Here is a 63,380-nt window from a genome sequence, read left to right as displayed (position 1 = left end):
CTCAGCCTCCCAAAGTGCTGGGATTACAGGCGTGAGCCACTGTGCCCAGCCAAATCAATTTGTTATTTTTAAAATTTACAACCTTTGTTCATGAATACTTTAAACAAGATTTTGAGAATATACTGCTAAGAAGCAAATATTTAAAAATTCTTATTTGTAAAGCTATTTAAAACATTTTATGGTAACAAATGTTGCAGGATTATTATTCAGTTTTTTTACTTTTAAGATTGTTATCACAGATTTCAACCAGTGTATTAGTCTGTTCCTGCACTGCTATTAAAAACTACCAGAGGCCGGGCATGGTGGCTCACACCTGTAATTCCAGCACTTTGGGAGGCTGAGGTGGTTGGATCTCCTGAGGTCAGGAGTTCAAGACCAGCCTGGCCAATGTGGTGAAACCCTGTCTCTACTAAAAATACAAAAATTAGCTGGGAATGGTGGCGTGCACCTGTAGTTCCAGCTGTTCAGGAGGCTGAGGCAGGGGATTCACTTGAACTTGGGAGGCAGAGGTTGCAGTGAGCCAAGATCATGCCACTGCACTCCAGCCTGGGTGATAGCAAGACTCCATCTCAAAAGAAAAAACAAAAAACAAAAAAACCTACTGGAGACTGGATAATTTATTTAAGAAAAAAAAAAAAAAAGAGTTTAACTGGCTCATAGTTCTACCGGTGGTACAGGAGGCCTGGCTGGGGAGCCCTCAGGAAACTTATAATCATAGCAGAAGGTAAAGGGGGAAGCTGGCACGTCTTACATAGCTGGAGCAGGAGGAAGAAAGGTGAAGGGGGAGGTGCCACACACTTTTAGACAACGAGATCTTTTTTTTTTCTTTTTTTTTTGAGACGGAGTTTCGCTCTTATTGCCCAGGCTGGAGTGCAGTGGTGCAATCTTGGCTCACTGCCATCTCCACCTCCCGGGTTCGAGTGATTCTCCTGCCTCAGCCTCCCAAGTAGCTGGGATTACAGGCATGCGCCACCATGCCCGGCTAATTTTGTATTTTCAGTAGAGACAAGGTTTCACTAGGTTGGTCAGGCTGGTCTTCAACTCCTGACCTCAGGTGATCTGCCTACCTCGGCCTCCCAAAGTGCTGGGACTACAGGCGTTGAGCCACATGCCCGGCCAACAACCAGACCTTATGAAAACTCACTATCAGGAGAACAGCCAGAAAGATATCTGCTCCTATGATCCAATCACCTCCCATCAGAACTTCTCCTCCAACACTGGAATTACAATTTGACATGAGATTTGGGTAGGGACACAAATCCAAACCATATCAACCAAAAATGAGCAAAAATACTGTGCATTAAAATGAGTTTGGTGAATGCTTCCCCTTAAATTAACCCAGATGAAAAAGGAGAAAAACCCTTAAATAGGAAAATTGTAATCCATCTTATTGTCACCAACCCCACTGATCCTCTCAATTTGGGCCTGGAGACCTTTGGAGACCAGGGTAGCCTTTCACTTCATTGAAGTAAAAAAAAAAACACTTGATATTTAAGCTCTGAATATATTTAATCTAAATTTTAATTATAAACATCACTTAAAATTTTTAAATGTAGTTGGTTTTATGAAAAATTAAAGATCAATTGTACAAAATAATATTCTCAGGAACACAATTATTTATTACTAGAAACTAAAAGTTATATCCCTGTATATACAGAATATTTTCTTTTCAGATTTGATTTCAAGTTTAAAAAAAATAAAATCTTAAAACTAATTTGAGTACAAATCACATTCATACAATGGGATACTGTAGTAATTACATACAAAACTTTCCTAGAATTAAATTATTAGCCCTTCAATATTTGCATGAAAAGTGACAAAATCCTTATTAAACCAGAAGCATTCATTTACAACCTAAACTTTTAAAACAGGTAGACTATACTATTAAGCAATATTAAAATTTTTAGATCATTAATCTCTTTGAGAATCTGATGAATGTTGTAGAAATTTTCCCTAGAAAAATGCACATATTGAAGCCTAAGGACTGAATAATCATGTAATTCATTCAACATATCTTAATTGAATGCCTACTGTGTCCCAGGGATCCAGAAGTAAAAAGATGCATAAGGTCTTCTTCCTCATGAAGCTTACATCATAGGGATAATGACAGAAAATGTAAAAAGTAAATAATACATAGATAGATTGTGATTGATATGCTTTGCCTTTGCATCCCCACCCAAATCTCACCTTGAATTGTAATAATCCCCACAAGTCAAGGGCAAGACTAGGTAGAGATACTTGAATCATGGGGGCAATTTCCCCATGCTCTTCTCATGACAGTGAGTGAGATCTCATGAGATCTGATGGTTTTATAAGGGGCTTCCCACTTTGCTCACCACTCACTCTTACTGCATCCTACCACCCTGTGAAGAGGTGCCTTCTGCCATGATTTTAAGTTTCCTGAGGCCTCCCCAGCCATGCAGAACTGTGGGTCAATTAAACCTCTTTCCTTTATAAATTACTCAGTCTTGGGCAGTTCTTTATAGCAGCATGAGAATGGACTAATACAGTGATAGATTTCACTGATAGATACAATAGATTTCAGTTAAGAGGACTCCTAATTTAGGACAAAGGATAAACCTCAACTCTGAGGAATTTTTTTAAAAACCCTTATCTAGTAAGCATTTTGTCACTTTTCATGCAAATATTGAGGGGCTAATAATTTATTTCTATTGTGAGAATTTTTTTTAAAAAAAGAGAATCCGCCGGGCGCGGTGGCTCACGCTTGTAATCCCAGCACTTTGGGAGGCCGAGGCGGGCGGATCACGAGGTCAGGAGATCGAGACCACGGTGAAACCCCGTCTCTACTAAAAATATAAAAAATTAGCCGGGCGTGGTGGCGGGCGCCTGTAGTCCCAGCTACTCGGAGAGGCTGAGGCAGGAGAATGGCGTGAACCCGGGAGGCAGAGCTTGCAGTGAGCCGAGATAGCGCCACTGCACTCCAGCCTGGGCGACAGAGCGAGACTCCGTCTCAAAAAAAAAAAAAAAGAGAATCCATTTTATATCTCCTAAGAAAATGTCATCATACAAAAAAGAAAATATTTAAAATTTATTGAATTTTTAGAAAACAGGAAAACAAAACTCTTAAAAAACAAAAATATTATCATACCCTGTTGCTTGCTGTACCAGAGAATGAGCTTTCTAGACATCCAAGGAGAATGCAACAAAACTAAAAATGATGAAAGGGAAAAAAAATACTCTCTTAAGGGGCTCTGGAGCAATGAAAGAATCTGGTTTTCATATTTATAGGCAAGAAAGCTTTCACAATCACTAAGGGTTTTTAGCATGAACAGTCAGTACAATAGTTATCAAAGTATATTTTATTCTGCTCATTGACTGCTGCTATCAGATGTAGAATCCCATATTTGGGAGAGAAAGGAAGCAAGGGAAGGGCAAATTAGGAAAAGCCAGCTAGTTGAGATTTAAGAATTAACATTTCTAGCCTGGCACAGTGGCTCACCTACAATCCCAGCACTTTGGGTGGCTCAGGTGGGAGGACTGCTTCAGCCCAGGAGTTCAAGACCAGTCTAGGCAACATAGTGAGGCCCCATCTCTATAAAAACAGAAAAATTAGCCAGACATGGTGGTACATGCCTGTAGTCTCAGCTACTTGGGAGGTTGAGGCAGGAGGATGGATTAAGCCCAGGAGGTAGAGGCTGTAGTGAGCAGTGATCATGCCATTGCACCCCAGCCTGCGTGAGAAAGCAAGACCTTATCTCTAAATAAACAAATAAACACATTTATTTCCTTAAACATTTTTATTTTTTAAAAAGTTTATTTTTCTTTGAATTTTCCCTCCTGTGTGTCTCACAAGGAAGGCTTGTTTCCTTATAAAGTGATCTGGTGGGCTTAAAATGAAGAGCTTTCTAAAAGTCCTTCAAAATTAGCATGTTAAAATTTTTATTGTGCTATGTATAACTTATTACAACGACAACCAGAATTCAAGTGTAAAAGTTTTTTCTTTTTTCTTTGAGATGGAGTCTCACTTTGTCACCCAGACTGGAGTGCAGTGGTGTGATCTCAGCTCACTGCAACCTCCACCTCCTGGGTTAAAGCAATCCTCCCATCTCAGCTTCCCGAGTAGCTGAGACTACAGGCATGTGCCACCATGCTCAGCTAATGTTTTTGTCTTTTTTTTTTTTTTTTTTTAGTAGAGACTGGGTTCACCACGTTAGCCAGGCTGGTCTCAAACTCTTGACCTCAAGTGATCCGCCCGCCTCAGCCTCCCAAAGTGTTGGATTACAGGCGTGAGCCACCGCGACTGGCCAAGTTTTTTCTTTTTAACTTTCATATATATTTCAAAAGGAATGGAAGAACTTGATCAAATAACGAGAAAATACCCAGCACAGTAATATCTACTAATTACTTTTTCTCAAACTGCTACCTCTTCCCTTTCTTAAAAAACCTTATCAAACAACAAAAATCCTCTTCAGAAAATAATGCAGCTATAAAGTAAAATGTTAAAAACTGATCCTTATTGATGTCCAGATTAAACATTTTACTGGCCGGCTGGGATTACAGGCATGAACCACCACACTTGGCCACATGTTAGGTTTTAAATCTAGAATAAACATTCCTTGTTAACGAGAATAAAATTGTTTACCAATAAAAAGTCTTTGTCATATAAAACTGTGTGATCACATCTTTCTCCACTCCCACTGCTTCACTTGAGTAGCTTTTAAAAATTTTTGTGATTATATATTTTAAAAAACCACTTTAGTATTTACTTATCTTTATTGAATGCTCTGTTAAAATTTGCCTTTAAGGGAATGAATGACAGGGAGGGTGAGGGAAAATTTGCTTTTAAATTCTATTCATTTCACTGAATTCATTTTTATGCTGTCCTTGAAATATATATTTAGTAAACACTACTTGTAAAGAAAGCTACAAAATAAAATAAAAATAATTGTGTCAATCTTGAAGTAGCATTGTTTTATATTAGGTCATATAATTAGTTTCTGGCAGACCTGGTTTTTGCAGTTCACACATCATGGCATTTTAAAATTACAAAATAAAATGTCCATATGTTTTATTCTGCTTGAAGAAGTACCTGTTCCTAGTTTTATGATTAATCCTTGACATTCATGGAAAAGCAGTAAACTACCTACAATACCATTAGTCACATTTTACTGAAACATTTTTGTGCATAAGCTTTTTAAAAGAAATATTATTAAACTTTTTACTAAAAGTACAATGTTAGAAATAATCATAAATGGAACCAAAGTCAGTTTGTACCTCAAAGAATTTCTTCAATGTCTTCTATTGCCAAAACAGCACTTTGATTTTGGACAAAACGCTTCAGAGGAAATATGTGCTAGAATGAAAACCCAAGACATATTTTTAAAATCTCTACCAGATAAAACAGAAACAATTGCCCGGAAGGCAAACAAAACATAGCAAAACCTTCTTCAATCTTCAATTTGGCTTTTATTTTAAAATACATTTAGCATAGAACTGTCATAGGACAGAAAATAATAAAACACAAAGAAATGGAACATTTTCAAATACTTTTTAAGCTAGACATACAAATCAACAGGATAGCATAGGCCCAAATTATGGAAAACGGTCCCTAAAATTCAATTGATTAAACATACATTTTGAAAGTAAAGCTCTTTTCACATTTTCCAACGTACCAATATTTTCCTACATGCATGGGTTTCCTTTTAACTAATAAGTAAAGGGTAAATTTAGTAGCTTTACTTAAAATTACCAGCTTCAGTTTTGGTAAAAATTACCATGCCCCTAAATTCTCAATCAGAATTATAAAAATATGAGCTCAAATAGTTATGGTGCCCAAAATAGAAACATCTGAAGTGATAGCTCTGGATAATCATACAGATATTGCACTAAAATCAGTAATTTCATACCTGGTATTTATTTATATGGAAAGTTAATCATCTTCTTTATGAAAAACTTTCTACAAATACACTTAATGTTAACATAAGTACAACCACACTTCAAAATATAAAGGCAGACAGAAAAAAGAATAGTTTAATACTATACGCAAATTTTCCACTGTGAAAACAATAGAAAGTTGAAAAAATAATAGGATCTAAAATACTGATACTAATTTTAGGTTTTATAATTTACCTTAAATAGCCAATAAATGGGTATTAAAAGTTAACAGTGCTAAATCCAATCCTTTCCAAATTATTTAGAAAAATGCTTTGTTTACATATGAAGTATGTGCATTGTCCCATCTATAAATTTCAACTACGTTTCCATTCACTGGAAATACCTACCTGCAGTATAAACAATCAAGACAATGTACAAAAAATATATCCTGTTCCTATAACTTACAATGCACAGAAAAATATCTACAAAAAGGGAAGTATTTATCCATTTAGCTTTCTAATAAATTGGTGAGAAAGTTTAGCCCATTCCACATTTCTTTCTAAATAAAGGCTAAAGAGTTAAGGGCAATTTACTTTTATGCCTGTCACCCTGACATACATTTTTTAAAATATTTGCTTGATTATATGTAACTTAAGATAAAGTTAATGTCTTATTTTTACATCACAGTATACATAGCATTTCTTAATTTAGCAACGGAAAGGCACAATAAGCAAGCAATAAAATTCAGTACCTGAATTATTAAACTGACGTCCAAAATAGTTGCAAATAAAGTACATTCAAAACAGTACACAGAACTTAAAAAAAATCCAAAAACTAATTTTTCTAAAAATTTGGTCCATTAAAAATGCCTCCCATGTTCAACATCATGGATAACATGAAAGGTAATGGCAGTGTAAAAACAGGCAGTAAATCAACATATAGTAGCATATGTATTCTGGTCTAGTAATTACGCAATTCAATTAGGAAATGGCTCCCATAGTAAATAAATGTTAAATATATCTGTTAATAACAACATACCTGTATTTAGTTCAAATACACAGGCACAACTGTTTGCATATTATTATTGATTTTATAATACACTCCCATAGTTTAAAAAAACTTAGGTATATTATTTTATATATAATATATATCAGATATATAATTGCATATTAGTACCTTATATATATTATATATAAGTTGAATCCATAATACAAAACTCTCCAAACATTACATGAACATTCTAAATGGATACTTATCATTTTCTCAGTAATGAAATAGCTCACCTCACCTAAAACAGTATCTGGATGTGCAATGATAAAATGCACTGACTCTTATGAATTTACTTAAATAATTATTTAAGTTAAATTCCTGCAAAAGCCTAACTCTGACCTGGCTTTACCTGGAATATATTTTTGGGTATCAGTAACTGATACCCTCCTTTCTTATCATAAACAATATTTCTCCATCAAGAGATACCAATAAAGAAAAATATGTAAGGAACAAAAAATGTGATAGAGAAACCAACCATTCCATAGGTAATATACCGATAAGGAAGTTCAACTTCCATGTGCTGTCTTGCTTTTCGAATATCATCACACGGTATATTGAAGATTTTGCAGGCTAAAGGAATGGTGATCTTTTTCATTACATCTCTGACTATTAGTACAAATACCATCCCTATAAGGATCCGCAATATGGCTTTTCCAAACAGAGTCATAGTAATGGGGGGCCCAGCTAAAGGTAATGTATCTAGAGAAGGATCTAATACTAGACCCATGTTATAAGTAACATGAGATCCACATGCAATTCCAGCACCACTTCCTAGTATCTCAGCTGTGTCTCCTCGGGATGTGCTCCAGGTGTCAAGAGTGAAAGAAAAGATCCCCAAAGCTAAATGAAGCCCGATGATGATGAATGGAGCATATTTGTGAGTTTGGTTGAAGTTGTCAATCAGGTCCACAAATGGATAGAAGACAGCTAAGATTAAAATGGTATATAGGAATCCAGCAATAATATCCTAGGAAAAGATAAAAGTATCGTTGTTTAGTATAATACTGAATATTTTTGGCATTTAAAAAATAACTTATATTTGACATTTCAAACGTTGAATATATATAAATTTTTTAAAGTTGTCAAATTCTCAAAGTAAACTTTATTAACTGACCATATAAGAGGCACTAAAAACTGTATTAATAATAAAAGGTTTATATTTTCATAATTCTACCCTTTTATAAATTAACTACATATATAATATCCACAAATTTATATTCAAATTCTGAACAACAAACTATGCTAAAATTGTGTAGTTTTGATTTCTGGGGAAAAGTACACTTATTATTCAAAGAAATATTTTGAATATTCATTTTCATTGTTTTTCATTTTCATGTTTATGTATGTAATTATCTCCATGACCACACAGGATATACATCCTAGGTAATTTTCTTTTCTCATTCATTCATTCATTCATTCATTGAACAAATATTTATGAGTACCAACCCCTATTTTTGGGGTTGAGGGTACATTGCTTTAAAAAATGACAAGAATGTGGCTGGGCAAGGTAGCTCATGCCTGTAATCCCATCCCTTTGGGAGGCTGAGGTGGGTGGTTCACTTGAGGCCAGGAGTTCAAGACCAGCCTGGGTAACATAGTGAATCCCTGTCTCTACTAAAAATGCAAAAATTAGCCAGGTATGGTGGCTCCAGCCTGTGGTCCCAGCTACTTGGGGATGGAGGCATGAGAATCACTTGAACCCAGGAAGTGGAGATTGCAGTGAGCCAAGATCATGCCATTGCACTCCAGCCTGAATAACAGAGCAAGACTGTTGATAACCACTTAAGAAAGCAGATAAATATTACGATTTCAGATTGTTATGAATCTTATGAAGAAACTAAAACAGGACAATAGAATAGTATGATGAAGGACCCGATTAGAGTACTGATTGATTAAGGAAGCCTGTCTGAGGGTGGTGACACTTGAGCACAGATCTGATTCTAAAGGGAGCCTATATTTAGAGGCAGAGGAAATGTGTTCTAGGTAGAGGGAATATCAAGTGCAAAGGCTTTTGTAGGCTAGGTAAGAGAGGAGATTTTATTTCAGAAGTGATAGGAGCTTGGGTGCAGTGGCTCATGCCTATAATCCCAACACTTTGTAGAAACTGCTTGAGCCCAGGAGTTGGAGACCAGGCTGGGCAACATAGTGAGACTTCGTCTCTTAAGAATAAAAAGTGAGGCTGGGTGCAGTGGCTCACACCTGTAATCCCAGCACTTTCGGAGGCCGAGGCAGGTGGATCACCTGAGGTCAAGAGTTCAAGACCAGCCTGGCCAACATGGTGAAAACCCGTCTCTATAGAAATACAAAAGAAAATTAGCTGTGTGTGGTGGTGCACACCGATAATCCCAACTACTCAGGATGCTGAGACAGGAGAATCACTTGAACTTGGGAGGCAGAGGTTGTGGTGAGTCGAGATCGCACCATGGCACTCCAGCCTGGGCAACAAGAGTGAAACTCCAACTCAAAAATAAATAAATAAATACATACATACGTACAAAAATTAGCCGGGCATGGTGGCACACATTTGTAATCCCAGCTACTTGGGAGGCTGAGGCAGGAGAATTGCCTGAACCCAGGAGGCGGAGGTTGCAGTGAGCTGAGATGGCGCCATTGCACTCCAGCCTGGGTGACAGAGCAACACTCCATCTCAAAAAAAAAAAAAAAAAAATTTAAAAAAAAGAATTGACAACTGTAACTTGATGATGGATTGAATGTGAGAAAGAGCAAGAAGAAAGAGAGGAATCAAAGATGGTTCCTAGTTTTAGGCAGGAGCAATTGTGTAGACTTGATAGAAGATGGTTTACTTGAGGAAATGAAGCTATTAAATAACTTTTTGAATCATTCCTGACAACATACAAAAATGTTCCATATTTCTACCTTATAACAAAACAAAACCCTATGATCTACTATTACTGAAAAACTTATCAATGTTTATATTCACTGTCTCTACTTCCTCACCTCCGATTTTTCTCTAAACTCACCACTACACTGAAACCACTTTTTCATGGATACTAGTGGTCTTCAAAAACAATCGTCATTTCCTTTTTTTTTTTTTTTTGAGATGGAGTCTCGCTCTGTTGCCCAGGCTGGAGTGCAGTGGCGCGATCTCAGCTCACTGCAACCTCCGCCTCCCGGGTTGACGCCATTCTCCTGCCTCAGTCTCCTGAGTAGCTGGGACTACAGGCGCCCGCCACCATGCCCAGCTAATTTTTTGTATTTTTAGTAGAGACGGGGTTTCACCGTGTTAGCCAGGATGGTCTCTATCTCCTGACCTCGTGATTGGCCCGCCTCAGTCTCCCAAAGTGCTGGGATTACAGGCGTTAGCCACCGCGCCTGGCCAGGTCATTTCTTAACAATATTCAATACAGTTAACCAACAGACTAGTTGCTTGATGTTTTTGTCTTAAAATTTTTTATTACATAGGATTTGATACATAGCAAAATACATGTAGAGTGTATATGAAACTATAAAATTCGTATCTATGAAATCACTTCCCAACAAAAGAACTATAATATTACAAGAATTGTCAAATCTACTATTGTGCTGTTTCTCAACCTATCACTCTGCATTCCTCCCTGGAGGCAATTTGCAAGCATGAATTTTGGCTTAATAAATACCGGGGATTTTTTGTTTGTTTTGTTTTGTTTGTAGATACCAGGTTTCACACCAGGTTGCCCAGACTGGTCTTGAACTCCTGGGCTCAAGTGATCCACCTACCTTGGCCTCCCAAAGAGCTAGGATTACAGGTATGAGCCACTGGGCCTGGCCATAAATACCTATTTTTTCAAATCGTTTTACCACGTATCTTCAAGCAAAATATTATCTAGTTTGGCCCGGGTGCGGTGGCTCATGCCTGTAATCCCAGCACTTTGGGAGGCCAAGGTGGGAGGATCACCTGAGGTCAGGAGTTCGAGACCAGCCTGGCCAACATGGTGAAACCCCATCTCTATTAAAAATACAAAATTAGCCGGGTGTGGTGGCACATGCCTGTAATCCCAGCTGCTCTGGAAGCTGAGGCAGGAGAATCGCTTAGAACCCCGGAGGTGGAGGTTGCAGTGAGCTGAAATTACGCCATTGCACTTTAGCCTGGGTGACAGAGCAAGACTCTGTCTCAAAAAAAAAAAAAAAATTATCTAGTTTTGCTTCTCAGCTTTGTTAAAATGTTATAGCTGTCTCTTGTGAACTGCTTTTACACTTAACATTAAGATTCATTCATTGGCCAGGCGCGGTGGCTCACGCTTGTAATCCCAGCACTTTGGGAGGCCGAGGCGGGCGGATCACGAGGTCAGGAGATCGAGACCACGGTGAAACCCCGTCTCTACTAAAAAAAAATACAAAAAATTAGCCGGGAGTGGTGGCGGGCGCCTGTAGTCCCAGCTACTCGGAGAGGCTGAGGCAGGAGAATGGCATGGTGTGAACCCGGGAGGCAGAGCTTGCAGTGAGCCGAGATTGCGCCACTGCACTCCAGCCTGGGGGACGGAGCAAGACTCCGTCTCAAAAAAAAAAAAAAAAAAAAAGATTCATTCATTATATTATATGTAGTTATCGGTCATTCACTTTCACAATCATGTAATACAATTTATCAGTTTTCCCACTTATGGTCATTTAAATTGTTTTTGGGTTTTGGATTAGTTAATTGATTATGGTTGAACTTGAATGCTTCCCTGTTTTTTGTTTTGTTTTTTGAGACAGGGTCTGTCGCCAAGGCTGGACTTTGGTGGCACAATCTTAGCTCACTGCAACCTCCACCTCAAGTTGTCCTCTCCACTTCAGCCTCCTGAGTAACTGGGACTACAAGCGTGCATCACCATGCCCAGCTAGGCTAATTTTTGTATTTTTTGTAGACCAGGTTTTGCCATGTTGCCGAGGCTGGTTTCCAACTTCTGAGCTCAAGCAATCCACCTGCCTCGGCCTCCCACAGTGATGAGATTATAGGTGTGAGCCACTGTGCCCAGCTGCGCTATTCCTTTTCTATGCAATAAAAATTGTGTTATGAAATGACAGGGTCCACAGTTGCAGTGCTTGAAGCCATTGTTCTAAAAGAGATATAACTCCAAATTAGAATACTTTGGAATATAAGAACAGCTGGAGAAGATACAGATAATTATGAAAGAGAATACAGTTGAACATTCAACTATAAAATGGTGGGGAAATAGGCTATGTTTTGTTCAACCTCAAATATTTTTTGGATGGATGAATGAATGAATAAACAAATCCTTCACATGAATTTGTTTTGTCTAGCAGAATCTACTAAATTACTTGTAAATGAATATCTTTCCTCTCTTTAAATGATGTACTACATTATAGATATAAGAAAATATTTTATTTATTTATTTATTTATTTATTTATATGAGACTGAGTCTCACTCTGTTCCCCAGGCTGGAGTGCAGTGGCACCATCTAATCTCACTGCAACCTCTACCTCCTGGCTTCAAGCAATTCTCCAGTCTCAGCCTCCCAAGTAGCTGGGGTTACAGGTGTGCGCCACCAACCACACTCAGCTAATTTTCATATTTTTAGTAGAGACAGGGTTTCATCATGTTGGGCAGGGTGGTGTCGAACTCCTGACCTCAGGTAATCTGTTCACCTTGGCCTCCCAAAGTGCTGGGGTTACAGATGTGAGCCACTATGCCCAGCCATGAAAAACATTTTAAAAATTTTATTTAGATATAAAACATATTTTGGCTGATAGTCTCCTATTCTACAATAGTAAGTAAAGTTGCTTAAAATTATAATTGTATTCTCTTTATTTAAATAAGTGATTCCTTTTATAACAGGTCAAGGAAAGATATTACACAATCAATTAACAAAATGTTTACGCTTGATCTTGGCCAAAAGGCTGAGAGGTGATCAATTAACAAAATGTTTAAGAAAGTGTCAACTAAGGCAATAAATATCATGTGTGCATTCCAACTCTTAGAAGGACATATAAAGCATTTCATAACTGAGTTTTGTCTATCATTAAGTTTCATTTAATGCCAGATCCCAAAATGAATTTATAGACTATTTTTTCTTGTGTTAGAATTATCCTTCCTACCTATATTTCAGGCAAACTATTATATATTCTTTGAGACTATCCTCAGGCATCTACCTCCTCCATAAACTTTCTTCTCCTACCCTGTAATAAGAAATTTTCTCTTCTTTGATTCCACTGCATCCTCCACATACCTGCTATGACTGTTTTCCATTCTTTGCTTATCTGTTTCTCCAGGAAACCAAAAGTTCATAACCCTTGCTGTAGATTAAAATCAAGTGGAGAACTTGATAAAAATACTGATGCCTGGGACAATATTCAGAGATTATGATTGAACTGAAGTGGGGGTACGGCATCAGTATTTTTAAAAAATCTCCCCAGTGATTCTAATGTACACCCCTGGTTGAAAACAATTGCACTACACTGTTTATCACATACTGCATATTTAGACTGTGACTACTCAAAGGCAAAGACTTTACCTTATTTATACATATATTTTCAGTGCACGAAAAATAAGTAAGCAGGAAATAAATGTTTGGTTAGTTAAATTAAGACAGTTAAGGTAATTCTTTAAAAATAAAAATAAAAAACAAAAAGAGAAAAAAGAAAAGAAAGGAAGAAAGAAAAAGACAGGGTATTCTTTAGACTCATCACATTGACTACATAATTCTACCTGACAAGAGCTCTATAAGAGAAGCAGATGATATATAATTTCTTGAACCACGCCTAAGACATTTTTGGAGAATAATAACTTTCTGTACTAAAAACACTGCTTCAATACTTTACAATTATTGTCACATTTAACCATAACAACCAACATGAAACAGCTTGCCTTGAAGAGTCCCATTTTGCTCTTGTCCCCAGGACAGGTATTAAAAGCACCTTTTTCCCTTTCAAAAGTGTGCAAATTTGATGGAAATTTATGATTACCTTAATCAACCAGTTTTTAAACAATGAAAACTGGAGTAAGGTCACACAGCTGCTTATTTAACCTCTTACATCGAAGGTACTTGACACGGTTGTTACAAAAATTAACATTTTGAGAATCAGAAATTAAATATTGGGAGTGAAGAGAAACTAAACGTTCAACTTTTTTTTTTTTTTTGAGACAGGTCTTGCTGTGTCATTCAGCCTGTAGTGTAGTGGCGTGGTCATAGCTCACTGCAGCCTCAACCCCCTGGGCTCAATTGATCCTCCCCATCTCAGCTTCCCAAGTAGCTGGGACTACAGGCGCAAGCCACCAGGCCTGGCTAATAGTTTGTATTTTTTTGTAGAGATAGACTTTCCCCATGTTGCCCAGGCTGGTCTTGAACTCCTTGGCTCAAGTGATCCACCCCACCTCAGCTTCCCAAAGTGTTGGAATTATAGGCATTACCCACCACACCTAGGCTCAACATTTTTTTTTTTTTTTGAACAGGATGTCTTCCGAGAAAACTCACTGATACATACTAAAAATTACCAAAGAATTCTGATCAACTGCATTTTATTTCAGTTACTCAAAGATTCCACAAGTGACTCAAACTCTGACCATGCATTTGGATAAGGAGATCTCAAATGATGTGACTGTCAAACCTCTATTCTTCATATTTCTTTTTTTGAGAGAGGATCTCACTCTATGGCCATGGCCTAGGCTGGAGGGAAGATCATGGCTCACCACAGCCTCGACTTCCTGGGCTCAAGCAATCCTCCCACCTCCCAAGTAGCTGGGACCACAGGTGCACACCACCACACCTGGCTAACTTTTTGTACTTTTTTTTTTTTTTTATGAAGATGGGGTTTTGCCATGTTGCCCAGGCTGATCCAGATATCCTGGGCTCAAGTGATCCACCTGCCTTGGCTTCCCAAAGTGTTGGGATTATAGGTGTCAGCCACTGCACCTGGCCAATTCTTCATATTTCAGAGCACAAATTGCCAAAATAATTTCACCTTATGAGGTTATATTCCCTTTGTTTGCTATCTTACCCTTACTTCCCTACCTTATAATTAAAGGCACAAGTCTTGGTAAATACCCATAGGATTTTGGCTACAAAAATAAAAGCTGCTGCTTTATTTTTTATCTTAAATTTCATGAGTGATTTAGAATTTCATGTTATATGCTAAAGTAAAAATATTCTAAACTTTGTACTTTTCACATAGAATTTACATCAAGTCAGATGTTTCAGACAAATGACAACTGATAAGTTCTTTATATAAAGCCATACATATTTACTCTAAGGTTAAGTGAAAGGAAGGGTTAACAGCTCTGAAGTTAGCTTTTTATTAATTATTTTTATTTTTATTTTTAGATAGGATCTTGCTCTGTTGCCCAGGCTGGAGTAGAGTGGCAAAATCACAGCTTATTGCAGCCTCAATCTTCCTGGCTCAAGCAATCCTCCCACCTTGACCTTGTGAGTAGCTGGGACTACAGGTACAAGCCACCATGATCAACTTATTTTTTAATTTTTTATAGAGACGAAGTCTCCCTACATTGCCCAGGTTGGTTGTGAACTCCTCCCTCCTTGGCCTTGCAAATTGTTGGGATTATAGGCGTGGGCTGCTGTGCCCAGCCAGGTATTTTTTTAAATTATGTATTTTTTCATAATAGATATAAGCATATGTTCAATACTGTAAAATGTTTTTTATAGTACCTTAAAAAATGAAAAAACTGGCCAGGCACAGTGGCTCACGCCTGTAATCCCAGCACACTGAGAGGTCAGGGCGAGTGGATCGCTTGAGCTCAGGAGCTCAAAAGCAGCCTGGGCAAAGTGGCCAAACCCTGTCTCTTACAAAAAGAAAAAATACAAAAATCAGCAGGGCATGGTGGTCCCAGCTACTTCGGAGGCTGAGGTGGGAGGATCGCTTGAGCCCAGGACGCAAAGGTTGCAGTGAGCAGAGATTACGCCACTGCACTCCAGCCTGGGTAACAGAAGAAGACCCTGTCTCAGAAAAAAAAAAAAGAAAAAATTCATTAAATATCTTTAAATTGTTATGTTTGATCTCTTTAAGAATTCTTTAAAATAATAACTTCTCATGTATCAATTGACATAAAAAATCCAGTATTTGTTGCCCTCTACTTTTTGTGTATAGCTCCATGAGTGTTAAACCCAGATTATTCCACACCTTGTCTGACCAGGAAAAAAACAAGACAAAACTTAGATTGCTACAAAACTAGACAAATCTGCTTCCTTCTCTGTTTGAGTTTTTAAATTGTTTATATTTCCCTAGATAGGGTATATTGAACTTCTATCCAATAGAATCAGAAAAAGAAACATTCAAATTTATGACATAACCATGTTGGCTATCATTTTGATATCAATATAATGGATAACATTAAAATGTGTAACTAAGTGGTTTTAAGTGTTAGAGCACAAAGTATGCAATAAAGAACAATTAATGTTAAAGGTAACAAAGAGTTCAAAGTAGCAAATTTTCTAAAAGGAAATTTAGCAAATACTTTTAGCTATTTATTATTTTAAATAACTCTTATACCCCAAAAGTTGTTAATTACACATCTAAATGGAATACTCCAGGTTATCATCAATTTATGGTAGATGATATTAAATACCATACATTTAATGAAGATTTATTACGTATTAAATTTGAAATTTTTTTTCATTTATAGTGATCAAACCTAGAGAGGCTAGTGATTTGCTGAGACTGAAATTCAGGTCTCCTATCTCATAATGGCTTTTTTGTTTTTATTTTAACTATAATATATTTCAGGTATCCTGGTTCCAGTTTAAAAATGACAATGATGACAACAGTTTCTGACAACAAAATGTATTGTTATAATACATTGTTTTTGATTATAAAAGCCATGATTTAGGGATGACTTTTGAAGTATCTATCTTCTTTCATTAAAATACACATTTAATACATGGTCACTACAGAAAAAGTAAAAATTATAGATAAACAATAACAGGCAGTTTTTACCTAACAATAACCATTGTTAAAACTCTTAGTGTTAGGCTGGACATAGTGGGTCACATCTGTAATCCCAGCACCTTGAGAGGTTGAGGTGGAAAGATCACTTGAACCAGGAGTTTGGTACCAGCCTGGGCAGCATAGCTAGACCCTATCTCTACAAAAAATGTAAAAATTAGCTGGGCATGGTGGTGCATGTTTGTAGTCTTAGACACCCGGGAGGGTAAGGTGGGAGGACTGCTTGAGCCCAGGAGTTTGAGATTGCAGTGAGCTATGTTTGCACCATCACACTCCAGCCTGGGTGACAGAGCAAGACCTTGCCTCTAAAAAAGCAAACAAACAAAAAAGAACAGATGTTGTCCATCCTGGATATTTGACTAACCCAGCCAAATATTTCATTTTTTAAAAAGAACAGTATCAGCCAGGCATGGTGGCTCACACCTGTAATCCTAGCACTTTGGGAGGCCGAGGCGGATCACTTGAGATCAGGAGTTCGAGACCAGCCTGGCCAACATGGTGAAACCCTGTTTCTACTAAAAATACAAAAATTATCAGGGCATGGTGGCAAGCACCTGTAATCTCAGCTACTTGGAAGAATCCCTTGAATCCAGGAGGCGGAAGTTGCAGTGAGCTGAGATCACACCTCTGCACTTCAGCCTGGGTGACAGAGCAAAACTCCATCTCAAAAACAAACAAACAAACAAAAGCAGTATCTTTGAGATTACATATTCAATGTAATCACATAGATTCTTTTTCTTCCTTGTATGATGATAATGAGTCAAGGGATATTATCTAATATCTTTTTCTCCAAGAAATACCAGGAATTCACTTTTTATCACTAAAGATGCATAACCATTTGGTAGGTTTTTTGGAAGTAGTGATGCTAACTTTTAGGGGTGGAACAGAATAACTCTAAAAACACACAGAAGATAGAAAACATTTTCTTGTAACAAGTATTTGATTTTGCATAAAAATATGATACTTAATCTGATTACAAAATTAGGAGAGATTAGTCAGAAAGAATTGTATGTAAATTCACAATTCATATTAAATACAATTATAAAAAGTCAAACACAAATAATTTGTTTATTAAAATAGTGTTTAGGGCTGGGCGCAGTGGCTCACATCTGTAACCCCAGCACTTTGGGAGGCCAAGGCAGGTGGATTACCTGAGGTCAGGAGTCTGAGACCAGCCTGGCCAACATGGTGAAACCCTGTCTCTACTAAAAATACAAAAATTAGCCGGGTGTGGTGGTACATGCCTGTAATCCCAGCTACTAAGGAGGTTGAGGCACAAGAATCACTGGAACCTGGGAGGCAGAAGCTGCAGTGAGCCGAGATTGCGCCACTGCCCTCCAGCCTGGACAACAGAGCAAGACTGTGTCTCAAAAGGAAAAAAAAGTGTTTGGTAGGGACTCCAAAAGGAGAGAAGGGAGAGAGAGGGGGAGGAAAGGGCTGAAAAACTTCCTACTGGATACTACGTTCACCATCTGGGCCATAGGATCAATAGACGCCCAAATCTTGGCATCACACAATATACCTTTGCAAACAAATCTGCTTATGTACCCCTTGAATTTAAAATTAAAATTTTAAAAAACCTAGAAACAATGACCAACCCCAAAATTACAGCACACCCTGCCTCCCAACAAAATAAAATAGTGTTTGGGACTTCTGGAAATTTATCTGTGAAGGAGCAGGTGCTGGAAGCAAGAAATTTGAGATAGAAACCAACATTTCTATAACTAAGAAATAAGAGAATGAAATAATATGAGAAAAAATTCTAAAAATGTTAAGTTGTTAAGGGCAAGAAAAAAACTGATATGACCCATTAGAAACTAGAATTCCATGAATTCTTCCACCTTTTTTTCTGATCCTTTATTTCCATGGTAATACATAATTCATTCATAGATGCCTCGTGAGACACCTTGTTGGATGCTAAAGGTAGAGTTAAAACACACAGTTGCTGTTCTCAAGGAACTTGGAGTCTAGTATACTTGACAGATAAGGAAAAAAGCAATTGCAATTTAGGATAAGTGGGGAAGGGTCACCTCACAAGTCTTGAGAAAGAGAAGATGGAGAAGGTAATAAGGCTTTAAGGGGTTAAGAGTATCTATAGTGAGTCTTGAAGAATGAATGGGATAGTTAAGTTAAAGAAAGTGAAAAGGGCATTCCAGGTAAATGTTACAGCATTTGTAAAGTTATGGAGGTAAGAAACCCTTTGCATTGGAGGAAACCTAATAATTCAGTATGGCATCGTATTTGTGTTTTGGAAAGTCTACTAAACAGATTGAATACTGGTACAGCAGTGTCAAACTGGAAGTTGGCTACTAATTAAGACACTATCACAGTAATCTGGTCAAGATATGTTGTAGGCCAGAGCTAAGGGGGTGTCAATAGGGATAGCGAGGAGGGAAAGTGAATGGGTGTGGCTGCAAATAGTACAGGGTCCCTGTGCTGCTGCTTTGGGAACCGAATTGCATTCTCAAAACACAATGTCCACTGTGAGTCCTAACATACTGAAGGGAAAGAGAAGAAAAGTAGAGTTTAATATAAACACAAATGGCACCTGGAAAGTTTAAGTTCACATAGTTTCTAGTCACTAGTTCTTCAACAATACTTAGGAGCTCTCCTTGGTTTCTGTAGTCACATTGCTGGTTTTGACTCAGTGATAAGAGAGACACAGAAAAGACTGCAAAGGAAGATAAAAGTGAGACTGGAAGGAGGAAGAAATGTTATCTTGATTATAATACTTGGCTATTGTGATTGCTGGGAACTGTTTCTATGAAAAATGTGACTACTACATTAACACTTCATAAACCATCATGTTGATATTTTAGCAAAACAAACTTAGACGACTTACAATATTTTCTCATTTAGGCTTCAGGTAAGTTTGCAAATGATTAAAAATTATAAAATTTCCTGTCAATGTCATAAAAAATAAAGTATTAAGAAGACAACATTTTCCTTACCAGAATGGAGTGCATTCCCATGTAAATTCTACTTAGGCAAACTAGACAACACCAGCAGGGAATAAGAATCAGTCCATATATAAGAGGATACTAAAGGGGAAAAAAAGTAAAATTAGTTAAACAAATTTAAGTTAGATATAAACAAACAAAAGACAAATCAAATCACTATTCTATAAAGTCCACTAAAACAAGAAATTTGTGTTTTTACTCCCCATTATATTCCCAGCACCTAACCCTGAGTATGGCACATGGCAGACATTCAAGAAATACTTTTCCACAAATGAACAAATGAATGAAATCTCATTTGTCTATATTCTTTATTGTGGGAACTGGTTCATTTCTGCTTCTACAATGAAGATTCCATCACTGGCATGGTATAGGAGGAGGAGGACAGGTAAGAGACATACTTTTAATATGGCCACCAAAATGAAAGGGCCTCTGGAATAGTACCTGAATCTAGTCCATGTAAATGTCTTCAGTTGTCTGGGGAGGAGGATTGGCATTATCTCCCTCTCACTTCATCACTGACTGCTATCTGCAATTTATATTGCTATTCCCCTACCTTGCATTCAGTATTCAACACTTTGTACTTAGTTTTTCACTTTCACCCCATCGACTAAAATTTCAAATGGTCCTCTTACTGAGAAAACTTTTCATGGAATATTAGGAGCAGAAATCATAAAAGGGAAAAAGCATAAACAGAAAGTGTAGACAATTCTTGGTATCGATGGCACTAGTGGAAGAGTTGGCTGTGAATGTCCTGAGATTGGAGGGAAAGAGGAAAGGATAGATGGGCATGGTCGTAAGTTTGTAAAGGGAAGAAGGGAGGGCACATTTGGGGCTGTTTATGCCTAATGACTTCAAATTTTTTAATGAAATTGAAGCCAAGGTGGTTAGGGAAGCTGGGTTGAAATAAAGGAGCAAGGACTTAAGTAAGCTTGTAAGAAGAGTAGAAAATATTTAGTACAAAATTGTTGTTTTTTGGTGCTTTGTTTTGTTCTGTTTTTTAGAGAGACAGGGTCTCACTATGTTGCTCAGGCTGGAGTACTGAGGCTATTCCCAGGTGTGATAATCGCGTACTATCACCTTGAACTCCTGGGCCCAAGTGATCCTCCTGCCTTAGCCTCCTGAGTAGCTGGAACTACAGGCACAGTTGTTTTTTGTTGTTGTTGTTGTTGTTGTTTTTAACATATCTACTACATTTAACATGGTCCCTCACTTTCTCCTTGAAACTCTAAATACCCTTGATAGTCATAGCTTCATACTCTCCTGGTTCCCCTTTTAACATTTATTTTTTGCTGCATTTCCCACACAAGAGCGTATCTTCCTCTTTTTGTTCTTTAAACATTAGTATAAAGAAGGATTCTGTCCTTAGTAGCTAGTGACAGTCTTACCTTTTCCTTTTTTTTTTTTTTTTTTTTTTTGAGACAGGGTCTTACTGTGTCACCAAGGCTGACGTGCGGCAGCACAATCACGGCTCACTGCAGCCTCAACCGATCCTCCTGCCTCAGCCTCCCAAGCAGCTAGGACTACAGATGAGTATCTCAAACTCCTGAGTTCAAGCGATCCACACACCTTGGCCTGGCAAAGTGCTGAGATTACAGGTGCAGTGAGCTAGTGCACCTGGCCCCTTTTCTTATTTTTTAACTACTACTAGGCATGCTGAAGACCTACCCATTTCCCTGGGTTTAAGAACCATATATCCAACTCTGCACATATCTCCACCTTGAGGTACCTATGGTAGTAAACCCACTATACCTCAAACCAAACTCATCATCCTATCACCCACACTTGTTCCTCCTCTGATATTCCCTATTTCATTTGGAAACACCAAAAACCATGTAATCCAAATGAGAAACATGAATTATCCTTAATTCTTTCCTTAGCCGTTGTATTCAACGAATAATCAAGTTTCACTAATTTCACATTCTAAATATTCCTTGGGAGAATAATTATATTCTTTTCTGGGAGTATAAGTTCCTATTCTTGCTAGAGAAGGCACTAAATAGTAAACACAAAAGCATGCAAATGATATGATATGTAAATATGTATAAGTTATATAAAATATATAAATCATATAATAAAACCTGATAGGTAGCATGGAGAAAATAAAAAGAGAACATATGTTGAAGAAATAGTAATGCTCATTAATATTCCTTGTGCTCCTCCTACATTTTGGATTCACTTACATTAGGGTCATGCAACTAATTTTGGCCAGTGAGCTGGGGAAAAAAGTGACTTATGCCACTTTCAATCTTCCTTTGAACTCTCTCTTTCCTATAGATGTGACCCTGGGAAACTACATGTTGAGATGCATCACGAGACGGGCAAGCTTCCATCAGCCTAGGTCCTTGAGGGTCAAAGTGGACAAAGCTGTTTGCTAACGCATAATGGATTTGTAACAAGATTTTTTTTTTTTTGAGATAGGGTCTTGCTCTGTTGCCCAGGCTGGAGTGCAGTGGCATGATCTCGGCTCACTGCAACCTCCACCTCTCAGACTCAAGCGACCCTCCTACCTCAGCTCCAGAGTAGCTGGGACTACAGGTGTGCCACCACATCCAGCTGATTTTTTTTTTTTTTTTTTTGAGACGGAGTCTTTCTCTGTCCCCCAGGCTGGAGTGCGGTGGCGCGATCTCGGCTCACCGCAACCTCCACCTCCTGGGTTCACGCCATTCTCCTGCCTCAGCCTCCCAAGTAGCTGGGACCACAGGCGGCCGCCAGCACGCCCGGCTAATTTTTTTGTATTTTTTAGTAGAGATGGGGTTTCACCGTGTTAGCCAGGATGGTCTCGATCTCCTGACCTCGTGATCCACCCACCTCGGCCTCCCAAAGTGCTGGGATTACAGGCTTGAGCCACCGCGCCCGGCCTGATTTTTTTTTTTAAATATTTTGCAGAGACAGGGTCTCGCCATGTTGCCCATAACTGGTCTTAAATTCCCGGGCTCAAGCAATTCGCCTGCCTTGGCCTCCCACAGTACTGAGATGAGAGGCGTGAGGCCCCACTCCTGGCCAAGATACAAGATTTTATTGTGTTAAGTCATTGCAATTTGGGGATTAAGTCATTGCCACAGTATAAACAAGTCTATCTTAATTAAAACAGAAATAAAAATAGGGTCATGAGTTTCAGAGTGTAAATGGGGCAGGTTACAGTATTAAACAGAAGATAGTCAGCATAGGCTTTATTGAGAAGTTGAGATTTGAGGCAAGAGGGAATGGAGGTGAAGTGAGTATACTTGCCAAGCAGATTATCTGTGGGAATAGCATATACTAGGCAGGGGAATCAGTGAGCAAAGTTTCTGATCACCAAGTATGACTGGCAAGGAGGCTAGCTGTGGCCATAGTAGAGAGAGCAAGTAGAAGAGGTTAGGGAGGTAATAGGGGGCCAGATCAAGTAGAGCCTGGGAGGCCACCATAAGAAATCTGGCTTCTATTGTGAATCAAATGGGGAGCCACTGAAGGGTTTTGGGTAAAGCTGCTATGCAGAGATTAAATTTTAAGAGAGTAAGGCAAAAACAGGGAGACAGTTAGGAGGCTGTTGGTGTAATCTAGGTGAGAGGTAACAGTGGTGTCTGTCTCTACAGCAGGGACTTGACCTTTAAAGTCTTTAAAAACCTTTAAAGTCTAATTTCTAAAAAGCTGTTGACAGCAAAAAAAACACAAAAAACAAAAACAGAACCAAAGAAGTAAAAACAAAAAGTCAACTTTAAAAAACTCTTTCTGCCCTTCCTTCTCTTTTTTAACTTGGACCCTATAAGGAAGTAAAAATGTACAAAATTACTGATAAGAGTTCTTTATACACAACACACTGAAGAAAAAAATCACCTATAGAGTCTCAGAAGCTAGGGCTGAAGGTAGGGAGGGGAAGGGTAGAGATTTTAAATAGGAGCAATGAAACCAAGTATGACTTAACCCACATTTATTCAATTTTACTATGTCCACGGTGTTTACAAAGGAGAGTTGGAATGTTATCAAGCCAGATGCAGAGGCTAAAGAAGCTATGAGGCTTTCCTTTTCTCTGCTCCATGGCACCTTCAGATTTCACTGGGATGAGGTGACTAAACAAAATAAGTCATTTTTATTGACTGACTTTTTTTGGTCATTAGTCTCTACCTTTATGATATGTTCTCTAGATTTTTTTATGGAAAAAAACATTTTGGGGCCAAGCACGGTGGCTCATGCCTGTAATCCCAGCAGCACTTTGGAAGGTCGAGGCAGGCAGATCACTTGAGATCAGGAGTTCGAGACCAGCCTGGCCAACAGGAAGAAACCTCGTCTCCACTAAAAATACAAAAATTAGCCAGGTGTAGTGGCACGCACCTGTAGTCCAAGCTACTTGGGAGGCTGAGGCATGAGAATTGCTTGAACCTGGGAGGCAGAGGTTGCAGTGAGCCGAGATCGCACCACTGCACTCCAGCCTGGGTGACGAAGTGTGACTCTGTCTAAAAAAAAAAAAAAAAAAAAAAAAAATTTTGGGGAATGCTTGATCCAGTTCTGACTACATGATGACTTTCATATTTACTCCCCACTGAATAACAGAATTCTGAACTTCTAAGTGTCAAAGTAAAAAAGAATTTCATCAGTAAGCAGACAAAAAAGACTACAGATCTTAATGACTAAAAGAAATAACAAATTAGATAAAGTGATATTTCTTTTTTTTTTTACTGTGCCTAATTTATAAATTAAACTTTATCATAGATACTTATGTACAGGAAAAAAACAGTATATATAGGGTTGAGTACTATCCACAGTTTTTGGCATCCACTGGGGGTCGTGGAACATATCCTCTGCTGATGAGGGGGGCTACTACATCCCTATTCACAGATGAAGTGATCCTAAAGATAGAAAATCCCAAATAATCCATGAAGAAAACATATTAGAATTAATAAATGAATTCAGGGTATAAGATCAACACTCACAAATCAGCTGTTTCTATATACCAGCAATAAAAAAAAAATCCTAAAATGAAAGTAAGAAAAATAATTCCATTTTCAATAGCATCCTAAAGAATAAAATACCTATACCTAGGAATAAATTTAACTAAGGAAGTGAAAGGTTTGTCCATTGAACACTATAAAACTTTAATGAAAGAAATTAAAGACCTAATTAAGGCCAGGCGCAGTGGCTCATGCCTATAATCCCAGCACTTTGGGAGGCTGAGGCGGGCTGATCACAAGGTCAAGAGATCGAGACCATCCTGGCCAACATGGTGAAACCCTGTCTCTACTAAAAATACAAAACTTGGCTGGGCGTGGTGGCGTGCGCTAGTCCCAGCTACTTGGGAGGCTAAGGCAACAGAATTGCTTGAACCCGGGAGGCAGAGGTTGCAGTGAGCTGAGATTGCACCCCTCCACTCCAGCCTGGCGACAGAGTGAGAGAGACTCCATCTCAAAAAAAAAAAAAAAGACCTAATTAATGAAAAGACATCCCATGTTTATGGATTAGAAGACTTAATACATTAAAACTTAATATGTTAAGATGGCACTATTATCTAAAGTGATCTATAGTCAATGTAATCCCTACTGAAGTTTTTTTTTTTTTTTTTTTGGCGGTGGGTGGGGAGTGGAGTCTCGCTTTACCACCTAGGCTGGAGTGCAATCTAGCAGTTGCTCAATCATAGTTCACCATAGCCTCCAACTCCTGGACTCATGTGATCCTCCTGATGCAGCCTCCCATGTAGCTGGGACTACAGGTGTGCACCACCATACCCTGCTAATTTTTTAATGTTTTATAGAGATGGGGGTCTCACTATGATGCCCAGGCTGGTCTCAAACTCCTGGGCTCAAGTGATCCCCCCATTTTAGCCTGCCAAAGCACTGGAATTACAGGCCTAAGCCACCATGCCCAGCCCTTCTGTCAAAGTTCTAACTGCATTTTCGCAGATACTGAAAAGCTGATCCTCAAATTTATATGGAATTGCAAAAGGTCCTGAAGAGCCAAAACAATACTAAAAAAGAAGAACAATGTGGAAGGACTCACATTTTCTGATTTCAAAATTTACTGCAGTATTCAAAACAGTGTGGTACTGACATAAGGTCAGACATATAGACCAGTGAAATAGAATTGTGGGCCCCAAACTAAACCCATATATGTATGGTTAACTGATTTTCAATAAGAATGCCAAGACCATTAAATAGGTAAAGAATAGTCTCTTTAACAAATAGTGCTAGGACGTCTGAATATCTACATGCAAAATGATGAAGTTGGACTCTTACCTCATACCATATATACACTCAAAATGGGTCAACAACTTAAATATAAGAGCTAAAAACTTTCAGAAGAAAACATAGGGGTCGGGTGTGGTGACTCACACCTGTAATTCCAGCACTTTGGGAGGCCAAGGCAGAAGGATCACTTGAGCCCAGGTGCTCAAGACCAGCCTGGACAACACAGTAAGACCCTGTCTCAATAAAGAAAGAAAATCTAAAAAAAAATTTTTTAAAAGAAAACACAGGGATAAATCTTTATGACTCTGGATTAGGCAACAGATTCTTAACTATGACACCAAAAGCATGTGTAACAAAAGAAAAACATAGGTAAACTGGAATTTCATCAAAACTTACAACTCGGCCGGGTGTGGTGGCTCAGGCCTGTAATCTCAGCACTTTGGGAAGCCTAGGCGGGAAGATCACTTGAGGTCAGGAATTTGAGACCAGCCTGGCCAACATGGTGAAACCCTGTCTCTACGAAAAATACAAAAAATTAGCCATGCGTGGTGATGTGTGCCTGTAGTCCCAGCTACTTGGGAGGCTGAGGTGGAAGACTCGCTTGAACCCGGGAGGCGGGGGTTGCAGTGAGCCGAGATCGTGCCATTGTGCTCCAGTGCGGGTGACAGCGCGAGACTCCGTCTTAAAAAAAAAAAACAAAACAGGCCGGGCGCAGTGGCTCACGCCTGTAATCTCAGCACTTTGGGAGGCCAAGGCAGGTGGATCACGAGGTCAGGATATCGAGACCATCTTGGCTAACACGGTGAAACCCCGTCTGTACTAAAAATACAAAAAATTAGCCAGGCGAGGTGGCGGGCGCCTGTAGTCCCAGCCACTCAGGAGAATGGCGTGAACCCGGGAGGCGGAGCTTGCAGTGAGCAGAGATCGCGCCACTGCACTCCAGCCTGGGCGACAGAGCAAGACACCATCTCAAAAAACAAAAAAACAGGCCGGGCGCGGTGGCTCACGCCTGTAATCCTAGCACTTTGGGAGGCCTAGGCGGGCGGATCACAAGGTCAGGAGGTCGAGACCATCCTGGCTAACACGGTGAAACCCCGTCTCTACTAAAAATACAAAAAATTAGCCGGGCGAGGTGGCAGGTGCCTGTAGTCCCAGCTACGCGGGAGGCTGAAGCAGGAGAATGGCGTGAACCCCGGGGGCGGAGCCTGCAGTGAGCCGAGATCGCGCCACTGTACTCCAGCCTGGGTGAAAGAGCGAGACTCCGTCTCAAAAAAAAAAAAAAAAAACAAAAACAAAAACAAAAAAACAAAAAACAACAAAACAAAACACTCATGTACATCAAAGGAAATTATCAAGAAAGTGAAAAGACAGTTTACTAAATGGGAGAAAATATTTGCAAATGATATATTTAACAAGGATCTAGTATGCAGAATTTGTAAAGAACTCTTTTTTTTTTTTTTTTTTTTTGAGACGGAGTCTCGCTCTGTCGCCCAGGCTGGAGTGCAGTGGCGCGATCTCGGCTCACTGCAAGCTCCGCCTCCCGGGTTCACGCCATTCTCCTGCCTCAGCCTCTCCAAGTAGCTGGGACTACAGGCGCCCGCCACCACGCCCGGCTAATTTTTTGTATTTTTAGTAGAGACAGGGTTTCACCGTGGTCTCGATCTCCTGACCTCGTGATCCGCCCGCCTCGGCCTCCCAAAGTGCTGGGATTACAAGCGTGAGCCACCGCGCCCGGCCAAAGAACTCTTACAACTCAAAAACAAAAAGACAACACAATTGAAAAATGGGCAAAGGACTTGAATAGACATTTCTCCAAAGAAGATATACAAATGGCCAACAAGCACATGAAAATATGCTCGCCTGGCATGGTGGCTCACACTTGTAATCCCAGCACTTTGCGGGGCTGAGGTGGGCAGATTGCTTGAGCCCAGGAGTTTGAGATGAGCCTGGGCAACATGGCGAAACCCCATCTCTAACAAAAATACAAAAATTAGCCAGGCGTCGTGGCACACACTTGTGGTCCCAGGTACTTGGGAGGCTGAGGTAGGTGGATCACTTGAGCCTGGGAGGTAAAGGTTGCCATGAGCCGAGATCATGCCATTGCGTTCCAGCCTGGGTGACAAAGTGAAACCCCGTCTCAAAAAACGGGAAATGAAAATGAAAAATGAAAATCAAAAACACAGTGAGGTACAACTTCATACTCCACTAGGATAGCTATAATAATTAACAGAAAGAAAAAAGACAAGAAAGTAACAAGTATTGGTGAGTATGCGGGGAAATTGGAAGCTTTGTACATTGCTGTTGGGATGTAAAATGATGCAGCTGCTATGAAAAGCAGTTTAGCAGTTCCTCAAAAAGTTAAACACAGAATTACCATGTGACCTACACATTTCCACTTTTAACTATATCCCCCAAAGAAATGAAAACCAGTACTCAAACAAATACATTTATACATATGTTCATACCAGTACTATTCACAATAACCAAAACGTGGGCATAGCCCAAGTGTTCATCAACAGATGAATGGGTAAATTATTTGTGGTATATACAAACAATGGAATAGTAGTCAACACAAAAGGAATGAAGTACTGATGCATGCTACAACATGGATAAACTTTAAAAACATTATGTTAAGTGAATGAAGCCAGACACCAAAGGTCACATATTATACAATTTCATTTATATGAAATATCCAAAATAGGTAAACCTATAGAGCCACAACATGGATGGTTGCCAGAAGTCAGAGAGAAACGGGGAGCAAATGCTTAATGGGTTCCTTTTGGAGTGATGAAAGTGTTTTGGAACTAGACAGAAACAACGGCTGTACAACATTGTAAACGTACTAGAGCTGAATTATTCACTTCAAATAATTATTAATTTTATGTAAGTTTTACCTCAAGTTAAAAAACAAACAAGCAAAAACAAAAATAAACATATCCAGAATGTGACCACTTCTACCTCTACCATTATTACCTGCTGTAAGCCACCAGCAATTCTCTCCTGCCTATATTACTACAATATGTGTCTGGCACATAGTGGGCAGTCAATTAATACTTGTTGAATGAAGTAAACATAAGCCTTCAGGCACCAGTCTTACCATATTATATTCATGAAAACATGTGTCAAAGGCCATAGTATCATTCAGTTCCTGGCCTCAAACACGGGCTGTGTTAACCCTTAGTTCTAAGAGCATCTGTGAAATCCACCATAATAAATTGCAATCTGAAAATCCTTTTGAGTAAACTTAAGAAACAGAATCCCAGCACTTTGAGAGGCTGAGATGGGTGGATCACCTGAGGTCAGGAGTTTGAGACCAGCCTGGCCAATGTGGTGAAACCTTGTCTCTACTAAAAATACAAAAATTAGCTGGGCCTGGTGGCATGCGCCTGTAGTCCCAACTACTCGGGAGGCTGAGGTGGGAGAATCACTTGAACCTGGGAGGCAGAGGTTGCAATGAGTGAGATCATGCCACTGCACTCCAGTCTGGGCGACAGAGTAAGACTCTGTCTCAAAAAACAAAACAAAACAAAAAAACAACTGACCCATATATAATCATTTAATCTACACATTAAATGAGAAAAATATAATTTAAAACATTCTCAATCTATGGTTTTGACCTATTCACATCTAATGTCAGTGTTATTACTGTTTCTCTTTTGAATTCTTAAGTTACAAAGAATCAATTTAGCAACTGAACTCACCATATACACATTATAATTAAAAATATATTTTATATCAAAAACCACAGTAAGGGAAGTGCTATTTACTACCATACTAGTTGATATAATCTTACATTAAGAAAACAGGATCCATGTTCCAGTTCCTATTAAGGAAAGGATCTGTGAAGAAATAGTAGGGCTACATGTTATAGCTTGTAACACGTCAGAGCTGCAGGCAGGCCCCAGCACTCCAGATCAAGAGGAAGAAATTCCTGATTGCCTCTCCAGAAACCAATAAATATAGACTTCCAGGCAGTTTCCAAGTCATTAGTACTTCTTCATTATCTACTGATTTTTTTTTTTTTTTTTGAGATGGAGTTTCTCTCTTGTTGCCCAGGCTGGAGTGCAATGGCGTGATCTCGGCTCACTGCAACCTCCGCCTCCCGGGTTCAAGCAATTCTCCTGCTGGTCGGGCTGGTCTTGAACTGCCAACCTCAGGTGATCCACCTACCTCGGCCTCCCAAAGTGCTGAGATTACAGGTGTGAGCCACTGCACCAAACCCCTATTAAGTATTTTTTTATATATTGGATAATCCAGCCTCATCTGCTTCGAGGCTCCAGAAAACTTCTCCAGTGTCTTGTGTGGATTCTGTGCAGATTTTTTTTTTTAAATCCCTATTCAAACCTCCAGGGTTGAGAACAAATCTAGTCTGTGATGACAATAGTTGTAGAGCTGCCTCAGCACTCAGGAAAAAGTGAGTGTGGTAGGCTCATTAAGTACAATAATTTTCAAAATGCAAAACGCATTACAATGGCAAACTCAAATTCTGTCTTTTCCACATTAGTAAATTTAGCAATTCTGTAAGAGCTTAGCTTCTATTTTATAAAAAGTCAGAACTAGGCGCCTGTAGTCCCAGCTACTCGGAGAGGCTGAGGCAGGAGAATGGCGTGAACCCGGGAGGCGGAGCTTGCAGTGAGCCGAGATCGCGCCACTGCACTCCAGCCTGGGCGGCAGAGCGAGACTCCGTCTCAAAAAAAAAAAAAAAAAAAAAGTCAGAACTAGGGGGACTGTCTCTTCCCCCATTCCTCAGTCATAGCAATCTAACTGACCTTTCTCTTGTTTCTGATACATATTTGTGGTATCGTCCTCCACTCTTTCCACTTCTTTTCTATTCCTACCTAATCCAGTCTTTCTTTTTTTCTTGGTGCTCACTGGCTATAGCAATCCATTTTTTTTTTTTTTTTTTTTTTTTTGAGATGGAGTTTCACTCTTGTCTCCCAGGGTGGAGTGCAATGCCCCATCTGGGCTTACTGCAGCCTCAGCCTCCCAAGTAGCTGGGATTACAGGTGCCCACCACCACGCCTGGCTATTTTTTTTTTTTTTTTTTTTTTTTGGATTTTTAGTAGAGATGGGGTTTCGCCATATTGGCCAGGCTTGTCTCAAACTCCTGACCTCAGATGATCTGCTAGCCTCAGCCTCTCAAAGTGCTGGGATTACAGGCATGAGCCACTGTGCCCAGCCAGCAATCCTTTATTTCTGACCGTTAATTTGCCTAGACTTTTTTTTTTTTTTTTTTTTTTTTTTGAGACGGAGTCTCGCTCTTTCACCCAGGCTGGGCTGGAGTGCAGTGGCGCGATCTCGGCTCACTGCAGGCTCCGCCCCCCGGGGTTCACGCCATTCTTCTGCCTCAGCCTCTCCGAGTAGCTGGGACTACAGGCGCCCGCCACCTCGCCCGGCTAATTTTTTGTATTTTTAGTAGAGACGGGGTTTCACCGTGTTAGCCAGGATGGTCTCGATCTCCTGACCTCGTGATCCGCCCGCCTCGGCCTCCCAAAGTGCTGGGATTACAGGCGTGAGCCACCGCGCCCGGCTAGACTTTTTTTTTTAAGCCAAAATTCAATTGTAGGCAGACATTAGGAGAAATGAATATGGATTATTTACTGAGAGGTTAATAACTTTTATTTGGCATACAATTTACTACATACCAGGTGCTATTCTAAGAACTTTACAAATATTAACCCATGTAATCATCAGAACAACCATATGGGGTAGCTATTCTAATTCACCTCATTTTATAGATGAAACTGAGGCACAGCGGGGTCAAATTTTTGCCCAAAGTCAACCAGCTATCAGGTTATGGATCTGTGATTCAAGTACAGGAAGTCTGATTCCTGAGTTTGAGCTCTTAACTACTACACTATGCTGCCCTTCATATATAAAGTTGTTCAAAGTGTGTTGTTTAATTTCTTTTATCCTTAGGATCAAGTAGAGTATCACTCAAATATTTTTTAAGTTTTTCTTAGAATGAAGGCTAAATAAAAATTTCATTTAATTAGAGGTAGAAGAGATCTTAAAGATATTAATTCTGGCTGGGCGTGGTAGGTCACACCTATAATCCCAGTACTTTGGGAGGCCAAGGTGGGTGGATCACCTGAGGTCAGGAGTTCGTGACCAGCTTGGCCAACATAGTGAAACTCCATCTCTACTAAAAACACAAAATTAACCGGGTGTGGTGGTGGGGGCCTGTAATCCCAGCTACTCGGGAGGCTGAGGCAGGAGAATCACTTGAACTCAGGCGGCAGAGGTTGCAGTGAGCTGAAACTATGCCTTTGCACTCCAGCCTGGGCAACAAGAGCGAGACTCTGTCTCAAAAAAAAAAAAAAAAAAAAAGCTATTAATTCTATCCCTCTCTCTTTACAGTTAAAGAACAGACCTATGGATGCTAAGTAACATTTAGTATTATATTCTAGTGATTCTAGTGACCTATTCTAATTCGTTTTCCAATTTATCATTGCTTCTTACTGTATACGTTTATCATTACACAAATGGGTAACAATTTTAAATTTGGCAGGGGTTTCCTGGCTTCTGTTTTCGTTTTCATAAAGAATGTTCAGCTGTATCTGTGGCATTTATGTATTTCCTCTAATGTTTTTACTGAAATTAAATCTTTAGATCTTATAGAGTAGAAAGTAAAAATTACAAGTCCTTCACATTATTTTCAAATACATAAAAATGTAAAAATGTACCAAACCCAAAAGAGATCACATGACATCCTAGATGTTTTTAATTTCATACCACTATCTAATCTTTTCACTGCACATCCTTGATCACAAGAAAATTTATCTAAACGTTTCCTTCAGTTATTCTACCAAACAGCTTTTTTCTTTCTGATATACTTTTCTCACTATTATACATAATAAGAATTATTTTGTATATTTTGGCATGTTCCATTTACATTCATTGAAGGTAGTAAATTAAGTCAATAAAATCACTTGCAATTAAAACAATTATAAAAACTGTCTTCAATACAATTTAAATTTTTCAGAGTAACTTAAATATGGGAGGCAGGCAGAGGAAAGAATTTCTGTTCAATTCTAGGAATGAATAGTACACATGTAAACAGATGACAATAATGGCACATTAAAGATAGACATGCCTTGTTCTCATACATTACTAGTGTAATGAAAACTGATACAACCTTTCTGGAAAGCATTTTGTCGATACACAGAAGAGCTCTAAATGTTCATATATATTGACCCTGTAATCCTAGAATTTTATACTAAGGACATAGAAATGTGGGTAAGGATTCATATTTTTAAATGTTTGTCATAAAATTATTAACATACAATAATTATAAATCAAATTTATTGGTTATAATGAAGTAGCTAAAAATATGAGTTTATAGAGCTATACAGACCTATCACCATTTACTTCATGCATTATATTGGAACTCCAAACATGTAAATAACAGAAACCAATTTGGATTATTTTAAGAAGAAAAAAAGGAGATGTATTATTTAAAAGGATAGACAGCGTCTCGCAGAACCCTAAGGTGGAATGAGGCTAAGCTTGCAGAAGAAACCACAACTATAAACACAACAGTCACAGGACCATCTTTTCTTTCTATATTTCCACTTCATTTTTCTTTTTCTACAGACCAGCTTCTCTGCCTTTCAGTCCACATGACAGACAAAGGCTTCTGAATTTACTTCCTCATTGAGAAAACCAGCCCAGACTCTGTACCTGTTCTCAAATCCTAAGGGATGAGATCATGTAAAGAAAATACAGCTTCCCTATAGGTAAGAGAGCTTTTAGAGAGTTATAAACTAGGCAGACACCCCAAAAGCTACTTCTTCAGTTGTAGGACCATGGGCTAGGGCTAGCCACATAATCTCTTTACATCTCAGTTTCCTCATCTATAAATGGGGATACTAAGACCTATAATAATCATACCCCTACAGTATAAAAACTATTTCATAGGAATATTTTTAAAATTTCATTAAGATTTTCTTTCTTTTTTTGAGACAGAGTTTCGCTCTTGTTGCCCAGGGTGGAGTGCAATGGCGTGATCTTGCCTCACTGCAACCTCTGCCTTCCGGGTTCAAGCGATTCTCCTGCCTCAGCCTCCCGAGTAGCTGGGATTACAGGCGTCCGCCACCACACCCAGCTAATTTTTTGTATTTTTAGTAGAGACAGGGTATCGCCATGTTGGCCAGGCTGGTCTTGAACTCCTGACCTCAGGTGATCCGCCCACCTCGGACTCCCAAAGTGCTGAGATTACAGGCGTGAGCCACTGCACCTGGCCATTAAGATTGTTTTCTAAGGATTTAGATTGGTGGGAAAATTCTTTACATAATGTATTACTCAGGGTTCTCCAGAGAAACAGAACCAATAGGATATGTGTATCTACATATACAAAGAAAAGTTTATTTTAAGGATTGGTCATGCAGTTGTAGAGGCTGGCAAGTCTAAAATCTGCAGGGCAGGCCAACAGGCTGAAGACCCCGGGAAGAGTTAATCTGTAGCTCAAGTCTGAAACCATTCTGTTGGCAGAATTCACTCTTCTTTGAGGGAGGTCAGTCTTTCTTCTCTTAAGGCCTTCATTTAATTGGATAAGACCTACTCACATTATGGAGGATAATCTGCTTTACTCAAAGTCCACTGATTTAAATGTTAAACTTGTCTAAAAACTACTTTCAGAAAAACATCTAGATGTTTTGATCATTTTTGATCAAAAAGCTGAGTACTTTGGCTGGCCATGGTGGTCAAGGCCTGTAATCCCAGCAAGGCCAAGGTGGGCGGATTACTTGAGGTCAGGAGTTCCAGACCAGCCTGGCCAACATGACGAAACCACATCTCTACTAAAAATATAAAACTTAGCTAGGCGTGGTGGTAGGCACCTGTAATCCCAGCTACTGGGGAGGCTGAGGCAGGAGAATCGCTTGAACCTGGGAGGCGGAGGTTGCAGCGAGCCAAGATCACACCATTGCACTCCAGCCTGGGCAACAGAGCAAGACTCCATCTCAAAAAAAAAAAAAAATCCGAGTACCTTTACTCAAATAAACTGATACATAAAATTAATAATCACATATAATATTAAATAAAAAGAATAAACTCCACATATAATATGGTCCCAACTATTTTCAGATTGTAAGGAAATAAAAAATTAACATTAGATTTTTCTTTTTTTTTAATTTATTTTCTAAGTCTTCTATAAATTTCAGTACTTATCTTGCTTGTTCTCTTAGCAGAGTAACAATGTTAACTACTTTTCTTTTCTAGAAACACCCTCTCTCTTACTTTCACTTCTGGCTTCCCTCTGTACTACATTCATTTTATGATACTGTCCAATCTACACCCCTCTCTTCTGAAAACTTCCCCCACTTGGACCCAGCAGTGTGGCCCTGGAGACATGCTCATCTCCTGTGATCCTGCTCCCTTGACCACAGCTACTTGGATCAGGAATGGACACTTGGCCCTAGGGAAGCAAAACCATTGGCTGTGCTGAGCCAATCAGATTCTTTTTTCTAAAAGTAACCGCAAATAAAGTCAGAAAGAGAGTCTCTACTGTGTGCTTGAACTTATAAAACTAAAACTATGAGTGAGGCAGACATCTGTGTATGAAAACAGACAAGAAAGCAGCAGAAGTAAGAGACCATGCAACCCTAAGAAACAAAGATTGAGAGTGGGCCTTTAGTTCTGATAGGGGTCCAGAGTCTGGCTCCAATCCCTCAGAAGGTCCACCAGCTCTTTCTTACCCTTGGCTTCCATGAGATGCCCCTTCTAGCCTTCAAATAAATTTCCTCTTTTTGCTTAAGGCAGTCCAATTAAGTTTTTTACTAGAACCCCCACCACACACATAGACTATCCCTAAGATATATTCTTACCTCTCAAACTGCTATTTTTCATATTCTGTTACAGGTTTTCTTCTGTTTTCTTTGAGACAAGGTCTCACACTGATGCCCAGGCTGGAGTGCTGTGGTACCTTCAAAGCTCACTGCAGCCTTGATCTCCTGGGCTTAAGGGATCCTCCCGTCTCAGCCTCTTTAGCAGCTAGGACTACAGGCATGAGTCGCAACACCTGGCTAACTTATTATTATTTTTTTTTGTAGCACCCGGGTCTCACTATGTTGCCCAGGCTGGTCTCGAACTCCTGGGCTCCAGCAATCCTCCCGCCTCGGCCTTCCAAAGTGCTAGGATTACAAGCGTGAGCCACCACATCCAGACTGTTTCAGGTTCTTTTTACTCTATCCATTCTTCGAATATTGATATCTTTAAAGATTCTTTTCCTAGACCCTCTGCTATTTGTTTTGAGAAAAGATCTCATTCCGTCCCCCAGGCTGAAGTACAGTAGCATGATCATGGCTCACTGTAGTTTCAACTTCCCAGGCTCGGGTGTTTCCCCCACCTCAGCCTTCCAAGTAGTTGGGACTACAGGCACACAGCACCCATGCCTAGCTAATTTTTGTGGTATTTTTCATAGAGAATGGGGTTTCGGCTGGGCGCGGTGGCTCATGCCTGTAATCCCAGAACTTTGGGAGGCTGAGGTGGGTGGATCACTTGAGGTCAGGAGTTCGAGACTAGCCTGGCCAATATGGTGAAACCCCATCTCTACTAAAAATACAAAAAATTAGTCAGGTGTGGTGGCAGGCGCCTGTAATTCTAGCCACTCAGGAGGCTGAGGCAGAACAATCGCTTGAACCCGGGAGGCGGAGGTTGCAGTGAGCCCAGATTGTACCATTGCACTCCAGCCTGGGCAACAAGAGCAAAACTCCGTCTCAAAAAAAAAAAAAGGCGTTTCACCATGTTGCCCAAGCTGGTCTCAAGCCCCTGGGCTCAAGCAATCCACCCTTCTCAGCCTCCCAAAGTTCTGGGATTACAGACATGCGCCACTGTGCCCAGCAGACCCTCTCTTCTTCTGTGTGTACCCTTTCAGGGCAATATTATCCACTCTCACCACCTCATTTTGCACCTATATGCTGAAGACAAGAAACTGGTCCTGATCTTCATGTATAGAACCATCTCCTGGACAGCTCCAGATGACTTACAGACACTTCAAACTCGAAATACCTAAAACTGAAGTCATCTCCATGCCGTTGCCACTTTCTCCAAATCTGACCCACTTTCATTATTTGCTGTTTCTACAAACCAAACTACTACTTCTCAGCTTGCCAAGCAGGAAACCTCAGAACAATACTTTTTTTCCTTCTTACTGATATATCCAATTAGTCACCATGTTTTGTCATTTCTACCTTTTAATATCTACCAAATTCACCCATTTCTCTCTACTGCCATTGACACTAAGTCAGGGACTGGCAAAGCTTTTATAAAGAGCCTGATAGCAACTATTTAGGCTCTGTGGCCTAAACAGTCTATGTCAGAGCTGGTGTCAGTCATAATCCCAAAAGACACAATCCTGAATGTTGAAATCCCAAAAGATCAAAATCTCTAAAGTCTAAAATCTCTAATATCTAAAATCCTGAAAATTACAAACCCAAAATATTAAAATCCTGGAATTTGAAAGCCAAATTCCAGGGAAGAAATTTAGCACATTTTTGGTTGTATATGGGGTAGCTGTATCATGTTAGGTGAAGTATTTTCTTGCTATTGTCTTTACATGGAAATTGTGTATAGTTTATATATATGGGTGTGAAGTTGACAAGGTTTGAATTTGTGGACTTAATTTTAGGTGTCAGCTTGACTGGATTAAGAAATATCTAGAAATCTGGTAAAGCATCATTTTGGGTGTGTCTGTGAGCATGTTTCCAGAGGAGATTAGTGTATGAGTCAGAGTGGACTAGATGGGAAAGATCTGCCCTCAGTGTTGGCATGCACCATCTAATCTGCAGGAGGCCCAGAGAGAACATATCCAGAAGGTGAACTGGATTCTTTGGGAGCTGGGACAGACTTGTCTTCTGCTGCCTTGGATGTCAGAACTCCAGGCTCACCAGCCTTGGGATTCCAGCACATACTTACGCCAGCAACCACCCAGATCTTGAGGCTTTCAGCCTTGGACTGGGAGTTACACCATCAGCTTCCCTGGTTCTCAAGGTAAAAATGTAGAAACTTAATAAATGAAGTGATGTACATCTGCATTTGTGAAAGATAAAATTTCTTGAGATCTTGACTTTTTGGGTGACTGCACATGTGGTAGCTGGCCCATGTGGTTTCTGATGGATCTCATCAAAAGGCTCAGATTGTCTATCACGGTATTTCAGATGACCATAGTTAATAAAGTGGAGTGCACACAATTACCAGCCATAGTGATAAATGTTTGTACTTCACTTTTTTAACTCTTTATTTTTTTTAATTTTCATTTTTTACTGACAGAGTCTCGTTCTATCTCCCAGGCTAAGACACAGTGGCATGATCATAGTTCGCTGCTGCCTCCAACTCCTGGGCTCAAGTGATCTTCCCACCTCAGCTTCCCAAGTGTCTGGGACTACAAGTACATACCACCACACGTGGCTAATTTTTAAATTTTGTGTAGAGAAAGGGCCTTGATTTGTTGCCCAGGCTGGTCTCGAACTCTTGGCCTCAAGTGATCCTCCTGCTTTGGCTTTCCAAAGTGCTGGGATTACAGGCATGTGCCACCATGCCCAGCCTTGACCTCCTTCTATTTTTTTTTTTTTTTTTGAGACAGGGTCTCACTGAGTTGCCCAAGCTGGAGTATAGTGATGTCGTTACAGCTCACTGCAGCCTCAGGTGATTTTCCCCACCTTAGCCTCCAGAGTAGCTGGGACCACAGGCACACACCGCCACGCCTGGCTAACTTTCTGTATTTTTTGTAGTGATGGAGTTTCACCATGTTGCCCAGGCTGGTATCCTGAGCTCAAGCGATCCTCCTGCCTCAGCCTCCCAAAGTGCTGGGATTACAGGCATGAGCCACTGCTCCTGGCAGACCTGCTTTTTTTTTTTCTTTTTTTTGAGATGGAGTGTCGCTCTTTTTGCTCAGGCTGGAGTGCAATGGTGTGATCTTGGCTCACTGCAACCACCGCCTCCCGAGTTCAAGTGATTCTCCGCCTCAGCCTCCCGAGTAGTTGGGATTACAGGCGCCCGCCACCATGCCCAGCTAATTTTTTGTATTTTTAGTAGAGACAGGGTTTCACCATGTTGGCCAGGCTGGTCTCGAACTCCTGACCTCAGGTGATCAGCCCATCTCGGCTTCCCAAAGTGCTGGGATTACAGGCGTAAGCCACTGCGCCCAGCCAATGACCTTCATCTTTATGAATACAGTTCATCTGCTCATAACTGTTGTACCTGTGCAACTGTCATTAGTATACCTGAGTATGCTTATAAAAATATGTATGTTATTGTCTATTTTATTGTTTAAAGTGACTTATGAAGCATTCTGTTGTGTGTTTATATGTTGCTCGAATAAATCTCCCTTTTTTTTTGAGCCGGAGTTTCACTCTTGTGAAACTCAGACCCATGAGAAAAGGGAAACAAATGAGCCCTGTGATTGCATTATCCTGCTGCTAGAGGCAGTTTCCAGGCTGTAGCACAGGAGGAAGAATCAAAACTGAGTCCAGCAGTTTCTCTGAGTTAAGGGGAGAAAGACTTGTATCCTCAGAGGCCAAAGAGGCTGTAATTTGCAGGACAGAGTATTGGAGTGACAAATCTCAGAGACTGAGCCCTGGAGATATGTAGAGGGAACTCTACATATCTAAGTTGCTGGCTGAGTACTAATTTGTGCATGCATGGGGAGAAATCCACCACACTGTAGAAAAAACTACTGGAGAGGAGCAGGCCAAACAATTCCCAAAGCTCATATAAGCTTGCAATTGCTTTCCCATCAAACAGTGAAGAGGGAATTGGGTAGAATGGTTAGAAGGTTATCATGTAAGTAGTGAGGCTAAATTAGCCTTAGCCTACGATTATTCTGGACCATCCTAACAAACCTAGAAGGATTTAAACTGACAAGTAATTTAACTGCATACCAGAACAAAGTCCAAGACTATGTAAAGAAATACAACAAAATCCAAAACTCTATAAAAATTATCAAGCAAGGAATTAGGAAAATATGATCTATAATCAGGAGAAATAATAGAAACACACAAAGATGACAAAGATGATGGAATTAGAAGATAAATACCTTAAGATTGCTATAAAACATCTTATAAATTCGCTGGGCAAGGTACTGTAATCCCAGCACTTTGGGAAACGGGGGTGAGAGGATAGCACAAGCCCAGGAGTTCAAGACCAGCCTGGCCAACATGGTGAAACCCCATCTCTACTAAAAATACAAAAATTACCTGGGTGTGGTGGCAAGCGCCTGTAATCCCAGGTACTTGGGAGGCTGAGGCAGGAGAATCGCTTGAATCCGGGGGATGGAGGTTGCAGTGAGCCAATATCGCACCTCTGCACTCTAGCCTGGGCAACAGAGCAAGACTCCATCTCAAAAAAACAAACAAAAAAATTAAAAATATAAAATTTAAAAATTAAAAAAATTAGCCAGGCATAGTGGCACACACCTGCAGTCCTAGCTACTCTGGATGCTGAGGCAAGAGGTTCCCTTAAACCCAAGAGTTCAAGGCTCTTGGGTTTAAGATCTCACAATTGCACCCCAGCCTGGGCGACAGTGAGTCTCTGTACCAATAATTTTTTTTTTTTTTTTTTTTTGAGATAGAGTCTCACGCTGTCACCCAGGCTGGAGTGCAGTGGCACAATCTCAGCTCACAGCAACCTCTGCCTCCCAGGTTCAAGCAATTCTCCTGCCTCAGCCTCCCAAGTAGCTGGGATTACAGGCGCCCACCACCATGTCAGATAATTTTTGTATTTTTAGTAGAGACAGGGTTTCTGCATGTTGGCCAGGCTGGTCTCAAACTCCTGACCTCAGGTGATCCGCCTGCCTTGGCCTCCCAAAATGCTGGGATTACAGGCGTGAACCACTGTGCCCAGGACCCAATTGTAATTTTTAAAAATCTTCTGAACTTAAGAATATAGAAATATAATGAGCTGAGAAATTGAAGATTTTTTAAAAGACCCAAATGCAATTTCTAGATACAAACTACACAGAATCTGAAATTATACCCTATCCTACTTGATAAAATTACCAGAAAATTAGAGATTGCAAAAGAACAGGTAAGTGAACCTAAAGCCATAGCAACAAAAAAAGTGTAAAAAAGGAAGCAGGGAAAGCAAAAATGCTTAAAAAATAAATAAATAAGAATACAGCTTCAGGGACCTGTGAATGAACAGTTTAAAATACATGAAATTGGACCTTCTCTTTTTTTTTTTTTTTTGACACGGAGTCTCACTCTGTCGCCCAGGCTGGAGTGCTGTGGCACAATATCCATTATTGGCTCACTGCAAGCTCCGCCTCCCAGGTTCATGCCATTCTCCTGCCTCAGCCTCCCGAGTAGCTGGGACTACAGGCACCGCCATCATGCCTGGCTAATTTTTTTGTATTTTTAGTAGAGCCGGGGTTTCACCGTGTTAGCCAGAATGGTCTCGATCTCTTGACCTCGTGATCTGCCAGCCTCGGCCTCCCAAAGTGCTGGGATTACAGGCATGAGCCACCACACCTGTACTGAAATTGGAATTTCCAAAGAAGAGAATGGAAGTGTGTAAGGGAGAAGAAAAAAATTCTAAAAATAATGCTGAAGATCTTCCAAATATAATGAAAACTACAAACCCATGGATTCAAGCTCAATGACCTCAAAGCAGAAGAAAAATAAAGAAAAAAGCATGTTAAGGCACATCATTTTTAAATTGCTCAAAACTGGGAAAAAGAGGAAATTTTAAAACCAGCCAGGATAAAAAATACATATTAAGTACTGGGGATCACAAATAAGAATTTCAGCAGATATTTTGTCAAAAACTATGCAAGCCAGAAGGCAATGGTACAACATAGTACTAAAAGTGCCAAAAGTGGCCGGGCCCAGTGGTTTACAACTGTAATCCCAACACCTTGGGAGGCTGAGGAGGGCAGATTACTTGAGGTTAGGAGTTTCAGACCTGCCTGGCCAACATGGTGAAACCCTATCTCTACTAAAATTACAAAAAAATTAGTCAGGCATGTTGGTGCTCGCCTGTAGTCCCAGCTACTTGGGAGGCTGAGGCAGGAGAACTGCTTGAACCCAGAAGGTGGAGGTTGCAGTGAGCCAAGATCCGGCCACTGTATGCCATCCTGGGGAACAGCACAAGACTCCATCTCAAAAAGAAAAAAAAAAAGAAGTGCCAAGACAAAAAACAAAACTATCAACCTAGAATTCTGAATTCTGTATCTTTATTTTTGGAATTCTGTATGTCATGAAAATATTTTTCCAAAATTAATTCAATATATTTTTCAAATAAAAGAGCTAAGGAAATGTTATCACCAGCAGATCTATAGTAGAAAAAATGTGAAAAGAGGTTCTTTAGGTAGGAGAAAAATTATACCAGTCCCAAAACCATATTAGGACATTCTATATCATACATTGCAACTTTATACAAAAATAATAACGATGAATTGTGAGCCTTAGGACATATGTAGATACAAATGCATGACAAAGGGGGGGCGGGGATAAGTGGAAATATACTGTTGCAAGGTTCTGATGCTATACTTGAACTAGTGTAATACTATTTTAAGGTGAAGCAACCACTAAAAAAAGATAGTTTTTAAAAATCAACATGTACCCTATAAATATATGCCTACTAGGTACCCATAGAAAAAAATATTAAAAATCTGTAAAGATCAGTAAGTAAAATACCAATAATCTAAGCGAAAAAAATAAAAGAAATGCTTTGAATAGACAGCTCACAGAAAAGGAAACATAAGTGGTCAATAAACCTATGGAAAGTTCTTCAACTTTACTGGTAAGACTAATTCAAATTAAATACAATGTTAAAATTACTTTGTCATCTGTAAAATTAGGATAGTAAAAATTCATATATATATATGTGTGTATAAGTATATACACACATATATATATATACATATTTTTTTTTTTTTTGAGATGAAGTTTCGCTCCTGTCATCCAAGCTGGAGTGCAGTGGCATGATCTTGGCTCACTGCAACCTACACCTCCCAGGTTCAAGCGATTCTCCTGCCTCAGCTCCCGAGTAGCTGGGATTACAGGTGCTTGCCACCACACCCGGCTAATTTTTGTATTTTTAGTAGAGACAGGGCTTCTCCATGTCTGACCTCAGGTGATCCGCCCACCTCAGCCTCCCAAAGTGCTATGATTACAGGCGTGAGCCACCATGCCTGGCCACATAAAAATTATTTTTAAAAATATTTAAGAAAAATTATTTTGAGGAAGATCAATAAATTTGATAACATACTGCAACAGTGAGAGCATAGGAAACCAGATACTCTCATACATTTCCAGGAGGAATGTAAATTAGTACAATCTTTATGACAGGCAATTTTACATTATCTGTTAAAATTTAATGCCTACATTCTTTGACATAGTAATGTCTTCCAATAAACAGTCACTGTGTCATTATACTAGCAAACGATTGGAAAACTAAAGGTATTGGAATATTTCTTGAGGGGAGCTCTGGGAAAATAAATAAGTGTATAGAAATAGTCAACTTATTAAATTATGTCATATTAATATATTGGAACAACATGCAAATGTGAAAAAAAAAGATAGCATTTTCTCTCTCCTTCTGTTTGCCTCTCTCCCTCTCTCTATATATATAGAATTAATTTATGTAAGGCATTTTTAAAAATCATAGACACATAATTAGTATTCATTAACTGTTGGACTTAAAAAAAAAAAAAAAGAAGGCCAGGCACCATGGCTCACACCTGTAATCCCAGAACTTTGGGAGGCAGAGGCGGGTGGATCACCAAAGGTCAGGAATTCAAGACCAGCCTGTCCAATACGGTGAAACCCCATCTCTACTGAAAATACAAAAAAAAAAAAAAAAAATTAGCTGGGCATGGTGGTAGGTGCCGGTAATCCCAGCTATTCGGGAGGCTGAGGCAGGAGGATCATTTGAGCCCAGGAGATTGAGACCAACCTGGGCAACATGGTGAAACCTATGTAAAAAAAAATGGTAAGAAAAAAAGAAGAAATAGAAAGGAAGGAAGGAAGGATGGGAAGGAAAGAGAAAAAGGAAAAGAAGATGGATGGATGGAAGCAAGGAAGAAAGAGAGGGAGAGAGAGGAAGGAAGGTATTTGCAATATATTACTAAGTGATAAAAGCAAGATCCAGAACAGTACAGTATGTTACCTTGTGTATGAATAATAAACTATAATAAGGCCGGGTGTGGTGGCTCATGCCTGTAATCCCAGCACTTTGGGAGGCCGAGGCAGGTGGATCATCTGAGGTCAAGAGTTCAAGACCAGCCTGGCCAACATGCTGAAATCCCATTTCTACTAAAAATTAAAAAAATTAGCCGGGCGTGATGGTGGGCACCTGTAATCCCAGCTAGTTGGGAGGCTGAGGCAGGAGAATCACTTGAACCTGGGAGCCAGAGGTTGCGGTGAGCCAAGGTCGCGCCATTGCACTGCACTCCAGCCTGGGCAACAAGAACAAAACTCTGTCTCAAAACAAACAAACAACTATATAAATGTATGTCTGCAAAAGTAGAGACTACTTCTGGGAAGCTAAACAAGAAATGTCTAACACTGAATCCTTTAGAAAAAAAGACCCTAGAAGCTGTGGAACAGAGAAAGAAATGTACTCTTCTCTTCATGTTTCTTTTTTTGAGACGGAGTCTCGTTCTGTCAGCAGGGTTCAAGCAACCTCTGCCTCCCGGGTTCAAACAATTCTGTCTCAGCCTCCCGAGTATTTGGGACTACAGGCACCTGCCACCACACCCGGCTAATTTTTGTATTTTTAATAGAGATGGGGTTTCACCATATTGGTCAGGCTGGTCTTGAACTCCTGACCTCAGGTGATCCATTCGCCTTGGCCTTCAAAAGTGCTGGGATTACAGGCATGAGCCATGGCACCCAGCCTAATTTCTGTATTTTTAGTAGAGACAGGCATGGTGGTGGGTGAGCCAAGATTGTGCCACTGCACTCCAGGCTGGGCAACAGAGCAAGACTCCATCTCAAAAAAAATACAAAAATTAGCCGGGTGTGGTGGCACACACCTGTCATCCCAGCTACCCAGGAAGCTGAGGTAGAGGAATCACTTGAACGTGGGAGGCAGAGGTTGTAGTGAGCCACAATCATGCCACTGCACTCCAGCCTGGTGACAAGAACTAGACTCTATATCCAAAAAAAAAAAAAGGAATTAGTAATAAGCACTTATAAACTCAGGAAAACGTGAATTTCAAACACAAGTATCATGCTCCGTAAAAAAGAGGCAAACCAATTCAATTTTTTAATAAACTGTGTTTCTTTCCAGAATTACCATAGTGATCGATTTTTCTTGGATCTTGCAGCCTCCTCAGTCTTTATTGTGACCTCCTTTTGTAACTCTTACTTTTTGCCTTTCTTCCATTTATCTTTTCATGACCTCACAGATATCTTCTTCTATTATTTACAGTAAACCACATTTTGACAGAATATTCTTATGTGTCTTTCTTTTCCAAAGCTCTTACTATGTTTATCAAATTTTTTATTTATATTAGGTGACAAATCAGCATTTGATTTCAGTCAACATCTTAATACATGTTTAATATGTATTAATATTTGTGGATGTTGCGTATGTATGTACATACGCAAACACAAATTATCTTCTCAAGGTATATAAAAGCTATTCTTGTATTTTAAGAATACAATCATATATTTCAAAAATAATATTACTGCAAGCATACCTTAAAAATCACACACAAAGTGTGATTTAAAATGAATTTTCTATATAAGCTGCTGAGTCAGTCTGAGCCCCTGCCACTTACTGGCTAGGTTACTTTGCTTAAGTTATATAATATAACCTCCTTGAACCTCAGTTTCCTCATCTGTAAACCCATGCTAATAATAGGAACATTGGGATATTATAGAAGAGTAAATGAGATAAAAGACATTTCAAACAATGTCTGATTCATAGTAAGTGCTTAAAAATATTCAAGAGATATTAACAGCTGGGCACGGTGGCTCATGCCTGTAATCCCAACACTTTAGGAGTCTGAGGTGGGCAGATCACAAGGTCAGGAGTTTGAGGCTAGCCTGACCAACATGGTAAAACCCTGTCTCTACTGAAAAAAAAAAAAAAATACGAAAAAATTAGCCGGGCGTGGTGGTGCGTGCCTGTAATCCCAGCTACTCAGGAGGCTGAAGCAGGAGAATTGCTTGAACCCAGGAGGCAGAGGTTGCAGTGAGCCAATATCGTACCACTGCACTCCAGCCTGGGCAACAGAGTAAGACTCCATCTCAAAAAAATAAAAATAAAAATAAAAAAATATTAACAATGTTATAACATTATTAATATATTATAAAATATAATAATTTATTATAATAAAAAGTAGTAAAAGCACATAAAATGAAAGACTAGTTGGCAATGAGTTGTCTATAAAGTAAGTGCTACAGCTAATTTTTAGCAGGGCAAGGTGGCTGATGCCTGTAATACCAGCACTTTGGGAGGCCGAGGTGGGAGGATCACTTGAGCCCAGGAGTTCGAGACCAGCCTAAGCAACATGGCAAAACCCCGTCTCTATAACAAACAAACAAACAAAATTAGCTGATGGTAGTGTGTGCCTGTGGTCCCAGCTACTTGGGAGGCTGAGGTGGGAGGATCGCTTAAGCCTGGGAGGTCGAAGCTGCACTGAGCCGGAATCGTGCCACTGCACTCCAGTCTGAGCGACAGAGTCAGACCCTGTCTCAAGAAAAAAAAAAAGACTGATTTTTAAAAAATGAAATTAATCTAAAACCTTATAATTAAATAAAGTATACAGTTAAAACTGATTACATTCCATATTATTTAAAAATTAAATTAATTCGGGCCGGGTGTGGTGGCTCACACCTGTAATCCCAGCACTTTGGGAGGGGGCGGATCACAAGGCCAGGAGATTGAGACCATCCTGGCTAACATGGTGAAACCCTGTCTCTACTAAAAATACAAAAAATTAGCCAGGCGCGGTGGTGGGCGCCTGTAGTCCCAGCTACTCAGGAGGCTGAGGCAGAAGAATGGCATGAACCCGGGAGGCGGAGCTTGCAGTGAGCCGAGATCGCGCCACTGCACTCTGGCCTGGGCGAAAGAGCAAGACTCTGTCTCAAAAAAAAAAAAATTAAGTTAATTCAAGTCAAACAGCTTTAAAAATTACGAAATTTTATTTTTGAAAAGAACATGCAAACATAAATGGAAAAGGAATGTCATATTGTTTATCTTATTCTTCAAAGGACTACTTATTGTCTTTATATCAGATGCTCCTTATTTCTTAATTTTTTTTCCAATTCAGGCTACAAAAAATTCCAATGAATAATATGAAAGCAATAATCATTATCCTAGGCAATGGATCTCAAGTTATTTAATCCTTGGGAAAAGGTCATAACATTTTCTATCCTCCATCACCATAAAATATATATACAAAACTCTTTAAGTAACTACTTGGAGCTATACTATTCCAATCTCTCCTTTGTCTTATAACGTACCTTAAAAAAATTCAGGCAGGGTGCAGTGACTCACGTCTGTAATCCCAGCACTTTGGGAGGCTGAGGGGAGTGGATCACGAGGTCAAGAGATCGAGACCATCCTGGCCAACATGGTGAAACCCCGTCTCTACTAAAAATACAAACGTTAGCCGGCGGTGGTGGTGTGCGCCTGTAGTCCTAGCTACTGAGGAGACTGAGGCAGGAGAATCACTTGAACCGGGGAGGCAGAGTTTGCAGTGAGACAAGATCACAGCACCTCACTCCAGCCTGGGTGACAAAGAGAGATTTCGTCTCAAAAAAAAAAAAAAAAAAAAATTCAAAGACTGTAATTTCAAAGAAGCTGCGACAGCAATCTTGAAGAAATACAAGTAACTCCTCACTTATCTAATGGGTCAGAATCTCTGGGAAACTTACCCTGGGAAATGTAGAAATCTGCATTTTTAAACAACCCCCGAGTTTGTACACTGTCTTTTTTTTTTGAGATAGGGTCTTGCCCTGTCATCCAGGCTGGAGTGCAGTGGTGCAATCACAGCTCATTGCAGCCCCAACCTCCCAGGCTCAAGTGATGCTCCCACCTCAGCCTCCCTAGTAGCTAGAACTACAGGCATGTGCCACCATGCCCAGCTGATTTTTTATTTTTTTTTTCGCAGAGACAGGGTCTTGCTATATTGCCCAGGCTGGTCTCCAACTCCTGGGCTCAAGGGATCCTTCCGCCTCAGCCTCCCAAAGTGCTAGGATTACAGGGGTGAACCACTATACCCGGCCATATACTGTCATTTTAAGTGTAAGTGAGGAATGATAAAACAGAAAGGTTTAATTTAAAATGCTCTGGGTGGTGAATCTTAAGCAAATTTCAGTGAGGGCAGAAACATTAAGTAGTAGGTAGTAGTGAAGTAGTAACGCCAAGACAAAGGAATGGTATAGAACTCAGTTTCAAGGATGTTTCAGCACTCTAGGCATATATAAGTAACCATACCTGTCCCAAATAAGCAGCTGAGGCACAGCAGATGGGCAAGACTGCCAACCAAAACTTATTAGAAAAACACTAGGCTTTCATTATTTAATTCTTCCCCCAGTTTCTAGGGGAAAGGCTTTCTATATAAGCCTCCAATGCAGTACAATACTAATTCACAGAGTAGAGGACCCAAACAACTGAAGCAAAGGAAGGTACTTTTGTTTTCAATAGATAACAAGGATCTTTAAAAAAAAAAAAAAAAAAAAGGAAAAGGAGGCCGGGCGCGGTGGCTCACGCCTGTAATGCCAGCACTCTGGGAGGCCGAGGCAGGGGGATCACAAGGTCAGGAGATTGAGACCATCCTGGCTAACACAGTGAAACCCCGTCTCTACTAAAAAATACAAAAAAATTAGCCGGGCGTAGTGGAGGGCGCCCGTAGTCCCAGCTACTAGGGAGGCTGAGACAGGAGAATGGCGGGAACCCGGGAGGCGGAGCTTGCAGTGAGCCCAGATTGCACCACTGCACTCCAGCCTGGGCAACAAAGCGAGACTCTGTCTTAAAAAAAAAAAAAAAAGGAAAAGGAAAAGGAAAAGCTGGCACTTGGGAGGCCAAGGAGGGAGGATAACTTGAGCCCAGGAGTTCGAGACCTGCCTAGGCAAGATAGTGAGACTCCGACTCTTAGGGAAAAAAAAAAAAAGGAAAAAGGTTAAAAAGCCATCTCGTTTTTTGTACTGGATTATTACAGTCAAACATTTATAAACACAGAACTTTCATATAAAGGAGGCTTAGGCCAGACGGCTCACGCCTATAATCCCAGCACTTTGGGAGGCCGAGATGGGTGGATCACCTGAGGTCAGGAGTTCAAGACCAGCCTGGCCAAGGCGGTGAAACCATGTCTCTACTAAAAATCCTTTAAAAATTAGCTGGTGTGGTGGTGGGTGCCTGTAATCCCAGCTACTCGGGAGGCTGAGGCAGAGAATTGCTTGAACCTGGGAGGCGGAGGTTGCAGTGAGCCGAGACTGTGCCACTGCACTCCAGCCCGGGCAACAGAGCGAGACTCCGTCAGGAGGCTTTCTTTCAGAACAGCTAGCCAAAAAATTATGCAAATTTAGAGTGAAAAAACGTAAAATAAGAAATTTAAAGCATTACAAGATTAATTTTAATGTAACTGGTCAGTTTGCACATCTGTAAAATGACAGTTTGAAACTAGGTGATTTCTAACATCCAGTCTACTTCAAAGTCTAAAATTCTATGATACGCAAATTTCTTAAACTTTGAATTAAATATACTAGGTTGTTTAAAAACTAAATCTAAGCTTATTCTGATAATTCAAATAACCCTGAAATGTTAGAATATCAATATCCCATAAACAATTCAGCAGTACTGTTTTCAGACTTCCAGTTAGTATGTGTCCAGAACAAATAAAGAGCAAAAATAGCTATTTTCTCTTACTTTGACTGCTAATACTAATAGCATACAAAATAGCTACTCACTGAGAAGGCATCATAAAAGGCTCTATTGTTACAGAATCCTAAAAGTCTCATGAAAATAAGAGAAACATCATCAGCTAACATCACCAGGCCAAACACAGCTCACTGAAAATCTTAAATTCGGAAATATTTAGATTAAATGAAAACTTCGAGATATTTATCTATTACGCAAAACAGGTAGCACTGCTTCACAATCTGAACATCACCGTATAGCTCCTTTGGTTAAACAGAAAAAAATTTCCCATGGTATTCTTTCCTCCTAATTCTGCCATTCTTACTATGCACAATGCATATTTTCCATGTACTGTAAGAGAGATGCACTACACAGAAGTATCCATGGGGACAAAATTTTATCTACACTGAAATTTAATGTGGGATAAGTAAGCTTATCATAATGGAGTTTTACACAGAGTGTGTATTTCTCAATGTAAAATGATTTTGTGAAGTAAAGGGGGAAAAAATAGGGGAAGTTTGTTTCCTTAAAGTCTCCATAATTATGCACTTTATTCTTAAAATAAGGGACTGGTCTGCAGGATTAACAAATCTTACAATTCAAAGACAGATAAACATTGGAAGGCCAAAAGAAGTAAGCAAAATAAAAACGATTACCATTAAAAACTCTTCCCTTGGCAGTTTTCAGAGAGAGTTTAAAAAAAAAAAAAAAACTTTTCCTGATTGTCAGGCTGACCCTGCTGTCATATTTGCCATTTTTATAAACCCACTAGTCTGATCAAAAAGTTAAGAATAACTTTTAAACCATGCATTTTTAGAGTTAATGAGGCAATAACACTATAGTATTACAGCTGTAGCTCAACAACTGTTAGATACTACAGATCAGTGATCCAGAAGATGATTAAACTTTATCAGCAAAGTAGCAACCACACCCCTTAAAAACAGAACTCACACTGTACTCCATTAACTTCCATAAAGGGAATTTCGATGAAAATCGATTACTTCATTGCTTGGAACTAGCATGTTTGTTTTGGAATTACACTAAGGTTTTGTAAACACTGTCTCACGGTAAAGCTAATGACTTTACCTCTTTCTGAAACAGTTTTAGGGAAGGCACCATATATTACGGTGAAACTGGGTCTTAGTTTATTTTACACAGCGAGTATTTTAAAAATTCACTTCCACTGTGCACTGCAAGAATTAAAGCCCTTTAAAAAACTCAACCAAAGCCCAATGACAATGTATTACTCTAGGAAAAGTGTGTCCTTTGGGTCCTAAGAAAGGCATTAAATTGGAATTTAATATTAAAATAGAATTCAATGGCTAAGTACCTAGTTTCCCCCAATTACTTAATTTTTCAAAACCCAGAAAGGGCCTGTTTGCCAGTATTGTGAAAACCTGTGGAAAGAGAGGCTTTGGAAGGGAACGGTCGAATTAAAATAAATGCAGAGAGCAAAGAGAACTCCGAGTTCTCTGAACTCCCCCAGGCTGAACAGGACGAGAGGGAACCTTACCTGCCAGCGGCCATAGGTGAGGAGGACCATAGAAATGGGGATGGCGGTGCCGGACATGGCATGGGTGGAGGGCATGCTGTACTCGGAGTTGTAGAAGACCTCCAACTTGACCACGGGCGGCGAGGCGGGCCGCGGCCAGCGGATGATGTCCTTGGTGCACTGGCCCAGGTACATGACCAGCACCCAGATGACCACGAGCCTCCGGCCCACCAGAGGGTCCAGGTTCCAGATCCAGAAGGGGAAGAACAGGATGTAGAAGAGTTCGTTGCCCAGCTCCGTGCCGAAGCAGAACAGGCAGTAGAGCGGCCAGTTGCTCACGCGGGCCAGCTGGCCCTCCTCGCCCGTCAGCGAGTTGCGGCGCAGGGCGCCCGCGCGCCGCGGCGAGGCCGGGCCCAGCTCGGCCGCCAGCCCGTTCAGCACGCCGTTGGGGGCGCCGCCGCCGTCCGGCTTGGCCGGGCACTGATTGCGGTCGCTCCCGGGCGGCTGGGGGCCTCCGGGCGCCCCTGGCTGCCGCCCTCGCAGTCGAGGGTCTCCGGCGAGAGGCGCCTCCGCCTTCTCATCCTCCCTCGGGTCTGCTGAGCGGCGCGGCGGCGCTTCCACCCCGCACAGCCGCTGGAAACGGGCCACTTTCTGCGGGTCCTGCAGACGGCCAACCAGCTGGGCCAGGCGCCGCCTCAGCGACATGATAACGGAACCCCCGGGAAGGCGGGCCGGCCCCCGGCGCAGCCCCGAACTGTCCCCGCGCTCCTGGCCAGCGGCAGCCGAACCCGCACAGCGCTCTACCCTCCGGAGTCTGCCGGGTGACGGCGCCACAGGCCGCGCGCCCCCGCCTCGCGCGCGCCCCGCCGCCGCCTGCGGCCACCGCGCGCGCGCCGCGCCCCGCCCCGCCCCGCCCCGCCCCCACCCGGGCTCCCTGAGGGGCCGGGCCGCGCGGGTCCGCCCCGAGCGCATCCGGCGGCGGCTTGGCGCTGAGGATCGGCGGGCGGCCGCTTTGAGGTCCGGGGTAATACCCACCAGCAGGCGTCGCGGCGTTCGTCTGGTGGGACGCGGCGTGTCCCCCTGCTCCGCCTTCAGCCCTTCTTCCCCGCGGGCTAGTGTCGCCGGATTCCCTCAGCCAGAAGTTGACTTGAAGAGGCCACGATCCTGGTGCCAGTTTGCGCAATGCCTGTGACCAAGCAGCCGGACATCCTGCTGGCACAGAACCAAATGGTGAATGATCAATGAAGGCGAAGCAACCACCATGAGTTCGGAATCATTCGACTCAAGTAATTAACAAGTAATTACAGAGCTGTCCCAGGCGACTGATGTTCGGAAAACCATGTGCCAATTGACCAATGGTGACAAGACTACATGTAGATCCCAAGACAGGGCCAGGTGATATTAACAGGTGTGGTCTGCAAAAGAAAACCCAGCCACCTACAAATTCAAAATACTGTGTCATTTATCAAATATTTTGGTATATGTTAAGGGAGCACAGGTGTTCTTAAGTGTAAAATTTCCTTTCATAGATTCTAATACCTAGAGGGCTTGCACAGAATAAATGTAGAGAATGAATGCAGTATATAGATTTTTGAGTTTGATAACGTTAATTTAGACGCTTAACTTCCCTGTCTCACAAGTTACCAACTTGACTTCTAGCTAGAGCAGTTTATAAGGTCTCTGAACTCCTCAGGTCAGGTGAATGTCTTTTATATATACCTAGAGAGAGAGATGAGACAGGGTCTCGCTGTATTGCCCAGGCTGGTCTCCAACTCCTGGGCTGAAGTGATTCTCCTGCCTTGGCCTCTCAAAGTGCTGTGTTTACAGGCGTGAGCCACCACACCCGGCCATGATCAGGTGGATGTCTGTAATTAAAGAATGTGAACTACTTCCAAGAAACAGGCTTGAAATTGTCCCATGCCCTTAAAACAATAGAAATATTTTCCTTCAGGCGTGGTAGTTCATGCCTATAATCTCAGCACTTTGGGAGGTCGAGGAGGGAGGATGGCTTGAGTCCAGGAGTTTGACCACAGCCTGGGCAACATAGGGAGATCCCACCTCTACAAAAAATGAACAAAATTAGCTGGGCAGGGCTGGGCGCAGTGGCTCACGCCTGTAATCCCAACACTTTGGGAGGCCGAGGTGGGCGGATCACCTGAGGTCGGGAGTTCAAGACTGGCCTGACCCACATGGAGAAACCCCGTTTCTACTAAAAATACAAAATTAGCCGGGTGGGGTGGCGCATGCCTGTAATCCCAGCTACTCGGGAGGCTGAAGCAGGAGAATTGCTTGAACCAGGGAGGCAGAAGTTGCGGTGAGCCGAGATCGTGCCATTACACTCCAGCCTGGGCAACAAGAGTGAAACTCTGTCTCAAAAAAAAAAAAAAAAAGAAAATTAACCAGGCATGGTGGCCCACACCTATAGTCCCAGATAACTGAAGGACTGAGGCGGGAGAATTGTTTGAGCCCGGGAGGTCAAGGCTGCGGTGAGCCCTGATTGTGCCATTGCGTTCCAGCCTGGGTAACAGAGTGAGACCCTATCTCAAAAAAAAAAAACAAAAAAAAAAAACACACAAAGAAATATTTTCATTTCCCAGGGACAGGTACTCTCCTCCTCCCACTCCACTTGCTAGGCTATGGCCACAGAAAGAGGAATAAATCATCACCCATGCTCTCAAGTTGTTCACAGTTTAGGGGAGATAAAGACAGGACTACTTCTAGAGTATAGAGCAGATGGCAAGTGTAAAACAGACATAAACAGCATGCCTCAGAAAGGAAGACAAGTTTGACTAGGAACAGGAAGAAACGTGTTAGGAGGTGATCCTGTAGAGCTGGATTGTTTTACAGAGCAAAATATGAATAGGTGAAGAAGCCCATTTTAGGAAGAGAAAGTGAAGGAAGACAGGGATATGCAAAAATGTATTTGGTAAACAATAGTCCATAGAGACCAGGTGCAGTGGCTCACTCCTTTGATCCCAGCACTTTGGGAACCTGAGGTGGGAGGATCACTTGAGGTCAGTAGTGTGACACCAGCCTAGGCAACATGGCAAGACCCTGTCTCTACAAAAATATTTTCTAAAAAATTAGTTGGGGGCCTGGTGCAGTGACTCATGCCTGTCATCCCAGCACTTTGGGAGGCCGAGGCTGGTGGATCACTTGAGGTCAGGAATTTGAGACCAGCCTGGCCAACATAGTGAAACCCCATTTCTACTAAAAATACAAAAATTAGCCAGGCATGGTGGCAGGTGCCTGTAATCCCAGCTACACGGGAGGCTGAGGCAGGAGAATTGCTTGAACCTGGGAGGTGGCAGTTGCAGTGAGCCAAGATTGTGCCTCTGCACTCCAGCCTAGGCAATAGAGCTAGACTCAGTCTCAAAAATAAAGAAAAATAAAAATATTAGCTGAGTGTGGTGGCACATGCCTGTAGCTCTAGCTACTTTTAAGGTTGAGGTGGGAAGATTGCTTGAGCCCAGGAGTTAGAGGTTACAGTGAGCTATGATTGTACCACTGCACTCCAGCCTGAGCAGCAGAGTAAGACCTTGTCTCAAACAGTAAAAATTAAAAAATGAAAAAAAAACAAAACAAAACAATAGCATATAGCGTAGAGTAGCAAGGGTGATTGGAAATGGGATTACAAAGGGAGGATAGGATTACGTTGTAAATCCTTGAATACCAAAGGGATTTAATTTTGTAGGCAGTGGGAGCCATGGAAGGCTTTTAGGCTAGAGAGTGACACCATCAGAACTGTATTTTAGAAAGATAACTGGGAAAGAAATCAAAGACAATTGTCAGAGGTCAGAAAGTGAAGGCTAGGTAAATAATTAGAAGATTATTGCAGTCATCAGGTGAGAAACAATGACAGCCTGAACTAGGACCTTGGTTCTAGGGGGTTGGAAGGGAGGGGATAGATTTGAATGAGATTTTGGAACTAGGAAAGAATTAAAATGTTTCATTTGAATTCATAGGACTGCAGGCAAATATTAGTCTGTTCCTGGTTAGAACAAACTTGTGTCTAATTTCTTTTTTTTTTTCTTTTTTGAGACGGAGTCTTGCTCTGTCACCAGGCTGGAGCATGGTGGTGTGATCTCAGCTCACTGCAACCTCTGCCTCCTGGGTTAAAGTGATTCTCCTGCCTCAGCCTCCTGAGTAGCTGGGACTACAGGCGCCCGCCACCACACCCAGCTAATTTTTTGTATTTGTAGTAGAGACAGGCTTTCACTGTATTAGCCAGGATGGTCTCAATCTCTTGACCTCGTGATCCGCCTGCCTCGGCCTCCCAAAGTGCTGGGATTACAGGCATGAGCCACTGAGCCCGGCCAACCCTTGTATCTAATATTGAAGCATTAGCAATGTAATGAAGGAAAGAAAACATGAGAAAAAGATACAAATATATTCAAAGAAGGTGTAAAGCCAGGTATACTAAACAGCTCTGGAAAATGAGACATAAAGTAATCACTCTGTGGAGTAAGCAGAGAGGTGGCATTGGATTCTCTATGAATGGTTCTGTGAAACAGATGATTCATTGGCATTTGAAGACAAGGAGCATCTTGGTTTATAGAGAGAAGGGGAGAAGAGCGTCAGGTTGAGGGATTGTGTATGTGCTTTTCTGTCAAAATAATTTGTTTACAAGGGAATTATTCAGATTCATCTGAGGAATTTCCTATTCTAGGGTCTGTTTATCCCAGAGATGGCAGAGGAAGACGAAAGTATGTAAAACAAAGTAGAGGTGATCATTATATCCCATGGCTGCATTATAAGTCCTTTAGCGCTGGTATATTTTGTCAGAATGCAATATCCCCTTTAACAGTAGTGGGAACAAAGGTGATGGAGAAATGGAAATTTGACCTATAACTGCACTAAACAGAAAAAATAATACAAGCTGACAAAACTTGAAGGAGCTGACACTGGTGCAATAAATCATTGTTAAGGAGAGGGACAAGGTCTTACCTACATATCAAAGAGCCATGGTATAAAGAATAGTAGTTTTGGTGGTTTCTATTCACATTCCCTCTGAAATTTTCCTAATAGAATATCTTAAAATTTAATAGAAGTTTAGCTATAGGCCAGGCACCATGGGTTATGCCTGTAATCCCAAAATTTGGGGAGGCCAAGGCAGGAGGATTGCTTGAGGCCAGGAGGTCAAGACCAGCCTGGTCAATGTGGTGAGACCCTGCCTCTAAGAAGAAGAAAAAAGTGAAAACAAAAAAATTTAACTATATTAAAAGATTCAAATATAAACATTCTATGGCAAGTATTTTTATCACAAAGCATATAATTTTAATTTTTTAAATTTTTGTTTATTTTCTGCATTATCTCAGAATGTGAATAAATATTTTTTTGAAGAAAAAATATTGCTGCCAAGTAGGGATATACTACCTGGGTATGATTCAGTGTCTTTCCTGCAAAGCCAAATAAAGATATCCTATGATATGAGAACTGTGTCATATCCATGATTCATAATTAACATGTTGATTTTCTTATATCCTTCTCTGTGCTTGACTTTATTTTTATTTTTATTTGAGATGGAGTCTTGCTCTTTCACCCAGGCTGGAGTGCAGTGGCGTGATCTCGGCTCACTGCAACCTCTACCTCCTGGGTTCAAGCAATTTTCCTGCCTCAGCCTCCGGAGTAGCTGGGATTACAGGCATGTGCCACCACGCCTGGCTAATTTTTGTATTTTTAGTAGAGACAGGGTTTCGCCATGTTGGCCAGGCTGGTCTTGAACTCCTGACCTCATGATCCACCCACCTCGGCCTCCCAAAGTACTGGGATTATAGGTGTGAGCCACCTGGCCCAGCCCTGAGTTTAATTTTATACATTAGTAAAATATTTTTTTGCCATAGATATTCTATAAAGGTAAAATGTTGCTGTCATTTCTAATGGGACTTTCATAAAAGTAGTAAGGAAACAATATGCAGTCTTAGCCTTGGACATTTTACCTTCCATAGGCAAATCAAGTTTGTACTTTATTATATTGGGTTGAGATAAATCACTGATTCAGCTACTTTTACAATGAGGTCAAAGAACTTTATCTTTAAAAATATACATTCTAAGTAATTTATGTTCACAACTATTTTACTTAAAATTATAATATTCATTTTAAACTGAATATTTATTGTCATTAACTTGTTTTCTTTTGCGTATCTGGAACCTAATTTAATTTTTTATTGTTAAATGATAAAATGTATATTGCAAACTATTTGCCAAAATTGTTAATATTATAGAATTTTTTTTTTCTTTGAGACAGAGTCTTGCTCTGTCACCAGGTTGGAGTGCAGTGGTGCAATCTCGGCTCACTGCAATCTCCGCCTCCTGGGTTCAACCGATTCTCCTGCCTCAGCTTCCCAAGTAGCTGGGATTACAGGCATGCGCCATCACACCCAGTTAATTTTTGTATTTTTAGTACAGATGGGGTTTCACTGTGTTGGCCAGGATGGTCTCGATCTCCTGACCTCATGATCCACCCACCTTGGCCTCCCAAAGTGTTGGGATTACAGGCATGAGCTACCGTGCCCGGCCCATTATAGAATTTTTATTTTTATTTTTTTAGGGACCAGGTCTCACTATGTTGCCCAGGCTGGTCTTCAACTCCTGGCCTCAAGCAATCCTCCTGCCTCACCCTCCCAAGTAGCTGGGATTACAGGTGCAAGCCATGGCACTCGGCTATTACTAGAATATTTGTGATATGTTGATATCAGTAACAGTACATTATGGGCATCAATAAATATTCATTATGAATATTTTATTTTTGAAAAATTAAACCTATGTTAATTAAATTCCTTATATATACACCTAATGATTTTATCCTGCATCTTTGATTAGTTTTATTATATTTCTCAAAAATAGGATTTCTTCTGAATTCTCAAAAATCTCTGTGATAGCACAAATGTAAATAAAATGTGTGATGTATATTAATAAAATTTTATCATTAATGGTTAATGAGTTTTCTGTCTTCTAAGGTTTTTATGCCTCAACGTTTGAATCACCTTCTCCCAAGGTAAAATTCTAGAACAAAAGAAACAAAAGAAGTGGAGCCAGAGCCAACGGAGGACAAAGACTTGGAAGCTGATGAAGAGGACAGTAGGAAAAAATATGCTTCTGATGATCTAGATGACTTGAACTTCGTTAATCAAAAGAAAAAGAAGAAAAAAACTAAAAAGATATTTGATATTGATGAAGCTGAAGAAGGTGTAAAGGATCTTCAGATTGAAAGTAATGTTGGAGAATCAGTTGAACCAGAGGATGACCTTGACATTATGCTTGGCAATAAAAAGTAGAAAAAGAAGAAGATCAAGTTCCCAGATGAGGATCAAACACTAGAGAAAGATGAAGCTCTAGAAGATGAAGACAGCAAAAATCATGATGGTGTCTCATTCAGTAATCAGGCCCTGCTCGGGCAGGCTCAGAAAGAGACTACACATATGAGGAGCTGCTGAATCGAGTGTTCAACATCATGAGGGAAAAGAATCTAGATATGGTTGCTGGGGAGAAAAGGAAATTTGTCGTGAAACCTCCACAGGTCGTACAAGTAGGAACCAAGAAAACTTTTTTTTTTTTTGAGACGGAGTCTCGCTGTCGCCCAGGCTGGAGTGCAGTGGCACGATCTCGGCTCACTGCAAGCTCCGCCTCCCGGGTTCACGCCATTCTCCTGCCTCAGCCTCCCGAGTAGCTGGGACTGCAGGCGCCCGCCACTACGCCCGGCTAATTTTTTGTATTTTTAGTAGAGACAGGGTTTCATCGTGTTAGCCAGGATGGTCTTGATCTGCCCTCGTGATCTGCCCGCCTCGCCCTCCCAAAGTGCTGGGATTACAGGCCTGAGCCACCACGCCCGGCAGAAAACTTCTTTTGTCAACTTTACAGATACCTGTTAACTATTACATGGTCAGCCCAAACATCTTGCATTTTCGTTGGCTGAGTTGGGTACAAGTGGTTCTATAGATGGTAATAATCAACTTGTAATCAAAAAAAGATTCCAACAGAAATAGAGAAAATGTCTTGAGAAGATATATCAAGGAATATGTCACTTGTCACACATGCCAATCACCAGACACAATCCTGCAGAAGGACACGCGACTCTATTTTCTACAGTGCGAAACTTGTCATTCTAGATGTTCTGTTGCCAGTAACAAAACCCACTTCCAGGCTGTCACTGGCAAGCAAGCACAGCTCCGTGCCAAAGCTAACTAATTTGCTAATCACTGATTTTGCAAAGCGTGTTGTGGAGATGTGGCTGGACAGGTTTGCCATTAGAGTGGATATACCGTTGTATTAAAAACAAGATAGAAAAGCTGCCAAGTTGTTTGGAAAGTGGTTGGTTGGTCTGAATCCTTGCAAGACACTGATGCTCAAGCTGTTGACATACTCATTGCCTACTTTAACAACTATCAGAGAAACGCGGTATGGGGTATGGAGGTGCTTTTTAAAAATCATTCATAGACTTCTGTAAAAGGCAAGATAAATTAAAGTTATTATAACAGTGAAAAAAATCTGATTGATGCCTTTTTTCCCCCCAACAATGATTGGAAATATAGATGTCTTACTGGTTCAAAAGATTTTTTTTTTAAGTTCAGGTCTTGAAATCTCCAATCACATCTGCACATTCACCATGTAGACATCTTGGTAGGTGTTGATTTGCCCCTAATATTTTGATGTTTATAATAATGAATATACTAGAGTAAATTCTCAATCAGAATGGAATATTCTAAGTGCTACAATTCTTTTAGAATTTGCCCATCAGACTTTATGGTGCTTACCAGAAAGCTCCCCTGGCCATCCTGCAAAAAAGAGAATGGAATATTCTAGTTAATTAAATTTCCTGAAGAATGTAAACTTTTAATAAACTTTAGTCCTTGGTGAAAATCATTTATAAAATGTGTTTATATTCTTGAATACCTGTTTTTGTAAGTATACTAGAATTTACAGCCCTTTTGCATATTTTTTGTTTTATTTGTGTATTTGTTTATTTATTTTTATAGAGGCGGGGTTTCACCATGTTACCCAGGCTGGTCTCCATCTTCTGAGCTCAAGCCATCCACTGGCCTCTGCCTCCCAAAGTGGTGGAATTACAGGCATGAGCCACCAAATATGACCCATCTTAACCTTTTTAACAACCTATCATTTTTGTGTGTAGATATTTGAGGACTTTCATGACTTTTAAGATCGAGATGAGAAATAGACTCAAAGATTTGTGGAGCTGGAAGGGGCTTAGAGGCCATCTTCTTAATTTCCTCATTTTATGAGAGTCACTCAGTTTATTATGTGGTATTTGCTGACTGTGCTACGTTCTTGGAGATGCAATGTTAATAAGACATAGCTCCTGCTTTCAAGATGCTTGTGTCAAATAGTCTTTGAGAGTGCTATCCTTCTTCTAGGTTCCAGATTAGACTGAGTGTTGTGTTTTTAGCTTTCCTTCTCTGAATTCTCTCACCCATTCTTCATTCCCACTGCTACCCTAACCTAAGTTCAATTAAGACAAGGAAGGAGTATTCTAGGAAGTGATTCAAGATTTCTTTGTTATAAAGTGAGATTTCAGAAGTCATAGTTGAATCTGTACAAGAAATCTATAATGGCTGCTTCAAATAGAACAAATTCTATGTTTAGCTTTTTGGTCCGTCATAATCACTTCCTACCCTAGCAATTCATGCTTATTTCCTATGGGAACAAGGACCCAGCCTTGTCCTCCAGTCAGACTTGTCTTTTCATTCATAGACTACCTACATCACTAACTCAAGGCTCCTTTCCTCTACCTGGAACAATGGCTTTCTATCCCACCTAACTATATCATCCCCCGTAATTAAGATTTATATCTTTCATATAATACTGAAGAAAACTGGCATCTGTGATGATCTTGCTAGAACTCTCTGGAATGCATTCCTCTGGTAACCACAGATTGGGTTCCCATCCTCTGCTGGGCCACGGAGTGGGTTCCCTGAGATTTTTGTACTTTCAGACAGTGAGAGATTGGGGTGGTTTCTCTCCAATGGTTAAACCTTTTAAGTCTAAACTTAGAAACATAGTAGACATATGTCCTACCTTTAGAGAAAGCTGGTTAGTGGTGAGAGAAAGTGAAACTGCCATACCAAAAACAACAAAAACAAGACTTGGAAAGACTCCTAACAAGGTTTGAGCCCCTTGTTTCACCTCTGCAGCCCTGCCTTTTGTTTGTTTGTTTTTTGTTTTGTTTTGTTTTTGAGACAGGGTCTCGCTCTGTCACCCAGGCTGGAGTGTAGTGGCTTGATCATGGCTCACTGTAGCATCAACCTTCCAGGCTCAAGGGATCCTCCCATTAGGCACGCACCACCATACCCAGCTAAGTTTTGTATTTTTCATAGAGATGGGGTTTCATCATATTGCCCAAGCTGGTCTCAAACTCCTGGGCAAGTGCTGGAATTATAGCCTTCCCACCTCAGCCTCCTCAGGTGCTGGAATGACAGACGTGAGCCACCATGCCCAGGCTAGCCCTGCCTTTTTGAGACGGAATCTGACTCTGTTTCCCAGGCTGGAGTGTAGTAGTGTGATCTCGGCTCACTGCAACCTCCACCTCATGGGTTCAAGTGATTCTCCTGCCTCAGCCTCCCCAGTAGCTGGGATTACAGGTGGCCAACACCTCGCCTGGCTAATTTTTGTGTTTTTAGTAGAGATGGGGTTTCTCCATGTTGGCCAGGCTGGTCTCGAACTCCTGACCTTAGGTGATCCGCCCACCTCGGCCTCCCATAGTGCTGGGATTATAGGCGTGAGCTGCTGTGCTGGCAGCCCTGCCTTTCTTGACAGCTGATTGTTCAATCCTTCCTTGGATTTCATGAACCAATAAATCCTCCTTTCAATTTAGATTTGTTTGAGTTGAGTTTCTGTTCTTTTCTTTTCTTTTTTTTTTCTTTCTTTTTTCTTTTTTTTGAGACGGAATCTTGGTCTGTTGCCCAGGCTGGAGTACAATGGCATGATCTCAGCTCACCACAACCTCCACCTCCAGGGCTCAAGCAATTCTCCTGCCTCAGCCTCCCGAGTAGCTGGGATTACAGGCATGCACCACCATGCCCAGCTAATTTTATATTTTTAGTAGAGACGGGGTTTCTCCATGTTGGTCAGGCTAGTCTCGAACTCCCGACCTCGGGTGATCGGCCCGCCTTGGCCTCCCAAAGTGCTGGGATTACAGGCGTGAGCCATGGTGCCCAGCTGAGTTTCTGTTATTTTCTAATAAAATATAATCACGCAAGTGGTTAGAGGCAGAATTAGAACCAGAAGCCAGATCTGATTGTCAGTGTACAGTGTTGTCAAAAAACAATACTGCTGTGTGTGTGTGTGTTTGTGTGTGTGTGTGTGTGTGTGTGTGATGGGGTCTCTCTCACTCTGTCACCCAGGCTGGAGTGCAGTGGTGCTATCTCGGTCCACTGCAACCTCTGCCTCCCAAGTTCAAGTGATCCTCCCACCTCACCCTCCCAAGTAGCTGAGACCACAGGCACCCGCCACCACTCCTGGCTGATTTTTTGTGTTTTTTGGTAGAGACAGGGTTTCACCATGTTGCCTAGGCTGGTCTCAAACTCCTGTCTCTGGTGATCCCCTGGCCTTAGCCTCCCAGAGTACTGGAATTACAGGTGTGAGCCATGGTGCCTGGCCAATACTGCTATTTCTCAGAGGCAGGGGCCCGACCTGATCTTCTAATTTTTAAAAAGTTTTTACTAACATAGTGCTGGGAGCAAAACAGACACTGATGGGTTATACTACAAGTGTATATAGTACACTGTTATGGAGCAAACACTATCTTGAATCAGAAAAGCTAGGTTTGTAGCCAGACATGGTGGCTCACACCTATAATCCCAGCTACTGAGGCTGAGGCAGGAGAATCACTTGAACCCAGGAGACAGAGGCTGCAGTGAGCTGAGAGCATGCCACTGCACCCCATTCCTCTATGATCTTAGGCAAATAAATCATGTACAGTCTCAGAGGTATTATATTATATAACTCCTCACTGCAAAATGGGGAGAATAACTGTCCTCTCTGCCTTGTAGGATTATGGAAAAAGGCTAAAATGACGTTATCTATGTTAAAACTTCTTAGACTATAATGTGAATTAACAACCACACACATATAATCATAGTAGTTGTAGCAAATTGGACTGAGAGTGTGCTAAGAACAGAATATACCTTGGAAACTGTATTTGAAGTACTGAATCTGATGTCTTA

At 40.7% G+C, this 63,380-nt stretch overlaps 1 protein-coding gene and 1 pseudogene across 1 annotated transcript; one reads left to right on the top strand and one right to left on the bottom strand.

Moving 5' to 3' along the window:
• Positions 1-5,404: 5,404 nt before the first annotated feature.
• On the bottom strand, positions 5,405-52,037 carry SGPP1 (sphingosine-1-phosphate phosphatase 1). The gene is made up of 3 exons (XM_055289136.2): positions 51,223-52,037; positions 19,732-19,821; positions 5,405-7,852 (listed from the first exon to the last, which is right to left on the bottom strand). The coding sequence occupies exons 1-3, from the start codon at positions 51,904-51,906 to the stop codon at positions 7,301-7,303; spliced, it is 1,326 nt and encodes a 441-aa protein (XP_055145111.1). The 5' UTR covers positions 51,907-52,037; the 3' UTR covers positions 5,405-7,300.
• A 6,185-nt stretch (positions 52,038-58,222) lies between these two features.
• LOC129488737 (eukaryotic translation initiation factor 2 subunit 2-like) lies at positions 58,223-59,480 on the top strand (annotated as a pseudogene).
• The last annotated feature ends 3,900 nt before the right edge of the window (positions 59,481-63,380 follow it).

The sequence above is a fragment of the Symphalangus syndactylus genome, chromosome 8 (assembly GCF_028878055.3).
Source record: "Symphalangus syndactylus isolate Jambi chromosome 8, NHGRI_mSymSyn1-v2.1_pri, whole genome shotgun sequence".
Classification (NCBI taxonomy): Eukaryota; Metazoa; Chordata; class Mammalia; order Primates; family Hylobatidae; genus Symphalangus; species Symphalangus syndactylus.
Note: the sequence above shows the minus strand (reverse complement) of the source record. Positions and strands in the feature narration are given on the sequence as shown.

Coding starts and splice junctions, on each gene's coding strand:
- SGPP1 (XM_055289136.2), bottom strand. CDS start 51,906: ATGTCGCTGAGGCGGCGCCTGGCCCAGCTGGTTGGCCGTCTGCAGGAC. Junction 19,822..51,222: donor TCACCTATGGCCGCTGGCAG/GTAAGGTTCCCT, acceptor TTTCCCCTTTAG/TATCCTCTTATATATGGACT. Junction 7,853..19,731: donor TGGGAATGCACTCCATTCTG/GTAAGGAAAATG, acceptor ATCTTTTCCTAG/GATATTATTGCTGGATTCCT.